The 72089-nt window shown below is 37.7% G+C and overlaps 2 protein-coding genes and 1 long non-coding RNA gene across 3 annotated transcripts; all 3 read left to right on the top strand.

Moving 5' to 3' along the window:
• Positions 1-21940: 21940 nt before the first annotated feature.
• On the top strand, positions 21941-28577 carry LOC139734157 (uncharacterized). Its single transcript, XM_071644962.1, has 5 exons — positions 21941-22088; positions 23294-23497; positions 24895-25116; positions 26105-26204; positions 27242-28577. Exons 1-5 carry the CDS (start codon positions 21941-21943, stop codon positions 28575-28577), a joined length of 2010 nt encoding a protein of 669 aa, XP_071501063.1.
• A 4692-nt stretch (positions 28578-33269) lies between these two features.
• LOC139734126 (uncharacterized) lies at positions 33270-43469 on the top strand. The gene is made up of 6 exons (XR_011711138.1): positions 33270-33516; positions 34799-35123; positions 35929-36162; positions 36664-36741; positions 37248-37532; positions 43417-43469. It is a non-coding gene; the product is annotated as an uncharacterized lncRNA (long non-coding RNA).
• Positions 43470-43547: 78 nt separating this feature from the next.
• Positions 43548-53469, top strand: LOC139734125 (uncharacterized). Its single transcript, XM_071644940.1, has 7 exons — positions 43548-43626; positions 44111-44326; positions 45393-45608; positions 47153-47368; positions 49655-49717; positions 50417-50559; positions 51534-53469. The coding sequence occupies exons 2-7, from the start codon at positions 44119-44121 to the stop codon at positions 53337-53339; spliced, it is 2652 nt and encodes an 883-aa protein (XP_071501041.1). The 5' UTR covers positions 43548-43626; positions 44111-44118; the 3' UTR covers positions 53340-53469.
• Positions 53470-72089: the final 18620 nt, after the last annotated feature.

Genomic DNA, 72089 nt, shown 5'->3' with positions numbered 1-72089 from the left:
ACCATTTGTACGTTTTCTTTGAAATTGTTATAAATTTGTTCTGTAAATGTATTGTATATATTTTTTCTGTTTATTCAATGGAAATGGAAATAAAATTGAATTGAATTGAATTGAATTGAATTGAATAAACTATATCACTTCAAACAAAATTTGAAGACCTATCTATTTTGATATCCCTATATGCAATGGACTTGTACTGCCACTGCCTGGTAATTTGTATACATTTCATCTCCAATGGCGACCAGGGATGACATTTCATAGACTTTATATGCAGTGCAAAAGGCACTGTGAAAATATCAACTATAAAGGATGCCATACACGTTTCACTTCAATAATAAACCCCCAATAAGACAGATACAAACAGTAATTACATTTACTTCCATCATGGCCCCTTTCTCTGAAAAGATGACAGCACAGCAACTCTTGCTGGAATGACAATTGTCATGGTGATGACAAGAATCCAGCTTCCTAATTAGGTCTTGTTTTTGGAAGTTGCCATTTCAGCAAGAGTTGCTATCCTAACATCTTTTATGAAATGGGGCTCATCAGGTCTTTATAACTCCTACTTATCTGCTTTTCTTTTCAGGCAGAAAGACTGTGTGTAGAGACTGAGTTATGAGAAGTGGAGAACACTTGCAATTGTCAGATAATAAACACTTTTAACATTAAAATTTCTCTCTATTGTCAAGACGCCTTTGATTAAAACCTCTATTCTCACAGTTTTGTCTTGTTAAAAAGACCGGACAAGACCATGTGCCACAAACGCACTAACCAGTTACACTAAGGTGGTGATGCTTTCTCCCGCCAAGTTCTCTGTACATAGAAATGCAAAAACCGATAAGTCCATATTTGCTAAATGGAGATATTTGAGATTAAAGGTCAAGATAAATCATGAGAATAATAAGAAAATGTTTGCTTCTTTTGACGACTACTTCAAAAATGTACCTTTATATCTAAAGACCAATATATCATTTAAAAGGTATTATTTTTGCACTTTATTACAGAGACCGTACTTCAAAATCTTCAAAAATGGACTTAACGGCTTTTGCGAACAAACTCTTCAATGATACCGATCAACATATGAGCGCATACTGGCGAAAAAATAATACAAAGTCATGCTTCAGTTGAAAAAAAAAATATTTAGAGGTCCACTAAAAAGCAAAGCTGGTATAATGTGAACCACTCATAACTCTTATGAATTACTTATTTACAAACACTTGTTACAAAAATGATATACTACAGAACGGGACAAAACAGGAGAAAGAAACAACATGACACAATTTGCCAGAATAGATGAAAAGTATGGAAGGAATGAAAGAAAAAGAGAGAATGAGAGAATGCCTACACACTGAACAAGTGAAATGGAACAGGGGATAGCAGAGAATGTGTTTCATAGAGTTGGCGCTGCATGCAGCTGTGTAAGGATTGTGATGACTACTTATCATTACGTAATAATGAAATCAGTGATTGAAATATTGATGGACGGATGATGAAACCTGAGATAGACGAAAAGAAAAAGCATATCAGAGAGGATTTAATAGAAAAAGATTCAACTTGCGCTTAAAAGAATACAAAGATGGGGAATTGTTTATTTGACAGCTTAGTGAGTTCCAAAATCTAGGACCGGTGTATATAAATGTATTCTGAGCCAATAAAGTTCTCCGGAGGGGTAAATGAAACTCATTAGATTGTCTAGTATATGATAATTATGAAAAGACTGGTTCCGTGGGAACATTGAATTAAAAATACTGGGAAGTGCATTTACATTGTATTTAAACATAAACTGACCAAGTTGAAAAAAAAATACAAATCTTACTACGATTTTCAAAATCTTATACTTAGTTAACAATGGCTCTGTTTTGCTTAAAATGAATTATCATATAAGATATAAAAGATGTTTCAAATTGAATATGAAAATGGCAGGTAAATAATAAGAGAAATATTAAAAACGAGAGAACACATTTGTTCCTCCCTTCAAAGCTTCTAAAGTAATAATTGCAAAAAATGAGCAATTTGTCATTCTTGCCTAAGTGCCCTTCCACGTAATATTGAGAACAATAGACATATTTGACACAAGAAGAGACCTCAATTGATATGCATAAGAGAGAAAAAAAGTATGATCTTTAAAATGTCTTTGTAGCCCCAAAATAAGGAAAGGCTAATCATAATGAGAAAATAAAAAAATTGTGAAGTAAAAAAAACACAATATTAACAGAAACTGTAGAAGTTTGAATTGTTATTTCAAATCAGGAAACTTGAAAATAATATTGTGTTCTTGACTTTGTCTCATGAATTCGTATATTCCTTCATACAAAATAAAATAAAGAAATTCTATCCATCTTATCACCTTTGTGGCTTTACTTCATGTGTCATCTGCAGTCATAGTTAACAGAAACTTCTTACTCCCCCTCCCATAGTTTCCTACTTTGTTTTTGTTTGAGAATGATAATTAGAACTTATCTTTTATCATTTCATTCGTGTCTCTTGTTGTGTTGCATCGGTCTTTTGTTACTTTTATCGTGAAGGGCACTTGCGATTAAATGACATGTCAGTTTTTACTTTTGTGCCTTGGAGGATGAAATCTAAGTGTTCACTCATCTGTAGAGTTTCCGTTTGTGTTGACGTACCACATTAATAGCGAGTCAAATCAATTTTAACATGGTATATAATACATTGGTTTTTTATCCAAATCTTCTATGAAAAAAATGAAGTAGAATTTTTTTATTTATTTTCTTCTTTTTGTTCTTTGGTGTGTGGGTTTGTGTTTACTTAATATCATATATCATATATTATAATGTGCATAATTCAATGGCGTGGCAACACTGTCTAATCCTTTGAGATGTCATTGTTGTCAAATAATTGCAATCCTATGTATGTACTACTTTGTTGCGTGTTTTAACTTCCTTGTTCATTCAATCTAAATAGTACAATGAACAGTCATCAAAGATGCATAGAAGCAAGCCAATGTGGCTCGTTTTAGGCGACACTAATCTTTGTTCTTCATAACCTTCCAATCTTTTGTCTCAAGTGTACATTCACTGCTTTATTCGTCCTCGTTGAGTAGCTGTATACAACTCAATTAGAACATGGAGGGAAGTTTCACTTTTATTTCTCGCAGCTATAGAAGGACAGCGCTGGTCGGTTGTCATATCAATTTGCGTGACACGCGACGAAATAAATGATATTTCTTGCGCATCGTGACGCGCAGACCCTCACCAGGGAGTGGCCGAAAGATTGTCACAGCATTGTTTGTTCACGACATGCACGCTTTACGTGATTAAGTTGCATTCTACGGACAAACTACGCAACTCTGGCAAATGCCTACAATTGTGCTGGTTGATTCTGTATAATACATTCTGCTTATTCCACGCAAATTGATGAACAGAACAGAGTAAATTCTGAATTGGAATGACGCCATGGCTTTCAGTCTGAATAGTTGGATATTTGTGATAATCCTGTTCTCTTGCCCTAAACAATATTCATTCGAACTGATAAGTAAGTATTCTTGAGGTTAATCCCTTTTTCAGATTGATTAAATGCATTGGTTTGCTTTTGCACAGGCCTTTCACGCCCATAGGTCTCTCATTTGCAATTCTTTTCAACATGAAAACGTGAATTCTTGATGACAAACAGACCTGTAAAATTTCAAAGGTCATCAAAAGTTCAAATAATTCATTGGAGTTTCCAAAGGGAGAACTGGTTTTCGGACCAGTATCTCCCGATCATTGTGTTCTGAGCAAACGGGTGAAACCCACAGATGGAGTAGGGGTTGAGAAGCACAGCATTTTTCTAAAATAAGTGTCTTTCTTCTAATATGAGTGTGTTCGTTTAATATTGTATTATTCATTGAGATGAAGTAAGTGATCAATCAGTTTTTCAATTTCTGATTTGGTTTTCATAACTAATCCCAGGTCACACTTTGGACTGTTCGGCTGATGCCCGTACTTTTAACATGACGGCAGGGGGAGGGATTCGTGTTCTTGTTGACAGATGGGAAATACTAGCTGCTGGAAGAATCGTCTTGTGGTTGCAATCTACCAACAATCAGCACGTTGAAGTAACCATAGAGGATGAGCAAGTGACCGTGAAAAATGAAGTTGTAATTTCGAAGGAAACCAAACCTACACCTGTCTTTTCACTTGGCCACAAACTGAGACTTCGGCTATATATATCTGACCCGCAGATATATATACCCCGTCAGAGTCCGCATTACCGCATCCTGTTTAAGAGGTAATTGTTCTTTGTTGTATATAGTCAAATTGATATCAATGTCGTTGTATTAACTACCTTACAATTCCGTAAACTCGGGAGCTACACTATATTCTAATGTGCAATATGACTATCAAGCCCCAGTCACACAGCACTCCACGTCGAAATCACGTACAAAAAGTAAATCTGGTGGACGTGGTCGTAAGGGGTAATTTTTTGATCAATTTTGGTTTGGCCGTGCTTTGTACGGGGTATGGCCGTTGGCGGCTGTTCTACTGCTGAAGCACTGCCTAAGCACGGCTAACCACGTCCAGCCACGTGTGTGTACGCGGAAATATCCATTTGTCAGCGATAAGCCGCTAAACACACGCTATTTCCCGTGATACCGACGCGTAACACGCGTCAGATGACCGTGCTCTGCCCGTGACAGACCGCTAAACTTTTACGTCTTTACCGCGTCTCCCCAAGTTTTAATCACTGCCGGAACACGGATTATCACATGTGTTTCACGTGTGTTGCACTTCTTTCCCACGTGTGCCGCCCGTGGTTGTCTGCGGAATAAAGGCCGTGTCACACCATTCCGGGCAAGCTACGCCGGCTTGTGGCGATGAGGTAGTTTCCAGCACGTAGAAGATTTTCAGCGGGCGAACAAGAATGTTTGCAATTTTCATTCATGCCTTGTCATACCGTACGGGGGAAGTTTTGCGGCTTGACTTGCGGGGAAACAAATTTACTCCCCGGAGCTCTTCGCAGTTGGTCCGCACCTGACAGTGTCTAGCGCGTAGTTGCCCGGAGGTGCTCACGCAAGTCCGATTTAACCGTAGCCAAGTTTTGAGCATGACCAAAACTTTTTCCGGGTGAGTCGCGGGAATGCCCGTACAGGTCCACGCAGAACGCCAGTAGGAGGCCCTTAGCGGCAGCACTTCCCAGGCAACTCCCATGCAGGTACTTCGCAGTCCCGTATGCAGCCAAGATAATGAAATTCTGTGGGATTTCAGCCATTCAATTATAATAGAGGAATTCCATCACTGAGTTGTCAGCCCCCACGCGACTGGTACAAAGATCACACAGTATACTCGCAAGTTTAATTTAAGTAGAACGCGTCCAGCAAGTAAGACACATGCGCTGACTCGCTCAAATCCTTTTCCGCCCTCAGGAATGTCCGGTATGCTAGAAAATCCCTACACGTAACAAGCCCGAGTAGCTGCCCGGAAAGGTGTGACAGGGCCTAAACACGGTTGCGGGTAAAAAAAAATATGCGTGCGCACCTCCGGGCGACTACGGTTGAGATACATGCTAGGTACTGTCTTGTGCGGATCATCTACGGGGACCGCCGGGTAGTCAAAAATGTTCTTTGCAAGTCGCACGCAAGGCTTGCCCGGAAAGGTGTGACACGGCCTTAACATTTTGAGCAGTTCAAAACTTTTTACCGCGTCCGTATGGCAAGCCTTTTTTACATTTAAAGTTAATTTCTGATATCACAAATTCCATTTTGTGATATCATAAAATCAAATTTTTGATATCAAGAATTCAATTTATGATATCAAGAATCAAATTTGTGATATCACAAATTCCCGTAAATGTAGCACATGAACTTAATTTGTGATATCAAGAAATCGAATTTGTGATATCACAAAATCCATTCTTGATATCACAAATTCAATTTGTGATATCAGAAATTTGAATTAGTGATATCTAAAATTCAATTTGAGATATCACTAAATGAATTTGTGATATCAGAAATTCGAATTCTTGATATCAAAAATAGGTTTCACGTGAAAAACCAATGGTGATTCGTGATATCACAAAATTATTTTTTGATATCACAAATTCGAATTTGTGATATCACGAAATAAATTTGTGATATCACTAATTTGAATTTGTGATATCAACAATTCTTATTTGTGATATCACAAATGCGAATTTCTGATATCACAAATTCTATTTTGTGATATCACGAATTGAATTATTGATATCACAAAATCGAATTTGTGATATCAGTAATTCACAGGGAATTCGTGCGTTAGTTTTGCGCTGAAATTCAACTGTGAATTCGAGCGTTAGTTGAGCGCAGAAATACACGGGGAATTCGAGCGTTAGTTCAGTGCAGTAAATCCCTGTGAATTCGAGCGTTAGTTGAGCGCAGAAATACAAAGTGAATTCGAGCGTTAGTTTTGCGCTGAAAATCAACTGTGAATTCGAGCGTTAGTTGAGCGCAGAAACACAAAGTGAATTCGAGCGTCAGTTTTGCGTTGAAATTCAACTGTGAATTCGAGCGTTAGTTGAGCGCAGAAATACACAGGGATTTCGAGCGTTAGTTCAGTGCAGTAAATCCCTGTGAATTCGAGCGTTAGTTGAGCGCAGAAATACAAAGGGAATTCGAGCGTCAGTTTTGCGCTGAAATTCAACTGTGAATTCGAGCGTTCGTTGAGCGCAGAAATACACAGGGATTTCGAGCGTTAGTTCAGTGCAGAAAATCGCTGTGAATTCGAGCATTAGTCTAGCGCAGAAATACAAAGTGAATTCGAGCGTTAGTTTTGCGCTGAAATTCACCTGTTAATTCGAGCGTTAGTTGAGCGCTGAAATACACAGGGAGTTCGAGCGTCAGTTCAGTGCAGAAAATCGCTGTGAATTCGAGCATTCGTTTAGCGCAGAAATACAAAGGGAATTCGATAGTTAGTTTTGCCCTAGAATTCAACTGTGAATTCGAGCGTTTTTTTTCTTTTTTAGCGCAGAATACACAGGGAATTGGAACATTACTTTTGAGCTGATATTCAGATGGAAGGTATATTATACTGCTAACTTTTTTTTTTTTAGAACAATGTTCAAAATACAAACTATATATGAGAGATTTACACATCCATCATCCCCTAAATGATCATCAAGGTATATTCGCTGAATTATTGATACAAATCAATTATTGTTTTGCAACATGTTATCATGAATTCAATGATACTATGTTCACTTAGGGCCTACATTTAATTCATCGTTTTGGTCCTCAAATTGTCATCTATTACTACATTATTGTTAATCATTATACACCCCCCCCCCCCATTTTTCATGTGGTAATCCCCTTTATATACAGTAAGACTCTTCCACCAAATCGATGATAATTATGTGTGGTTGTATGTGTATGTGTGTTATAAAAGCATACCATGTGTTTGTATTGCGGAGGACCGACCGAGGGCAATCACCCCTCTGGTCTGTGTATGTCAGCAGCGAAGAATAAGATAGAGAGACTGGTGAGTCATGCAGGGTGCGAGAGGGAGTCGTAAACTTGTCAAATGTCCACCACTGGTGTCGGCTGTTGGTCACATAAAGCAACGTGTTTCTCCTAAAGACATTTTCTCACTCCTCAAAATCAGTCCTCCAGAACAAAGGGGTGTATCCATTAAGACCAATAGTGTTGGGTGTACAGTTTGCCTGCCTCAATATGTTTATGATTTTGTAAAATAATTTAAAGTGTAATTATATAAGCAAGTTTATTCAAGAACCAAAACCGGGGAGAACAAAACTGGAATGCACAAACCCAAAAGTCTTCAGACCAGATCAAGAAGAGTGAAGATATCCAAATCTTATGAGGATTTTATGCAGCAGTATGCATGGCAAACAAACAGTTAGAATTTGTAGTAAGAAAAAAGCAGTGGTACGAAGGACTTCAATTTTGTTAATCTGCGCAATGAGAAATCTCTCTTATTAACTCGGAGGAGTAACAGGGGGAGGTCGGGAGAGAGTATCTTTCACATGACAGAGTAAAGAGAAACGCAAACAAAAGTTGTAAATCAACCAGTCTCTGCCAAATCAGTTGCGAGAAATGGAGAAAAATAAGAATATAATAATGACTTTGAAGTAATTGACAACATATCAATAATGGCATTTTAGATATGTTGCTAAACGATTTATTTTCATCGATTCTTTTAAAACCAATTCCTAATCACTTTAAATGAAGACGAGGTGCCAAAACTCTTCATTTAGGGTTTTTTGTAACTATCGTTATATACTATGTAAAGATAACACCTGAAATTCCATAGGAATATCTGCGCTAAACTAATGCTCGAATTCACAGTGTATTTCTGCGCTCAACTAACGCTCGAATTCACAGTTGAATTTCAGCGCAAAACTAATGCTCGAATTCCTTGTGTATTTCTGCGCTCAACTAACGCTCGAATTCACAGCTGAATTTCAGCGCAAAACTAATGCTCGAATTCCCTGTGTATTTCTGCGCTCAACTAACGCTCGAATTCACAGTTGAATTTCAGCGCAAAACTAATGCTCGAATTCACTTTGTATTTCTGCGCTCAACTAACGCTCAAATTCAAGTTGGTTTTCTGCACTGAACTAAAGCTCGAATTCCCTGTGTATTTCTGCCCTCAACTAACGCTAGAATTTACGGTTGAATTTCAGCGCAAAACTAATGCTCGAAATCAGATTATTTCTTTGCAAAAGATATGTGCTGAAATTCCATGTAAATTAATGATATCACAAATTGGAATTAGTGATATCACAAAATGTATTTCTTGATATCAAGAATGTGAATTCGTGATATCTCGAATTGAATTCGTGATATCACGAATTGAATTTGTGATATCACTAATTCGATTTCGTGATATCAAAAATTGGTTTTACGTGATAAACCAATGGGTATTTGTGATATCAAAAATTGAATTTGTGATATCAGAAATTCGAATTTTTGATATCACGAAAGGGAATTCGTGATATCAGAAAATCTTTTTTAAAAGTAATATGGCTTGCCATACGTCCGACGCCGTTCAGATTTTTCCCCGCGTCCTGCCACGTCTGTAAATTGACCGTAGCTCGTCTTAAACTCGACATCAACGCGAACAACATCGTCTGTTTCAGCTCTGTTTTCATCTATACAAAACTGACAAAATAAAATATTGAATAATTATAGCCACTTGGAACTTCCAGCTCTTGAATCTCTGCGATGTGACGAACATGTTTTTTTTTTTGAATGTTATTAGAAATATTTAATACTAAATATAACATAAATTTATTATCTGTAATTCATTTCTTGTTGACAAGATGGATCACGTTAAAGACTGATTTTCAAAGACAATAAGGTACAATGTTAAACGATGAATGCAAATTGATTAGATAGAGAATAACCTCATTAATGAGTTGGGAGGATTTTATACCTTACGTATATAGGGGAGGATGGTTTCCAAAGACAGTAAGGTACAATGTTAAACGATGAATGCAAATTGATTAGATAGAGAATGATTAGACTAATAAATTAGGAGGATTTTATACCATTTCATACGGGAGGATCCTGATAGATATATTTAGAGTATTCTATATAATGATCATTGTTATGCACGAGATTATTAGTCAAGAATGTTTTAGCAATTATCTATGAAATAAAAAACAAAACCTGACTTTGTATGTATATAGCATGAGTAACCATTGTGGATTAATCTTGCATGGTCAAGTTCTTCTGATAAATCCGTACATGTATATCAAGATGTATCATACTAAAAATATAAACTCCTCAAAAAAAGTTCTGCAAGTCCAATTTGACGTATCATATTTCTCTCAAAACTAAATCTATATTATTTCATTCAAATGTGACATCATAAAAAAGCCTGATTACTTATCTTTAAAATGACACCTCACTTGTTATGATTGGGTATTTCTGGAATGCGCAGTATGACTGAGTATGAGGAAAGGCCAAATGTGAAATGTTGCAAAATAGAGCAAACATGTTGTGTCAAACAGTGTAATTCCCATTTGCTTTGTCGTTTCAGGGGAGGAATGTGCTTGAGAAGAATGCATTGTGAGATTATCGTTAGATTCCAGGCTTCATCCATGAATTAAAAAAAAACCGCAGTAGTATCTGCAGATTAAAATTAAACATAAAGTTTGACCAAACAATCATCTAATGTCTAGGAAATGGGAGTTTTTGAAAGTGCTGTCATTTCAGCATTGCTTATTCCAGTGACCTTTTTTTCATCAAAACTACATTATCAATAGCAGAATTGTTGCGACTTTTCACTTTTGATCTGTCCCCGCACTCAGCTGTTTTGCACATTCCAAGAACACCCAATCATAGCAAGTGAGGTGTCATTTTAAAGATAACTAATCAGGCTTTCTTATGATGTCACATTTGAATGAAATGATGCAGTTTTGAGAGAAATATGATACGTCAAATTGGACTTGCAGAACTGTTTTTGAGGAGTTTAGTTCCTATCATTGTGTCACACATATTCGAAATTGCCTAATTAGTTTCATGTCCATTTCTGAATCTGGATATGGTATTTCAGAAAAACAGATAATTCACAAACTTACAAAAAAAAGTTTTAGAAACCGGTGCATTTTTAAATATGAGCTAAATTGGATATAATATACAGTAGTAGATTATACGGTGTGTTAAGGTGGACGCTGGAAGGAATTAGAACTTCCGTTTATATCAAAGATAGCATGCTATTATTGCTACGAGACTAATTAAAGACCGTCTAAAACGAGTGTCTAGTCGGCTGTACCTTTTCATCATCTATTCGGTATCAATGAAATACCTTTCGAATAGATATATATGTTTGAATATTCATATCATTATTATTATATTTTTTCTTGCAAATAACATCATCTACATCATGAGCGATCGTCTTCAACCTTGCTATCCTTGAGATACAGAAAATTGAAACACACAAAAAATACCAAAAAATAGTGCAAATCAGAGGCATACGTGACCCTGCATTACAAAACCAGCAAAGGTCCCCAATAATAGATTTTTAGTTCAGGGCATATTATGAAAGAGCAGACTCGAAGCTTTGAGATGATGTAAAATTCAGTTCAAATGGATTCTCCTAGCCTATTTAAATATCGGAAAGAAAGCACACACTCTGGAAAAAGTGTGAACTGAGAAGAGGGACTCTAAAGTATACAAATAGGGTCTATCCAAGTGCTTAATCTTTACTAAACCGTGCTAGCAGTGCGATGATTGGGACAAAAATACAATGTAAACCACCGGTGCAATAACAATAAAGGGATTATCAAATTAAACTGAAATTAAGCATGCTCTATTAACACATTTTGTACAAGATTAATGCCAACTTTCAAAGCAGCAGCATTATCTTTTCAAAGGTTATTAGAGTTGAAAGTGAAGAGTGTTCAACGGATTTTCAGGAATAATGTAGAAGAAAGATGTCAAAAGATAACGCCATATCTAAAAAAAACACACACAAATAAAACTGTTTTATCTATCAACACATTTCGTGACAGCCCTAGGATGTATTATCATGCATGAGTGATCTAGGCCCCTATATGAGTAACGTAATGAAAAGCATACTCTTAAACATAAAACATGAAAGAATAGTACATGAACGCATACTGAACGAATATAATATAAGTGTAACTAAAAACAAAAATGATTGATTCATCTCAGAATAGTGAAGCTTCAAAAATTACGTACAGGTCCTATGAAGTGGTGATGGTTAAATATTGCTAACAGTTATAATTGTTGGGAGTTACAAAATACAAAATGCAAAGTGCAAATATACTGGCTGTAGTCTCTTCAAACCATTTCTCCGTGTGTCTCCTGCATTCCAATCCCACCTATATTCTGCCATGAACCAATTAGATCTCCGGTTATTCCTCTGCTTCAAATTGCTGAAATCGACATCTCTGGAACTGTCCATATCAGATTATTGCATGATTAGTTTCGCTTGTTTGAACGTGCTGAATATACGTCTTATTGTTTTTGGTAAAAAACAAACGTGGCTGTATTTCGATTGAAAGATGTTCAATATACCAAACGGAATAAAATCTGAATCTATATTAATTCATAGAGTGATCCTATATGCCATAGCTTCGAATCATGCATTGCACGCTACGTGATTAGCTACTTCATAAGCTCTTCTTTGGGATTATTTACTATGGTCACTGTATGACTAGCTGATGACTGGTTGAGTCGTAAATGATTTTGGGCAGATGATCTGTGTCTTTTAAAACACTTCACGCCAATGCCGCTAATAAATAAAGAATTAATTTGGTCGAATATACATTAGATGAACCTGGTGTGAAGCTCATCGGAGGACATTCTCCTCTCGAGGGCTTTGCAGTTTTGGGATCAGCCTCGGGCAGCATTGTCTGCGGTGATGGATTTACGAAACAGATTGCTGATTCGATCTGCAGAGAACTCGGCTTACCTGCTTCTCAGAACTTTTCTATTTCAACGCAGCAACGCAGCAACGAAGCGAAATGGATCAGTGCAAAAAGTAGTTGTCTTCAAGGTAATTCCAAATCCTTGTTTTTTGTTGTTGCTGTTTTTACTTACCAGTTGGTTTTTAATTCCCCCTTGGTTTTTAATTCGATTTGACTGTGATTGGTTCCTGCATTTTTTTCTACACATGTACTCACAGTGTTAGTATCATATTTTGCATATAATTTTTGTCGATTTTGTTTGAAATGTTTAGCAAAAGTGTGTAAGCGATGCAATTATATACAGTATGACCGTGCATTACAAAACCAACAAAAAGTCGCACACCTCAATTATACGGGAGGACTCAAAATGAAAAAAAAAATGTATAAGAAATGTGAAAACATACTTTCGTGATCATTTCAAATTATGCAAAATAGCAAAACAGCATTTTAATCGCGGTTCTATGGTTTGGAATCATGTCGAAGGCCACAACTCAGGTCAGCATCCGATGTATATGTTTAGGGCCTGTTCGTTGGCTACATCCTACACTTTATTAAAAAAACTATAATTACAATATCGACAAATTTCACCGTTTTATTTGGCGGGGTTTGTTTTAGTAGAATTGCAAAAATTAATATTACCTTTTGATATTTGATATTTTGGGGTTGTCCTATTAAACTACAAAATAGGTCAAGTATCATTAATCCACCTTTAATATTGTGAGCAGTAGCCAAAATGGAATTAGCAAATACCCTACCCCACCCCCACCCCCCAAAAAGGGATAATAAAGCGATCACCTCATTATAGTAATAGAAAAAAATCGTAACAAGCGTTCCACTGTACAATATTATAGCCCTCAGAAAAAATAGCATCGATTAAAATACAGGGAAAATAGTCATTTCCCATTTTCGTCCATCAAAAAGAGCCACACCTGAGCAACTTCCGATTGCTGATCTTAAATGCAAAATCTCATAATGTCCATACTTCTCATTTTGAGATATTCGAGATTAAAGATACTGAGAAGCAAAGAAAATGTTTGAACTACTTGTCATTATCTTATAAACATTCGCAGGAATATTTCGTGTCATATGTCGAATGCAGTGTCATCACAACAAATTCATTTTCTCTATTTAATGACATTACATTTCAAAAGATTGAAAGGCATTAATCTGTGCTTGCATTCTATGTATAAATTGATTAATTTGGACATGTGTAAAGTATCCGATCGTATAGCATTTTCGTATAGCTATTCGAATTTTCGCGGAATGTATGAGATATCATAATTATATTGTAATTCTGCGTCGAATCTACTTTCAATCATATATAGCTAAAAAAAAAATGAAGTATAAATCGCGATATCATTTTACAGTCTCAAATTGTATTAATTTTTATATGTTTAAAAATATAAAAATGCAATGAAATCATTAGATTTAAACAGGTTCAAAGTATGGAACTGTTTTCTACATGGACCGCAGTTTAAGTATAATATGTGACCGTGCACCTCAAAACGAACATGAAGTCGCACACACTGATTTTGCGTGACGACTGAAAATAGGTGAAATGGGTCAACCTAGCCGAACTTGACTTTTTCATATTTTCTGAAAGAGCGGGTCCTCTTTTACACTATATGCTGAAATTTGTTATCATAAAACGTGCAGGAAAGTGGTTTTTTAGCAGTTTATCTCGAACATTTTTGGTAGAATAGTGTGATTAGGTGTGTCTTTCGAATCCTTTTTTTCATTTCTGAAAAACCTTGTCCACACTCTTCACTTTCAACTCTAATAACTTTTGAAAGGATAGTGCTACTGCTTTGAAAGCTGGCATTAATTATAGGCAGAATGTGTTAATGAGGCATGCTTAATTTAAGTTTAATTTGATAATCCCTTCATTGTTGTTACTCTGGTGGTTTACCTCCTGTTTTTTTGTCCCATTCATCGCACAGCCAGCACGGTTTGGTAAAGATTAAGCGCTTGAGTAGACACTGTATTTCAGAGCCTCTTTTCTCAGTTCCCACTTTTCCTGAGTTTGTGCTTTCTTTCCAATATTTAGATAGGTTAGGAGAGTCCATTTGATTTGAGTTATACATCATTTTAAAGCTTAAAGTCTGCTCTTTTAGAATATGATCTTAACTAAAAATTCATGTCTGGTGACTTTTTGTTTGTTTTGAGGTGCAGGGTCACATATTGTATGTTGTAATATATTCTACACTTCTTTTCTACTTCCATGCATTTTTTGCTGAATAAACATGTGATTCGATATCATAATTCTTTAATAGTGCTGTTCATCATCTCGTGGCATCACACAACCATTTCCCAATGTCTAGCGCATGCAAGAGCCACGTCATTCGCCACTGCCAGGTCCTTCTCGGTACAAGGTTGTAACATTGCATTGCAGCTCAGAAGATGAGGCATAGTCTGGCTGCCCTGCCCACACTCACACTCTGCAGAGCTATCAGTGTACCCCCACTTCAGCATGTTTGCCTTGCACTTCCCCATGCGCGATCTTAATCTGTTCAAACTACGCCAGGTGGTCCATGACTGTTTGGAACCTGCAGGGAGTGACTCGGTTGGATTGATTTGCATGTGATTGTCGTATCCAGATTCCCTTAGTCTGTCATCCCACAGTTTCATACGTTCTGTTGATACGTTGCTTTCTAAGGGGGAGACAGTGGCCAGGAAGCTTCTGCGTGATTTCAAGCGTTGTGGTATCACAGCATGGCCAAAAAGGGGATGTCTTTCGTCTTCCATCTGCCTGAGGCGTTCCTTTTTGCTTGCAACCGCCCTTCTTACATCAGGGGGGCGATTCCGGAGAGAATGTAGATGTCGTCAGTCTTGGTAGGCTTCATGCAGCCAGTGATACAGCGACAGCTTGTGTTCAGCACTGGGTCGATCTTCTTCGCATGAGCTGAACGCTCCCACACTGCGCAAGCATACTCAGCAGAAGAGAAGCAGAGAGCCAAAGCTGTTGACCTGATGGTTGTTGGATTTGCTCCCCACAATGATGTGCTCAGCTTGCGAAGTAGGGTATTCCTGGCGCTCACCTTCCCTTTCAACTTCATGACATGCGATTTGAAGGTTAGGGAACGATCAAGGGTGACGCCAAGATACACAGGGTTGTCACAGTGTTCTAGGACTGTACCATTCCATGAGATCTTTAGTTTCCGGTTTGAGTGCATGTTCTTCAGATGGAAGGCGCACACCTGTGTCTTAGATGGATTTGCTCTCAGGTGATTTGCGTTATAATAGGAGGACAGGTTGTCAAGTGCCTCAGTCAAAGTAGTTTCCGCTTCAGGAAAGTCCACAGTCTGGGTGGTGATGCACAAATCGTCTGCGTAGATAAAGCTCCTGGTGTTGTGGTGAATAGGCTGGTCATTCACGTAGATGTTGAACAAGATGGGTGCCAAGACACTCCCTTGAGGTAGCCCATTCTTCTGCTTACGCCAGCGACTTCTCTTTCCTGACAGCTCAACATGAAAGCGTCGGTTTTGGATCAAACACTCCACCATTCTGGTTAGGTGTGAGTTCCGAGTCACGGCAAGTACTTTATGTAGGAGTCGACGGTGGTTTACAGTGTCGTAAGCTGCTGACAGATCAACAAATACAGCTCCTGTAATGATGCCTTTTTGGAAGCCATCCTCGATGTGTTGGGTAAGATTCAGGAGTTGTCCCACACACGACTTTCCAGGTCTAAACCCTGCCTGCTCCTTGATGAGAGATGGTTCTACTACATCTACGAGGCGGGTCAAGATGAGGCGCTCAAATAGCTTGTATGTATGGCAAAGAAGTGATATCGGCCTGTAGCTCTTTGCTGCAGCGGCATCTTTCCCAGGCTTCAGAAGGGCGATGACACGGGCACGGCGCCAAATCTTTGGTATATAGCACCTCTCCATGCAGTTGTTATACATAGACAGCAACCAATGTTTCGAGGCTGGACCCAGGTTCTTGATCTGCTCGGTCATGATGTCATCCAGGCCAGCAGCTTTCCCAGCTTTGGCTGTGCAGATAGCGGCATCAAGTTCTCCCATCGTAAATGGTCTACAGAGCTCCTCATTGGCTTCAGGATATTCAGCAGATTTGTGTCGCTTCTCTCTTGTTCCTGTCTTGCCATTGAGAAGGAGTTGGTGGGCTACTTGATCAGCCGTCGGTTGCGTTGTATGAAGTGTTGCAGCTCTCTTTGGATCCTTGTTGATACGTTTGAGAGTGGACCAGGCCTTCTTGCTGTTGTGCGTCATGTCAACAGATTCAATCAGGTCTTGCCATGACTTTCGCCGGTCCGCTGAGATGGCAGCAGAAAGCCCTTCCCCCGCAGCGATGGTTTCAGCTGAGAAAGGGTCCGTTTCGAACTTCTCCCTGTATGACGCATAGAGGGCAGCAGAATCTTGGGAAAGACCAGGGACGTATTCTGTGCGGCATCCACGAGGAATGTGTCTTCTCGACGACGCCTTTACCTTGTCAACAAACTGTTCGTACATCTCAGGTATGGGCTCCAAATCCCCGATGGACTTGTCGAGGTCCTCAGCAAAGCCTTTCCAATCAGCTTTCTTGAAGTTGAAGCGCCTTCTCATGGGTGCTGTTAAAAAGAAATGATTAATGTCTATTTGGCGATTTGTTAAAATTTCATTCCACAGATTCCTCAAATTTGATAGACTGTTCGAGGACAAGTACCAAATGCCCTTCTAACAGCACCGTGAAGCTGAAATGCCGAGGTGAGGAAATATTGCTATTCAAATACATAATGGATTTTACCCTGCCTGTTTTGAACAAAGATTTTATTTTTGTAACTTTCTCATAGATTTAGAAAACTAATAGTTTGTTTGCGCATCAAGCAACAGAAAACCCATATTTTTAACCAACATCTGATCAACCTCCGAAACCTCAAGTCCTCCCACAATACAGCATTTAGAAACGCTTTATGATTTTGTTATTTTGAAAATCATGCGTTATCTGATGAGAAACACAAGAAGGCAAAATGAAGCTTTCTGTTTGATTGTTTCATTGATTAGCTTATGCTGAAGTGAATGCCGTAACAACTAGAAATATATTACTTGGTTGATGAAAACGGAATGTAATGATAATTCAACGATACTGCAAGAAAATGTTTTGTTCTTCATCAAGCAGAAAATTAATCCTACGATATGCATTGTCTTCTCTCAGAACCAGGTTTTCTTGGATGCTTTGTGAAACCACCCCTCTTGCAAGACTACAGTCCTTTTCAGAACCTGTCGAAGATAAACGTGGAGAGTGATATGGACTGCGTCTCAATATGTCGAGGGCGACGAAAAGTTGCAGGTTTAGCCGTTATGCACCAAGGAGAATGCTTGTGCTGGTCATCAGAGAAACTTGATCACATTTCCTCTCGTCGAGGTCCCCGCTTTATTCAAGCGTGGTCATGTCCAAGCATGGCCGAGCTGCAATCCAGACAAGATCTGTTTTATGCATTTAATGGTGAGTTTTACGCCATATCTAATTTCCTGACCTATATTCTTTGTAAGTCTGAAATAAGTGGTCTAAACTGATTTACATTCGAGGCATTGATTAATCATCAAGATACTTTGACGTAGAACCCAGTATATGTGAATTATGCGGCAATGAACACAACGAGATCATAACCAAGATTTTCAATTTGATTGACCTGTTTCCTGCATCATGTTCTTAAGCATGCGGCACATGTATTAAAAGTCCGGTTGAGTTTCTGTTATGCTGTGTTATGGTGATTCCAAAGAAGTTTTTTTTTGTGTGTGTGCGTCATTTAAGCTTAAAGATATGTGGTTCTATGGTTGACTTTGTAATATCTAGTTTTATGACTTTGGCAACCAGTCGACATTCTCCAATACAAGCAGCTTACGTAAAGTGGATTCAAAATACGTTTTTTTGCATCTTGTACCTACATACAAATTGAAGTAATTTATGGTTGCCTTTGATGTAGTTTCCTACGGGTTTTGCGAGCAACTTGACATTATCCAACACGGACAATGGGATACCAATATGACGTGCTTTGGCTCCATAGTAACCCTCACTTGCGATAAAGATTACGTCATAAATGGCAGCGCGGCACTGCAGTGTGTAGGACTACCTGGAAGGTCAACTTACTTTCCGGTTTGGAACTCGTCGGTCCCATCTTGCGAGGCGGTTGACAGTGAGTCCTTTCCGTTCACTCATATTTAGTTAGATTTTAAGGAAAATATAATCCCTTTCTTACGCTTGAATTGTCTAGTAATAAGTTCAAATTACACTGATAAAATTAGATAGGTGTCCACGACCACTCGGCTCAGTTGAAGTCACATTCGATTCCAGCGTAATAAGTGTTTATGGCAAGAAAATTAAACCTACACACAGCTGTGTATTGCAGTGGAAGTTCATAATTTATATTTGTCTTTATGTAACAGCACAATGCCATTTTAACAATGTCACTCTCGAGATTACAGTTCGGGCGTACCTTTAACTCTCTGGGACAAAGAGTGCAAAATCTTGTGATTACAAATGAAAAGAATCTGACATTTGAATGTGTTGAGAGCACAGGAGTTTTGCAATATACTAAATGGTGACACGACATGTGCTCCTGCGACAATTGCTCCGGTCTTATTTTCTCTAAGGACTTAGGGTTAGGGTTAGGGTTGTGATAGGGTTTTAGGTTTAGTTTGATGTGAGAATTAGGATTAGGGTTAGGGTTATGTTTATGGGTTGAATTTACGTTTGGCTTAGCATGCAGATATATCATGGGAGTAACTGCCGCAGGAGCAAATGTCATGGAACCATACTAAATAGCTTGATCTTTTCGAAACAACTTGTTGCAGGAACTCAAAGTACGTTAACAGAATGGACTGTAAAAGATTCAACGCAGTGATCTACTCTATGAACATTATGTTAAGTTGCACAATAGATCACGCTATTTATATCAGTAAGATCATGAGAGAAACAATGAGAACTTCAGAAAAAAAGTAAGAATAACGGACAGGTATAGAATTTGGGACATTATGCCTGATTTTTTAATTTCCAACTGAAAAAAAACAACATTTCAGTCAGTCATTAAAAATGTATATTAGGCCTATGACGCCATTCACTGACATGTGTTTCTGTGAATTAAAGAGGAACTATTCTGTATGTCACTAGGAAGAAATTTCTACACATATTAACAACATCGTGCCTTTCATGGTAGTCTGCATATCTGTGTTATGATGCAAGAACCTTGAGATAAATGCAATGAGTATTCCGATTTTTAAACTAAGTCTCTTTCACTTTCGGATTAACGTATATTCTCTGCAGATATACACGTTTTGCGTTTTAAAAAGAGCGAACCTTCGTAACCACAAGCATCAACCACAGTCACGTAATGGAAATGTTTTTATTTCATTTCTTAGGTGTAACAAACAAGCTTAATGAATATGTATTTTGAAAGAATTAGTCGAAAGAATTAGTTTTTTTTTTCTTTCTCGTATGGTCGTTGTCCTGCTCTACTAGATATGTAATCTAAAGTGAATTCTGATACATGTTATGTTAGAATTGGCAATAGTATTATCAAGCCATCGAACAAAATTCGTAATCTTGGTGTTGTTTATGATGCAAATCTGACATTCAAAGACCACATTTCATATGTATCCCAATCTGTAAGATTTCATTTGCGTAACCTGGGCTCAATTCGGAGATATTTAACTAGATCAGCAGCAGAAAAACTGATGCATGCTCTTATTTCGTCTCGTCTAGATTTCTGCAATTCTCTGTTTTGCAGCCTTCCACAAAAAGAACTCAGTAAACTGCAACGTCTTCAGAATTGTGCCGCTAGATTACTTACTTTCAAGAAGAAAACTGTGCATACTACCCCAATACTTCGGTCCCTACACTGGCTTCCTGTAGAAAAACGTATTAACTTCAAGATTCTTCTCCTTGTTTACGGTACATTGCACAAATTTGCCCCTGTCTACTTTCAAAATACTCTTCATCTTCACCAACCACCACATAATCTCCGTTCATCAAACTCGCTAAAATTACAGGTACCTCGAATCAAGCATAATTGGGGGATCAGGCTTTTTCATATATGGGCCCAAAACTATGGAATGGCCTACCAAAATCTCTTAGGCTGCGTTTATCAACTTTCCCCAGTTTAAACGACTTTCGAAAGCCCTTTCGATAGCCCTTTCGATAGCCCTTTCCATAGCTCTTTCGAAAGCCCTTTCCATAACCCTTTCGAAAGCCCTGTCCACTCCCTGTACTATTAATGCGCTGCTTGTTCTCGTCGGCTGCGTTTATCAACTTTCCCCTGTTTAAACGGCTTTCGATAGCCCTTTCGAGAGCCCTTTCCAAAGCCCTGACTGCCTGTACTATTACTGTGTCGCTTGTTTTCTGAGAAGGGACGGCGAAAAGCAATTACCATCATAAAGACATATCTTCCTTTGAGAGTGACGAGTCATGATACAATGTCACATGAATCAATTGTCTTCCTATCTGTGAGGCAGCTCCAGTTTAGCACATACTTCAAATATTTCTGAGTGGCGGCATGAGACATGGGATCAAAGGGAATGAGACTGTTGTTACTCTATTTCTTGAACCTTGTTGGTGAGAGAAACACCTCCTTGTTCCAAGCATATGCGTGCATTACACACAGCTGTATGTATACACCTGTGTACACGTACTCGTGTGCACTTTACGTGGCGCGCGTCTTTTCAGAAACCGGTAACGCATGGTTGCGTAACCGCAGTAGGGCGACCTAAAGGGCTTTCAAAACAGCTTTGCGTTTATCAACTTCGAAAGGCTTTTACAAACAGGTTTCTGATAACCTGTTTAGGAAACCTGTTTGGATCGTCACAAATTTTGGGCTTTCGAAAAGGCTTTCCTAAAGGGCTTTCAAAACAGCTTTGCGTTTATCAACTCGTGAAAATTCTTTGAAAGCTGTTTGGATAACCTGTTTCTGCCGAGAAAGGAGAGTTGATAAACGCACCCTTTTGTAAAAGGCTTTCCTAAAGGGCTTTCAAAACAGCTTTGCGTTTAACAACTCGTGAAAATTCATTGAAAGCTGTTTGGATAACCTGTTTCTGCCGAGAAAAGGAGTTGATAAACACAGCCTTAGAGAAGCATCTTTCATTGATGATTTCAAAAAGAATCTCAAGACATATATTTGCAATATTGTATACCTGTATGTATAGTATGTGTACGTATATAGGCCTATTGTTTGTTGGTTTATTGTCTTATCATTTTCTGTGATACTGTTGTAACGTGACACAATATGTACTCTGTTCTATAGCGCCGTATCTTTTTTAGGTAGAAATGTGCGCTTTATAAGAGTCTCACTATTATCATTAATAATCTAACGTTTCTCTCACCATTCACACCTTCTTCCCTTCCCCCGTCGTGAACTGCCCATTGATTATAAAATTACAAGTGGACACACAAATTGCAGCTCAAAACAGAGACGAGAACACATAGAAATAAGATGATGTTGTCAATCTACCCTCGATTTTCCTAATTAGTGATATTGTGCTTTGTAGGCATTCTCTCCCATTCAGGTAAGGAGCCAAGATGTAGTCACCCTGGTAACGTAACCCACGGAAAATGGGATTCAAACAACACGCTGCTTGGATCCATGGTAACCCTGGACTGTGACGATGGTTATGTGCTTAATGGTAGTGCAACCTTGCTGTGTGTGCAGTCACCGGACATGTCTGATGATGATCGAACAACATCTTCCCTTGTCTGGAACGCATCAACCCCTTATTGCCAAGCGGTTGAAAGTAAATATGCAGTCTATCAGACAACGTTTCTTTTGACGTTCACATACCTCTGATACACGGAATAGTTTTACAAGCAAGGGGCTTAAAAATAGACTATAATTTGAAAACAGCCGGTAATTTAGATACCAGAATTAAAAGAATGGTACAGTATTGGTGGAGATGAGAATTGGGCTTTTAACTTTTTTGCGAGATACCAAGAAAACACTTATGAAATAGTACAAACTACAGAACATACCACTTAAATCGGCTTTGGAATGACTGAAACATTCAAAAACAAAGTAAAACAAAGTGATCGTAATAAAATGTGGGTCTCACACTTATTAGAATCGCTCTGCTTTGGATATCTCAGCCATTTCAAAACCAATTTTCTTCAAATAAACGTTGAATTGCTCTTGGAATCACATGCTCTTTCATATTTTATAAGACGTTTCTCATTATCTCACCAAAAATGTTGGAAACCTGAAATTAGGTCCCAATCAAAACTATACGATCCCTTTAAGTTATGACTTTCGGGAGTTTTCTGTCAAAACATAAACACTCAGCAAAAAAAAAAACAAAAACAAACCAAATAGTTGTATAATATCTTGATGTCTTATACTCTAGAATGATTATACTGTATACACACCTCTATTTCTTTCTAAAATATAGAAATTCGGCGCATTTACTGCCTCGTTGGTAATAATTGTATGTTATTATTATATAGAATAGTGCAACCAAATGACACTCCAAACAGAAACTTTTTGCGTGTGGAATATTCTTCAGAGTGATATAGCCGCTTAATGGTTATGTCATATCTATCCTGTGCCCATTCTGGGTTACGTTGGCATTGACACTGACAAAGAGTGGGGGAACACCTGTGTCGCTCTATTTCTGTGCATAATAGAACTGTATAGCATTGCAGTGGGACATTTATACCTTTATTTTTATTTCAAAGCAGCAACCACAATAACATTACATTTCAATAGATATATCACACTTACATCAGCCTTACTGCCCACAAGTATCGTTAAATGAAATTGTTTGTTTTTCAGATTTGCCATTATAGTATAAGGTCGTTAACAACCGCGAAGAATATTTATTTGTTTGCAGAATGACATTTATATCGTTACGTGCCTGATATACTTGAATTGAACCTAATCCACTAATTTTGTAATAATCACCATTCAAATTTTGAATGTCTGAAATAGACATTCTGTCCTTTCCAGAAAACGAGTCAAAATGTGATCACCCTGGTAACGTTTCTCACGGAAAATGGGATTCAAACACGACACTGAATGGAAACACAGTATTCACCCTGCACTGCGATGATGGTTACATCCTCAATGGTAGTGCAACGTTGCTGTGCATTGACCCTTCCAACAATGGTCCACCCGCTAACTCATCAATCCCGTCTTGTCAACCAGTTGAAGGTAAATGCCTACTGACCCTCATTCGGAGGTTTCACAATTTGCGATCAAGTGCTCATTAAATGGTACGACATCAGGACGAAGGACCTTATGCTTTATACGTCAAGCAGAAAGGGGACTTTATTCAAGAGATTTACAAAAATATGTGCTCTTTTGCGGACAATAAGGGATGAAACTATATAAGTTAGACATTTGTGATTAGTAACAATCAGAAATCGAGTAAAGATATACTTATGAAAAAGGCGAGGGAGAGAGAAAAAACAAAACAAAAGAGGTATAATACTAAAAAAGGAAACCCAGTCCAAATATAACTTAGTCCGATAAAAAAGAATAAAATTTCACGAGTTCCACGGTAAAAAGATTGACTGAAATCGGATGAAAAATGAGAAAGTTATAACGTTTTAAAATTTACTTATTTCTGCAAAACAGTTCTTGTACAGTAGATATGAATATGCAAATGAGTGTGCTAACCATACCCTCACAATTATCCATTGATTGTGACAAAAAAAAAATACAAAAATTCCATGTTTCTATCATTGTAGTCTGAAACATGGTATTATTCCTGGTTGAATAGCTACAGAATAGTGATCAGTTAGATATACAAGGATTTGAGCCTCGGGCTAAGTCGCGTTTGAATGAAAAACTGGAAATTTCAAAATTTTATGTACAAAATATACGGTAAGTTGTGAAGTAATTACATGCTCACTTTTCCATTTGCATATTCATAGTGACTGTTCAAGAAATGTTTCCCCCCAAAATAGCTTAACTTCAAAATATCATAACTTCCTTATTTTTCATCCGATTTCGATCACAATTATACCCTTTAACTCGTAATATTGTACTCTTTCTTATCAGACTAACTTTAGATTTCACTTTAATACAATGTTTTTTATTGCTTTACGTGCAAGCATAATATGCTGAAGTTAAAATAAAAAAAAAACTTTATAAGGGCGTTAAATGGTCGTTAACATTCTACTGTAACTAGTATCATATAATAATACCATTCAAGTATACCGTTCAGTTATCCTTATTATATGGACTAGTTGAGGTGAGAACTTGTAATTGCAAATAGATGCAAAGCATTACAGAGCATAATGTACACGTATAGGATTACGAGTTTCAATAATTTTTCGAAAAAAAAAAAAGATTGTTGAGATGGAGCACTGAATCTTTCTTCACTTGTCATTGGGTACTGCGTTACGTACTGGGAACGCCCTTCCAATTCCTTCTCTTCTCTCCATCGCCAACCATCTAGAAAATACCATAGATTTTTTTTTGGATATTCATGATTGGCAGCAGACAAAAATGAGAGTTCTTAAGATATAATCTTGGCTTCCACATACGATTAACCACATCATTCAAAGGGGCATTCACAATGTCTCGCATAATCATTCTCTCAGTACAAGGTAATACACAGAAATGTGGTCATCCTGGTGACGTCTCGCACGGAAAATGGGATTTGAACACCACGCTGCTTGGATCCATGGTAACCTTGGACTGTGACGAAGGTTACGTCATCAGTGGCAGTGCTACATTGCAGTGTGTGGCGTCATCCAATGACAACACTTCGACACACCAACCAGTCTGGAACGCATCTATCCCAGTCTGTCAAGCAGTCGAACGTAAATTATACTTCCAAAGTACAGATATGTAGAATCCTACGTGTGAAGCTGCTATCAAAACCTAATTGGCTCTCCATTGATGTTTATCATTTCCTAAATGTGTGTATGTGTGTGTGTGTGTGTGTGTGTGTGGAGTATTTCCATTACTTCACCTGTTCTCTATAAGAACCTGCTGGACTCCCGCAAAATGCATGAGAATTGAATTATTGATGGCTTGTCGGCAGCCTAATCCACTGACTTACAAATAGCTTCTCTTGAGTTTCGAGAATGTATAAAATAACACTTCGTTCTTACACTTAAACTAAATGCAAACTGGAAACTACAAGTTCCAGAATTTCCAGGCATTGACATTATTTTGTCGTGTATACTAGCGCGTTAAAAAAAAGTGAAGTACTGGCACTTCTTCATGTCATTAACTATGTCGTTATTATTCGATGTGACGTAAGACACGTGAAGTCGTTATCCTTAAGATTTGTATCATGTATTGCAGGTTTAGTGTGGCACTCAACTTCATACACTCGCAGTGTCATACAAGTACATGAATCATTATGTGTGTGTGTGTGTGTGTGGGTGTGTGTGCTTGAGTGAGTGAGTGTCTGCGTGTGAGTGTGTTTGTGTATCTAAAGATATAATGGTATGATGCTGATAATGTGTACCAAACGCTTTCATCTCGAGAAGATAAAAGACAATACGTCGCAGGATACCAGCTGGGTCGTTATTGGTCGTAGCAGCTTTTCATCTCTCTTCCTCAGCTTCATTGTCTGTTTGTACAAACATGGATGGAATAGAAGTTTGAACATAAGACGTCATATGGAATAATGAACACCGTAAATTGCTTGAGTGTGATTTAAACGACTTCACGACAGGGAGAATGTGCTAATAATATAATTGACATTTATAAAACGCAAAACGAATATAAATAAACATGAATATAACAGGTATATATGAGGACATACGTATAATGTATCGGTTTTTCTGTACCCTTTAGACACTGTTCCCCATCTGCTGATACTGCTGACGGCCTCAATACTGATATTGATCAGCCTGCTTTTCCTCATCACGGCTTGGTGCTTATATCGCAGAAAGAGGTATAGTCTTTTCTTTAAACCTGTTTGTCTGGTTTAAGTCAGTTCCTGTCAATGATTCACTCATCCTAAAGACCACTGGTTACACTGTTGACCAGTCACACTGGTCACACCTCATTTCAATCTCTTCAGAAATTCAGCAAAACGTGAGCAGTAGAGTGCCTTGACTTTAGCAGAAGGAAAGTAGATTATGATTCACCTACGAGTTAGCCCTACTGAGCAATTTTTGTGATACAAAATCATTGCGTCCTCTGTACTGAAGGCAAATCATTCTGCCCCTCGGACTGTCGAATGGGACATAACGTGGATATCTCATGTGTGAGAGAGTTACAAGCCACATACGTTAAAGATCCCGCTTTATTCATTCATCAGACACCTTTCCAGATGGAAAATGAAACAAAAAGAAAAAATGAATGCATAAACAAGTCAGGGCAAAGAGATTACTTTTTCGTTGTGAGTGCTGATAAAAATATTAGATAAGAGCAAAATAAAGTGTGTACAGAACTGTGGAGGAAAACGGAGTGGCAAAGGTAATGTATATATAGATATATATACATTGTATATATATATATTCTGTGTATAGAGAGACAGAGACAGAGACGGACGGACAGACAGACAGACAGAAAGAGAAAGAGAGATAGAGAGGGAAGGAGGAAGAGGGTTAAGTTACTGAAATTATCTCTTTACGTAAGAACCATATCATCCCATGATCACACAGCATCTTACTCAGCTCCTGATGACATAACATTGATTACAGTGATTACATTGTAAAAGTCCTTGTCCGATGTGATTCTATTCGATTTGATTAATTATGTAGCTCGTCAAAAGGGTTTGGTCCTTTCTTATTTTATAATTGCAATGGCGAATGAACTGTTGGGATATCTGTTTCACATAATGCACACATAAAACTGCAATGTTTCTAAACTAAGATCTTATCTCCTGGAGATCTAAATAGATCTGAACATGGGATACGTTTCGTTGACAGTATTTCTTTAACATGTCATTTTAAATGTAGTATATTACGATATTTTTCATTGTAGATATAAACCGCCATCCCATCCAGACCAGGCCGATAATGACGTAGCTCCTGGACCTGGTAGTCGCGCTAACAATGTTGCTTTCCAACTGTACACCTTGATACCTTCCGTCAGCCATACCGCTAGCTCTGAGGGATATCCCGTCCCTGTAAGAGCTGAAAACTCTGCAATTAATCAAGATCACGTTTACCAGGATGCTGACGAGGTACGCAGAAAAGTTACCGAAACGCAACGAATCTCAGTTAGCAATGTTTTGGTGGAGGGCAGCTGGAATCATGGCTCGTCCACTGAACAGCTACCTTTTACATGTGAGCAACCACTTGGAGCAGAATGCCAACTGGGAACATCTCATCTGATGCCATCTAGTGGAGATGAGGAATATGAACAATTGCAATTCCCCTTCACTGTCACATCTGGCCAAGGGACTGCGATCAAGCAAGTCCGCCTGTTTGACACAACAGAATACAACTCGCTCGAATCTACGAATGGTCCTACAATCGGCCATGCAACGGACTTTTCTTCAGCATTCGACTCCGATGACTACAGCCAGCTGAATCTTCCCCAACACTCTTTTAGGAGAGGATACGTTTACAAGAGCGATGAGAGCGCAGACGAAATGGCTCCAAATTGTGCTGCTTCACCAAGGACTTGCACGCAGTTGTACGCCAGAGTGCAGAAGAAGCGAGGTGTACTTTCTGACAAAGACGGCTCCACTGAAGCACACCAAAGCACCACAGAAGAACTCTATGCAAAGGTAGATAAGACAGGAGATAAGTTCTCAAAGAAGGATAGCTCTGTTTCAGCACGTAGGCTCGAGGAACTGTACGCCAAAGTGGACAAGCAGGTAAATGGACCGTCAAAAGAAAATAGTTCCGTTGGAGGGCAAGGACAGACCCCATTAACCATACATGGCGCCGAGACAACACCTGTAGATCTCTATGTAAATGTGGAAATGAAAGGAGGAAATTTCCTCCAAGAGGCTAACTCTGTTTCATCATGTATGCTCGATGAACTGTACGCCAAAGTGGACAAGCACAGAGATGGACATTCAAAGGAAAACGGTTCCATTGGTAGGGAAGCAGAGACAACGAAAGACGGAAATACCGCCGATACAGCATCTGTAGAACTCTATGTAAATGTGGATAAGCGAGATGGAGGTTTCCAAAAGGAGGATAGTTCCCTGTTTGCACGTGGGTGCGAGGAATTTTATACGACAGTGAATAAGCAGAGAGAAAGACCTGCAAACGGAAATGGCTCCTCTGACGGGCATCAGGGCACCGCAGAAGAAGAAACCGTTTCAGAGAGCGCAGCTCTAGAGCTCTATGCAACAGTGGACTAGGGAGGAGGAGAGTAGTTCAATTGGCCAATGGTATAAGAAAGAAGAAGAGAAGGTTTAGTTATTCGGACGATGTTGTATATGAATTCATAATTACAGTGAGCATGCGTATATAAAAACTATGCAGGTTATTCAGTTTATTCCCTACTCATATTCCTAAATGATTGCTATTCAAATGCATTTTAATCTGTGAATACTTTTTTTTTAATACTCAAAATGATACATATACGGACACATGTATAGGAAGATGTGCTTTTTTTATCTCTTCCTCTTTATTGAGTGGACAGTCTGTATTGATTTCATATAAACAATGAAACCTATGAGGTCCAGACTTTCTTGTAAGAGATTGTAAGGGGCAGCTGAATGTTTTTATGTGTACGTCGTAGGGGGCGACGGGGTGAGATATTAGTTCTGAACAAAAAGTCGAAATAGCTTCTCTCACTTTTTTCCGAGCGGCCTAGAATCATGACATAATTGAAAATAATCAAACACTGGCTAATCAATTAATATTGTTTAAGAGCTATAAAGGTAAATCATCACGACGGGTAAAAACGATTACAATAAAACAGGTTGAGCAGAGCTGTATTCCATACCTTCTACTTCAATCATGTAAATGGCATTTAAAATTTCGGAAATATTCATGTGGAATTTGATGTTATCAGATATGGAGGAAAACCTGATTTTTTTTTGCTTTCATGCTCAATGACATGACAAATAAGGTACCCCACTACGCCTGTAATGATTAAAAATATTAATTGATCAAAATGGGCGCTAGGTGAAAGGCGATACAATTAAGTTGTCAATCGACAAGATGTTAAACCTAGTGCGATGTACAGTAACTGAATAATTACTGTATATATATATGAATTTCCAAACATGTAAGAATGAAGCTACCAGCAAAGTGTTGCGCTGACAATGCTTTGATTCTTACCTCTGTGTGTAAGTTTATTGGGGGGGGGGGGGGGGCTTGATCCACCATAACGCCATGGTCTCTTTTCAATAGGTCGATAGTTATGGAATGCAAAATAAATTTTCTTTGTTTACGTTGATGTTTAATGAGAAGATAAGGAAACAAAATGGACATGTATGTGACTGTATTCGGTGATCCCTCGCATTTATCCCCAAGTTGAATTATCCTTCGGGTTTATGCCAGGTTTAAGTGTGTGCGTGTGTGTCACACACAAACACACTGCTATAGCTTCTGACCATCCGAGCATTGAGAATTTAGGGTTTCTGGGACAAACAGTGAACTAGGGCTTTCTATAGCTCAGTCGGTAGAGCACAGGGCTAGCATCCGGAGATATCGGGTTCGAATCCCGATGGAATTCCATTTTCTTTGCTCATTTTCCACTGTCTGTATAATACGTATAGAGCTGTAAATATGAATGAAGTGCGTTAGATCGCTCGTACGAGATTGGTTGTTTTGTTGTTGTTGTTTTTCTAAAGGAAAAAACCACTGAATTGCCATATATCTTTATGTACAGAATTTGGCTTTGTGCATTCCACCTGACATTTCCATCTGTAATAATTGCCAACAGAAGCGTAGAAACTTATAGTCAGTAGTGCTACAGCTTTTGCGCATCCAGTGGTTCAAGTACAGTGACTCTTTCTACTAAAAATCAGAGCAAACTGTCATCCTCAGCATATACTGAGTATGTTTTCTTGTTTAGAAGATGCGATGTTCACGAGAATTCTGGTTTATTCCGTAAATTAGTAAGTTAGTAAGTATCTTGTAACCAAGAAACCACAACCATCAAATATAAAAGCAGAGCACGTGTAAAAACGCCAAGAAACATTATTATATATTTCTACCCCAACCGTGTATATAGATTATAACAATTTCTCTTTCGTATTACATAAAGTTTCACAACTGTTTATGCCAGAATACAAACTTCAGGACTTAGTGCACGGCTTCTCTTTTTTTTTTGTCGGTGATGTTGGAATAATAAAGAAAAACGCAAAGCGGAATAAAGTACGCTCTTGTGAATACTGCAAACTGGCCGCGGTCTGCTCAATTCCTAAAGTATATCCATATGAATTATCTCTCTCTCTCTCTTTCTCTCTTTTCATATATATATATATATATATATATATATATATATATATATATATATCAGTGCTCCACACTAACTTTTTTGTTCGGTGGCCCGAGAGAAAAAATTTGGTGGCCCTAAAAAAAACAATAAAAAATGTTAAAAGTCCTGGTTTTTTTTTTAATGTGTCAAATATTTAAGTTTTATCATAGTAAGAATTGGAAGTTGGACATATCTACTCATAAATAAACCTCAACAAACTCGCAACACTCACTCTCAGGCACTCATTCAGTCCTTTTCATCCATCCCTTAAACAAATTTAACTGCTAATTTCCGGCGCAAAAATTTACGAATTTATTGACATTCTTAAAAAAAAAAAATTGGTGGCCCGAGGCGGGCCACCAAATTTGCCCTTTTTTGAAATTTGGTGACCCGACTTTCATTTTTTGGTGGCCCCGGGCCACCGGGCCACCGTTAGTGTCGAGCCCTGTATATATACATAGGCCTATATGTAATCAGTTTCATGTCAGTTTCATTTCAAGTCAAGCGTGCTGTGACGTCGATAAAATTGAAGGTGCAACCTGGCTAAATGTTTTGATGCATATATTAATTTGAAAAAAAAAAAACTTGTCTATCCATGTTGATATCATAGTAGTATACTGCTAAAAGGACACTTTAAATGCCGATATGCTGGGTTTGGGAAAGAAAATACCCATACGAATATGGTTTTGACGCCCCAACAGCAATTATATGTGTAGGCCTACACGCAAGACATGCACACAGTCATTATATATATATATATATATATATATATATATATATATATATATATATATACATACATACAGTAAGACCATGAAGAAAACACGTTATGTAAACTATGAGAAAACGTGTCTGAAATCACGGGCTATACTATTTATACAGCCAAATTACGGGTTAGATTACCGTTTCAGTTTCGATAGATTGTGATCATAGTTACTCATCCCTTCAAGAAGTATTTTTCCCGGACGCTGTGAAACAATGCATATACCGGAATGTTTTCATAGAAAAGAGGGGAGGGTCTTATTTACCCAGGGTAGCCTCTTCAGTGTTGCCACTGCTCTACCAGAGAGCCCTGTCATGATTATTACCCCAGCGTTGCCAGGTACCCATTTATACTCCTGGGTCGAGAGGGACGTGGTGGGTAAAACATCTTGTCCAAGGACGCAAGCACTGGGCGGGAGTCGAACTCGGGTCCTCCGATTGGGAGTCGAGAGTCTTATCCACTATGCCACAGCGCCCCCACCCACTATGCCACAGCGCCCCCACGGGGAGAATCATTGGTCAGACTTCAAAACTCATAATGTCGTTACATGGTTTGACTTTTCTTACGAACATTGTAGAAATTACTCATATCAGAGCTCACGTACTGCCCGGTCAAGTAAAAACAAAATAAATATGATAACAAAAAGTAATGTGTTTGACATAACAACAACTCAGCACTAGATTCCTTTATTATAATCAATAGCTTGAGAAGAAACCCTGTCCAGGTACAAGAGAAAACTTCTCAGTGTGACTTTCAAAGCATAATAGATACCAAAACTAGCCAAATCATTACTTTTATTCTGAATGCTGCCACTGTTTCTTACCGATCATGCCAATGTTTCATGATTAGTATTTAATTCACAAATTGCTCACATACCATCCCCCCCCCCATAACTATGGGTTTCATCTTATTGATGTCATGATTGCACTATCTTGATAATCAAATCATTATTTGCTGTTGGAAAAGGTGTAGTTTGCAAAAGACGAAGTACAGATCTTCTCCTTGTTAATACTGCCATTTTTGTTGGTCTTTTCGTCTAGAAATGTTGATGTGACCCTATCAAAAAATCGCACGTTTTATCTTCCTCGGGTCAAACACTACTTACTTCCTCTATAGGGAAATTAATTTAAGTGGTGAAAAACGAATACAATGGTGGGTATATGATTACACTCGAAAAGAATCTAAGAGGGATGATGCCACTGACAATGAGTATCTATGCAGGGACTTGTATCCGTGACTTGAAGATTATCATCATTGCGGTTTCATAATGAAACATAAGATATTTGTTTTTAAATAGATTCTAGAAATGACTGCAATTGAAGCGTCCTGTATCAAGACAGTAACAATTGTACATGCTTTTAGGCTCTAATATGGAAAATCGTTTACATTTCTTAAAAGGACGAAAATGTCGGTAGGACACTTCAATTTTGATTTTACGAAGTGATGAACGTTTGTTATTTTGCTATAATGGATGCCTCGTATTTTGTTATAATCATATAGCTTCTTGAAAAGAACTTGATTTTCTGCGTCGTTCTGAAAATTCATCCCATCAAACCTGGTCATCAAAAACAAAAAAGTAAGTCCCTTTTTCGCACGTTTTCATAATCAACACGTCTACAAATCCCCTTCTCAAAACCCCTCCCAATAATGTGTACAACAAAGTGACAAAATCACTTTTAATTGTTGTAATGCTTGGTTGGCTATAGTTTCTTTTGTTTCAGTACACTTCAATGATTTGTTATTGTACCATGTCACCTGATCCAAATTTCGAGTGTGGACACTTTAATGCGCACTGTCGTGCGCAGGGGCGCGAGCGGGAGACACAGTCTAATTATTACGTTGTATAGTCATTGATGCGACAAGTTGTAGTCTGAACAAAGACGCCATCTTGTTTAGTACAGATATTGGGTTAGAAAATTCTGCTTGAGGAGAAAGGTTGTTTATTCCACGGTAATAGATCTGCTTGTGCTTAATAATAGTAGAGTCTGACTCTGAATAGCAAACATGAAGAATGAAGTCATGGCTCTCAGTTTAAGCAAGTGGACATTAATGGCAATGGTGATAGGATTCTCGTTGCCTCCCAAAATTTCATCGGACGTGATAGGTAAGTACTTTTATATTTTCTTTGATGGTTATTTTTGAACCCCCAACAATTATCCTTAAAAAAATATACACATATACGTATTTTACCCATTTCCTTTCAGACGGAAAGCGATGACTTATTTTCCCCTTTTTAATGGTATTGGTATTAATTGCAGTGCTGACATAGGGGAAGTTTGATAATTTTTAGCTTCACGCATTATTATAGACATACAATTTCATGCGCAAATTCGGAAAATTCATCAGAGAGATAACAATGCCACCAAATGACCCGATGCTGAACAAGCGGTTGTTAAGTTCGCAGATTAATCATGTGTAAGGAGGGTTACACATTTGTCTAGATATTCTGTTCTAGTTGTTGAAAATCCGCGCAAGTTCAACGAAAGGAATCCTAATAACGGGTGCCTTTTAGGTAAACCACTTTTAAAATACCCGCTCTGAAGCATGAGTCAGACAAGAAAGATGCATGGTTTGAAAGGGAAAACAATGTTAGGTATCCATTCAACTATTTTTTGTTATTTGTTTATTTGTTATTTGCTTCTTTTTCTTTCAATATTTTCTGCCCAACATTTTCTGTATACATGTCTTTTGCTTTCAGTTTGGACGCCCACCCAGACACTCGTTGTCTGACTCTTTGTGGGCTTCCATCTCCATTTCTATTTTGTCAATTTCTTTAAAAAAAAAAAAATTATTTTTTTTGTTTTTGTTATGATTACATTCGCTGTTGTTGCTTCATACATTTTTGTTGCTGTTCTGATGCCGATTGTTACCAATATTTTCACTGATTCTTTCTCTCCCGAGGGGCCCACACTCTACAAGCTTTGTTTTTTCAGTGGGTCCCTCCGTTTTTCGCCTTATGTACGTTGATATTTCACTTTATATCAATTTACTTCAGGCATTGTACTGTGTCTTTACTGTATAAGTATACAAGTACTGTTTTACTCTGTTAAACTCACTTTGTTTTCTTGATACGATTTCTATAACTGAAGAAAGAGTGATGTATGTTATGCTATATTTTTTATTGTCGAAAAACGGAATAAACTTGAATTTCAATTTTTGAACTACGTTACATAATATCATGAGGAATGCACGTGCTTGTGAAACACTGGAAACTGCTGTCTCTCTCGAAACACCATGCTGCGTTCTATACAGAATAAATCTTCCAAAACGTATAGGCCTACCCTCTTTTGGCACGCTACTGGAAAAAAAATATGATAAATTATGTTAAATATTGAAGGTACTTATGTGTTTATATCTATTTCACTGATGTTCGCCACTGATTTCAGGTCAAACTCTCGACTGTTCGATGGGTTACACTACCCTTGCGATCCAGGCAGACAGCGTGATACGGGTAGTTGCCGACAGGTGGGAAATACAAGCACCTAAGGGTCAAAGGATGGTTCTATGGCTGCAATCTATCAACAATCAGTACATAAAGGTTACCACAGAGGATGAGATTTCTACCATTAAGAGTGAGATTGAACTTGAAAATTTCAGCATATCTCCACCTATCTTTTCACTTGGCCACAAGCTGAGACTTAGACTATATATATCCGACCCGGAGATATATATATCCCGTGAGAGTCGACATCACCGCAACGTGTTTAAAAGGTAACTTGTTCCATTCTTTATGGGTGATAAACAATCAAATTGTCATTTCTGTCATGAATAAACGTGTCATTTTGTTATTACAGGCACCATCATGATCTATACCAAATGATTTGATTTCAAATAGAACAGTGCAGTATGATGGCCGTTAACTGATGGCTACCCTGCCATGTTCATGTTCGATAGAATATTGAAGAAAAAAAAAATAAACCCAAAACATCCATTAAAAACACCTTAAACACTGATACTCGGCAGAGTGCAGAAATAAATTACTACAAAGGTTAACATGTAACTGTTGCATTCTTTATTTCTTGCATTAAAGGGACTGTACAGTACTGGTTGAAGTGAGGATTCAGCTTGTAACGTTTTGCGAGATATTTAGAAACCACTCTATGAAATCTTACAATACAATGGGTAATTCTAAGGGGATTCAAAAGATTGTTTAATGAAAATCAGTTTTTGAAATGACTAAGATATCTAAAAACAAGGTGAAATAAGGAGATCATAATAAAAGTCTTGACATGTCAATTTTATTAGGATCACTTTTTTTATCTTTGATATCTCAGCCATTTCAAGGCCAATTTTCGCCAAACAAAAGTTGAATCATTCTTAAAATTACATGCTCTTTCACAATTCATAAGAGATTTCTCATTATCTCACCAAAAAAATGTTATGAACCTGAATCCTCACCTCAACCAGTACTACAGTCCCTTTAACATTAAGTAGGATTCATGTTGTGTAACAACGTTTTCTCTTAGAGATACTACTCTCTTTTTTTAAGTATTGTTATTTTTGTGACACACTATAGATACACAACTTTTTCCTCATCTGAAACTCATCGGGGAACAGTCTCCTCTCGAGGGTGTTGTGGTTTGGCAATCTGCTACGGACAGCTTTGTTTGCAGTGATGATTTTACAGAAAACGTTGCTGATTCGATCTGTGGAGCGCTTGGTTTTCCTTCCTATCAGAAGATTTCTAGCGTCGAGTTGCATTCCTATTTAAACGCAGGAAATTGGATCAAGGCTGAAAGTTGTCCCGAACGTACGTGAAACTTTTCTCCAACTGTGTTCGATTATCTCAGGTTGCGAATCTTACAGAGGATAGTGCTGGGTGTAAATTACCTATGTTGTCATTGTGCAACTCGCAACCGTCAGTTTGAACCTTTCAAGATATATACCTTTTCTGCTGTTCGTTATTACAGACATCTTTTAAAGGGGAAAGTGTCCTGAAAATGCATTTCTTCATGATTTTGTGATCACGGGTAACAAATTCAATGTGATGAAGTATCCGGTTTGATTAGGTGAAATGAGATTAATTAGATCAAATGAGGTCATAACAATGCAAAAATAAAGACATGACGGAGATATAGTTAACGATGTTTTCCTTTATAAGCAAACGTTATACTTTATCACATTTTTTATTCTTAAATAGAGAAAATCTACAATTACAAGAAGATGTAATGGTAACTAGTGATTTTACAATGTAAATGTAGTTTTATGCTCTCCGTTTATCATTGAAATGCATTTTTAATTCGTCTCACAGATTCACGAAGTATGGTGAATTGCTCGTGGACAAGGACCGAATGTCTCTCTCGGAGAGCCGTGCACTTAAAATGCCGAGGTGAGGAAACGTGTTGAAAAGTTTAAAGATTCTTTGCGCCTTTGGTAGATAAGTCGACACAGCATCACAAAAAATAACAAAATTGCGCAGGACCCTACTTTACATGAGGACTCACATTGCTAAATTGATGAAAGTAATCAATCTTTGTTGTTTTCTTTTATCATTTCCTGAAAGAGCAATTTACCCTCCACATGATTTTAAGGTTTGGGATCATAAAACATATGGCTAATTGAGTTTTTGCAAGTTTTTCTGACTAATTGAGATTAAGAGGTTTCTTTTTTTTTTCTTGGTTTATGAATTCGGACATAATTTTTATGCCCAAAATACAAATGAGGCCTTTTTTTCTTCCATCCAAGCTTTACTAACACTGTTGCCTTTAAAATGTATGAATAAACAACTCGATTATGAAATACAATATATTCATCAAATTAGTGCACAAATTGGAAGAATATTTCATATTTCTTTATCGGGAAAATTATTCTTCATTATGGTCTTTCTCCCCTCAGTTCCTGGTTACCTTGGCTGTTACAAGAAGCTATCAAGTACGCAGATTAACACTCTAAGTCGGAGTTTCCCCAGACATGCCGTCGAGCACGACCTGGAGTGTATCTTCATGTGCCGAGGACAAAGACAGTTTGCGGACGTAGCTGTTCTACATCGAGGCGCATGCTTGTGCGTCCCATCAGAGTCATTTTCTAGCATATCCTCTTCAGAAACCAACCTTCATGAGTGGATATGTGCTGATAGAGCGGACCTGGAATTCAAATCTGCTGTGTGCTATGCGTTTAATGGTAATTTTGACTGCTTTTGCTGTAAACAATGTGTATTTTGTAGGTATATGTTTACATTTTACGTAATGGTTATAATTTTCCATCAATTTGATGAATTTAGTATTGTTCGTCAGATTAAACAAACACAATAAAAAGTATTTAGTTATGCCATTATTTTTTTGATTACATCATAAAATCGCATACGTATCGATATACATTTAAGTTCCTATTTGAACACCCTGGTTTCCATTTAATATTTGTGACCCTGCACCTCAAAACAAACAAAAAGTCGCCAGACATGAATTTTTAGTTAAAACCATATTCTGAAAGAGCAGACTTTAAGCTTTAAAATGATGTATCACTCAAATCAAATGGACTCTCCTAACCTATCTAAATATTGGAAAGAAAGCACAAACTCAGGAAAAGTGTGAACTGAGAAAAGAGGCTCTGAAGTACAGTGTCTATTCAAGCGCTTAATCTTTACCAAACCGTGCTGGCTGTGCGATGAATGGGACAAAAAACAGGCAGTAAACCACCAGAGTAACAACAATGAAGGGATTATCAGATTAAACTGAAATTAAGCATGCCTCATTACCACATTTTGTCCATAATCAATCCCAACTTTCAAAGCAGTAGCACTATCCTTTCAAAAGTTATTAGAGTTGAAAGTGAAGAGTGTGGACAAGGTTTTTCAGAAATGAAAAAGGGATTCTAAAGACACACCTAATCACACTATTCTACCAAAAATGTTCGAGATAAACTGCAAAAAAAAACACACACACACACTTTCCTGCCCGTTTTATGATACCAAATTTTAGCATAATGTAAAAGAAGACCCGCTCTTTCAGAAAATATGAAAAAGTCAAGTTCGGCTAGGTTGACCCATTTCACTTATTTTCAGTCCTCACGCAAAATCAGTGTGTGCGACTTTATGTTCGTTTTGAGGTGCACGGTCACATTTGTACTGTAGTTTTTTCACTGATACGTGTGTTAGTTGGTGCATGGTTAAAAGTCTCACATTCAATAGCCAATACAGATGTTGCAAGAAATGTACCTTCACTCCCCTTTACCCCCCCCCCCCCCCCCCATACTGGAAAGTCTCACTGAACTTCAACTGGGCAAGTGTCACGGTCTTTTAGTTCTCTTTGTGTACGTGTTTTAAAACACAACACCCTTATACTGAGTGGTCCGGCTATCCCCTGGTGATCTGTTGTAATTGAGTAATTATTGCAACTGTGACCAAGATGGGTCTAATTGTATCGAACTTTGTATTGTATATTGAAACCCCACACACATTTGCACTTTGTACACACACCTGCACAATAGTATGCACTTGCAAAATGCACATTAACACCTATGCAGTTGTTGTCTTTCAAATCTCCGGTAATTTACATTTCTGTATTACAAAATGGCGTCAGAGGTGAATACTCCCGATATTCTTGCTGACGTTATGCCTATGCGCGACAGTAAATATTACACACCCCTTGAATTCAATGATACTATACCGTATAGTCCAGATAATATTTCACTTCTTCATATAAACTCTAGGAATTTGAATAAAAATTTTGAATATTTGAATATTTTCTGTTATTGGAATAAGTGAAACTTGGTTACATCAAAACTCCCCAGATATCTTTAATTTAGAAAATTATAAAATAGTTAGGGCTGATCGTCAAGGAAAAAGGGGTGGCGGTGTTGCGTTTTACATTGCACAAAGTTTACAGTTTAAAATCCGTTCTGAAATCACATTAAGATATGCAGAAACGTTATTCACTGAAATTGATAACTCAATTTCTAAAAATGTTATTATAGGTTTAATTTATCGACCCCCTGATCTGAACTGTGAATTATTTTGTGATGAATTGGATTTATATTTCCATAAGATAGGTAATGAAAGTGAACATGTTCTTATTTTTGGTGATTTCAACATTAATTTTTCCCCCACGTCTGATAACAATAATTCCCCTAGTATGCATTTAATGTGCTCATATGGTTTTGTGTCGATTATCAATTAACCCACCAGGATAAATCCGCACTCATCAACTCAGATTGATAATATTTTTTCGAATGTATATGTGACACTGCACCTCAAAACAAACAAAAAGTCGCCAGACATGAATTTTCAGTTAAGACCATATTCTGAAAGAGCAGACTTTAAGCTTTAAAATGATATATAACTCAAACCAAATGGACTCTCCTAACCTATCTAAATATTGGAAAGAAAGCACCTACTCGGGAAAAGTGTGAACTGAGAAATGAGGCTCTGAAGTACAGTGTCTATTCAAGCGCTTAATCTTTACCAAACCGTGCTGGCTGTGCGATGAATGGGACAAAAAAACAGGAAGTAAACCACCAGAGTAACAACAATGAAGGGATTATCAGATTAAAGCAAAATTGAGCATGCCTCATTAACACATTCTCTCCATAACTAATGCCAACTTTCAAAGCAGTAGCACTATCCTTTCAAAAGTTATTAGAGTTGAAAGCGAAGAGTGTGGACAAGGTTTTTCAGAAATGAAAAAGGGATTCTAAAGATGCACCTAATCACACTATTCTACCAAAAATGTTCGAGATAAACTGCTAAAAAAACACACTTTCCTGCCCGTTTTATGATACCAAATTTTAGCATAATGTAAAAGAAGACCCGCTCTTTCAGAAAATATGAAAAAGTCAAGTTCGGCTAGGTTGACCCATTTCACTTATTTTCTGTCCTCACGCAAAACAAGTGTGTGCGACTTTATGTTCGTTTTGAGGTGCACCGTCACATATAATAGTATAATTAGGGGGGGTATATTATGTTCTGAAGTTTCTGATCATTTACCAATATTCTCAATTTGTGAATGTAAATTGAGTCGTAACAAATTACGTGATGAAATATGGTATTATAAAGAATCAAAACGTAATGTACAATTGCTGAAACAGAATTGATTTTTAGAGGAATGGACAGATATTTATAGTATTAATAATGTTAATTTGGTATATAAGCGTTTTAATCATAAATTGTTGTATTATTATGAAAATAATATTCCTTTATGTAGAATAAAAAATAACCGAAGTAAACCAAGAAATCCTTGGATTACAAAAGGTATTTTGAAATCCATAAGCACTCGTGATTCTTTCTATAAGTTACATATTCGTAACCCAACTGAATTTAATTTGAATATGCATAAAGTTTATCGAAATAGATTGACAAAATTGATTCGTTTATCCCGTAGATTAGTTTTTCTGATAGAATGAAAAAGGTCTCTTCGAATATCAATGCAACATGGAAAATCATCAAAGAGGTCCTAGGTGAAAAGCCTGATTCTCCGCCAACGGATGATATCACATTAAACGGCATGAACATAAATGATCTCAAAACGTATGCAAACTCATTTAACTCATTTTTCGTTAACATCGGTCCGGAACTTACTACTAAAATTAGCAATACTTCTGCTCATTTTACAGTATATCTTTTTGACCAAAATCAAGAGTCTATTTATTTCAACCCAACAAGTCCCAGTGAAATTATTGATATCACCAAATCTTTAAATAGTTCCAAATCTTGTGATTTTGATAAAATAAGTATGACGCTTTTGAAATAAATAGTTTATCCACTCGCAGAACCGTTAAGCCATATATTTAATCTTTCTTTATCACAAGGTATTTTTCCAAATCTGCTGAAAATAGCTAAAGTCAATCCTACTCATAAAAAAGATGATCCTCATGGAATTAGCAATTATCGTCCCATTTCTTTGTTGCCTAGTATATTCAAAATTTTAGAAAAATGGTTCATAATAGACTTCTTAAATCTATCAATAAGTATGATTTACTTATTTCCAATCAATATGGTTTCAGAAAGAATTATTCCACTGATTTAGAATTGACACAAATTTATGATAACATTACGAGTGCTTTTGCAAATAAAGAACATGTTGCAGGTATATTTTGTGATCTGAGTAAGGCATTCGACACTCTTGACCATTCTATTTTACTCTCCAAACTTAGTCATTATGGTATTCGGGGACAAGCACTTTTATGGTTTAAAGATTAACTAATAGAAGACATTATGTTACTTTGAATGGTTGTGAATCTGATCCCCTTTTAATTAAATATGGTGTTTCTCAAGGCTCAATTCTGGGCCCACTATTATTATTCCTTCTTTATGTCAATGATATCATTAATACATCCTCTCTTCTCTCTTTTGTTTTATTTGCTGATGATCCCAACATATTTTATTCTCATAAAGATCTTAAGATTTTAAATGATCCTTTAAATATTGAAATTAGTAAAGTATCAAATTGGTTTTAGTCTAATAAACTTTCTTTGAATATAAAAAAATACTAATTTCTTTTATTTTAAACTTCATTCTCATAATGTATATACGCTGATACATATTAACATTGATGACATCCCATTAGAAAAGAAAACAAATTCAAAATTTCTGGGAGTATATATAGATGAAAGTTTGACTTGGAATGAGCATTTGCATTATGTTACAACGTGTATTTCTAAAAATATAGGGATTATTTCCAAGCTGAAGTTCTTTCTTCCTCGTTAAACTTTATTTCTATGATATTATTCCTTAATTCTCCCACATATAAGTTATTGCAATGTTGTATGGGGAACTTGCGGCTCTACCAAAATAAATTCTATTTTGAAATTACAAAAGAAAGTTATACGTATTTGTACAGGATCGCATTTTCTGGCTCATACTGATTCTTTGTTTCATGAACTTAAAACATTGAAGGTTTTTGATTTGAATAAGCATTGTATTCAAGTAGCAGTAATTATGTTTAAATGCATACATGATCAACTTCCATCATCGTTTAATAACATGTTTAGGTTTAGTACTTCTGTCCATTCGTACCGTACTCGTATATGTAGAAATTTCCATTTTTTGAATCCCAAATTACTAGTGACACATAATTCTTAAAGACATTCGGGTCCGGACATTTGGAATAATCTCCCGGACAATATAAAGTCCTGCTCAAGTATTCATTCTTTGAAAGCTTCACTAAAACGATCTTTTATACAATCATATTCTTCAAACCAATCAAGATAACAAATATTTATGGTAAATGATTGTCATTTTTTTAGTCAATCTCTATTTTCTTCCTTCAACTGCATCTTGCACTCACACCTGCAACTGAACTGCACCCACCTGATCACTTTCCTCCAAGAGAGTTGTGTCGTTGGATAGTCATTTTATGAAGCCTCCATCCATTTCAAGCTTAATCGCATACGATGGTGGTCTTTTGCATTCAATGATCTCTGTTGTTTACTGAAAAATACTGTATATCTTATTTTATGTTTCTGTGTATCTACATTGCTCAATGCAATCACCTATGTGTATCTATTTGTGTACTGTTATCGATTTATTTCACTGCACTTGCTATTCTTTGTCTTTGTACTTTTTGAAATTTGTATTCAAATTGTATTTGATTGAACGCAGAAATAAAAACAAACAAACAAACAACAAACAAGTGAAAGGATTAAGTAACAGATATCAATCATTAAAATCATATCGATCTATCTTTCTCTCTTTATTTCGGGGGGGGGGGGGCGTAAGAGTGTTTTCTAATATTTCAGGACTGTTGTATTTTGAACTAAATGTCTTGCTTCCAAATTAGATTCCTTCATGTTTTTGTCGCTTTTTACATTAATGTACACTTACCGCGTTTACCTTCACTTTTCTATACTGCCTTCCATGGCTTTGTTTTGAATTAGTACACATCAACATTCCGTCTGAAGAGCTGCCCATCCTTAGCACTAAACGTTAATTCATGCAGGAACTTTATCTGGCTACGTGTGATATGAACATCGGTAATCAAATTGATAGCTTGCGTAATGGTGATTCAAAATATGTTTTTGTGCCTCATAACTTCATACAAATTTTGCTCATTTCTGGTTGCCTATAATGTAGTTTCCTATGGCTTTTGTGACCAACTTGACGTTGTCCAGCACGGACAATGGGACTCCAACGTCACGTGGTTTGGTTCCATTGTAAACCTGACCTGTGAGGATGGTTACGTCTTAAATGGTAACGCCACACTACAGTGTGTGAGACTACCTGGACGGTCGACGTACTTCCCTGTTTGGAACTCGTCGGTACCATGTTGCCAAGAAGTGGAGGGTACGTCTCCTCCCCCACCCAGTCTCATATTCAATTTCGTTTGAATTGCACTCACTGAACACATGATGCTCTAGTTTTGAATTCAAACCTTGCACAGCTCAGGGACAATAGGTAAGTGTGAGTATATGTCAATATCCAACTCTACACAAACTCTCCTCGAATGGAATTATTAACACAAAAAACACTCAGGGATAGGAAAGTATTGTACAAATATACTAGTAGATATGAGGGATGAAATCTTTAGTTATACGTCTAATTCGTGGGGGCATGTAAATTTGCTTTGCGCTCTTTGAACAATTTGGAAGTGCTATCTATTATAACGAGTATAATGAAAGAAAAACAGAACCTTTAAAGTGGTTTCATATTCCTTGTAAGTGTTACTTTGTTAGGGCAAGCATTGGCAGCGACTGACACCATCCTTTTATCTCCCTCTCTTTCTCTCTCTCTCCCTCTCTCCCTCTCTCCTTTACCTCTTGCATATCAGCCTCTGGGATGTTTTGCGATTTCCCTGGTAATATTTCTAACGGAAGATGGAACTCTACTGAGACGTCACTTGGCTCCTCAATATCTCTTACTTGCGATGATAGTTACGTCATCAATGGCAGTGTCACTTTGCAATGCATACGTTCTTCCGACAGCAATCTACCTGTGTGGAATGCATCCCTCCCAACCTGTCAGAGTGTAGAATCAATGTCCTGGGGTACTTTATTTTTCTTTTTATCTGAGCTTTATCTGAGCTTTTTATCAGGACTATGAAACCTAAACGGCAAACACAGCATTCACCATGATTGCCAAAAAGGCAGTGTTTCGCTCATTTGCACCCCACAGTTTTTGCGACTTGGATCATGACAACAACAAAAATAATTTTATTTAATGTTTTTGTTGTTAAGATTACAATGATTTGATCAAACAAACGAGGCAACAGAATTAAAGGCTGTAGCTGAATATTAACGGCCCATGCAGTTCAGGTAAGGTAACAGTCATTCAGAGAAAACAAAGTGTTTATCAAAGTGACGTACTACGACTATTTAAAATCCTAAAGTTAAATTTTCATGCATGAACTACAACGGTAATTCTTTAAAACTTTGACACAACCGATGTGTTGGCTCAGTGAGTAGAGCGGCTGCCCTCACAATCGGGAGGTCGTGGGTTCAAACCCCGGCCGCGTCATACCAAAAGACGTTAAAAGATGGGAGTTGCTGCTACCTTGTTTGCCGTTCAACAGTTGAAAAGGTTAGAGCAACGTCAATCTGGCGCTGCTCAGTGGCTGCCGGGCCCACGATCAATTGGGCAAAATGAATTTCCATTCTTGGACAATAAAATTTGGAGTTTATATCCAAAACAATTATTATTATTATCATAAAAAACTTAATCTTTTTACTGGTTTAAACACTGATGATCTGCTTTAGTTCTAATTCCTAAGTCATATTTGCCTCATATTGTAATATCTCTATATACAGTATGATATTGAATGAGCCTGCCCCGAGTTGTATCTCCAACGTAATAACAGGTCCCCATGCACATAACTAATGACCTTCCCAAACTGATAAAAGTTTTCTGCATTAGTCTCGTCTAGTTTTTAATCCTGATATTCCACGAACCCCTCCTCCCTCCCCCATCTAAGAATAAGGATTATAAATTCACACTTTATGGAGAAGAAAAGCATGACATAATAAAGAATTGTTTACTCATGTTTCCATATGACTGACGATCCCCATTATTGTATACAGTTGTACTGTCTTTTTACAACCATTCTATATTGGCAGGTAACAGGCTAAAATGTGGTTACCCCGGTAACGTTTCACACGGAAAATGGGGTTCGAACATCACACAACTTGGATCCACGGTAACACTGGATTGTGATGATGGTTACGTCGTCAATGGAAGCGCAACGTTGCTGTGTGTGGCGTCATCCAACGATAATCCATTGACATACACACCAGTTTGGAACGCATCAACCCCGTCTTGCCAAGAAGTCGATCGTAAATGTTCAATCTGATAGGCCTTCATCTTTGAAGCTAATCTAAACATGTCACACAATGCGGAGTAGGATGAAAAATTAACATCCATCATATTCTGTTTTGTTGAGTTCCTTAAATGAGCACGAATAATACCTTCCCGAATAAAGACGGTTTGAAAAGCTTACTAGACGAGCAATCTCAAAGCAGTTGTGTATAATTCACAGTGTGTCTTCTTAAAGCCACTGTCGCTGATACCGAGGGATTTCAACCAAGTTCATCAAAGCTGAGTCCAAGATTTAAAAGCAGCAAATTCTACTGACTTCAATATATAAGGCATGGACAAGTAATAGAGTCCCTCTGATGTTGTCCATTGTTTTGTATACAAAACGAGGAACGACCAATAATAGTATGGCATTTTTCCTCACATATTCAAATATATTAATGGTCATGCATTTTTTTCCAGCAAAGTGAGAGAGAAAGAAAGAAATATCGACGCCCACTCACGAAAGGGGGTATTTTATATCGGTGAACATTTTACCATTGAACAGTTTACTTTATTTGAGGATTTTATACGTCTCCCATATTGAATCACCACTATCCACTGAATGTAGGAGTTTGTTAATGTGAGCACTTAGATGCAAGGAAATAAAGTAACACTTGTTTATTACTCAGCATGCTCAATCATATTCGGATTTGGATTATCAATGACAATAAGGTTTGTAGTAGGAAGGCTTTTTGTCTTACTTTTAAAATACGAAAAAGAAACAAATTTAATGTTTATATGAATTTTGATTTGATTTGAATTGATTTGATTTGATTTGATTTCTGAATTTCTTTTTCATACATAAATGTAATACAAAATCAATTGAACGAACTAATTGAGCAAAGTATAATTTGGATCTGACAGTTAAAACAGATATATGATTAATCAAAATATGCAACATTTTTCTAACGCGATGCAAAACGAAAACAAGGAGGCATCATTTCACGCATATATGCAAACTTAGGATCCCGTGTATCTGCGTTCAAAAAACATATTAAGCAACTCTGGATATAACAGAAAGACAGGAGACCATCATCGTAAACAAACGCTTGACGTGAATAATGGCCCCAAAAGTGAATGTCTAAACGAAACGACATACTATGAATATAATATTCAAATCATCATTCACTGAGTAGCGACAAAGATTATGATTAATACATGGAGAGAAGGTTGGCCTGAATGAATAATGTTGCTCTCTATTCACTGCCCATCGGGGCACATTTAAAAAACCAAGACAAACGCAGGCCTGCAATAATACATGTATAGAATTGCCTGGCAACAATATGTGCATGCTTACATTGACATCAGTGAAAGAGATGTAGGCCCCTACACAATTCGTTATGGGGATCCGAGTCGGGTCAACCTACAGTGTTGCATGATATCCCCACGCCACCGGCTATTCCCTACCGGCTATTACGGATACACACATTTTGCAGTAAGATAAATGAAGCAGTATGTAGCAAATGCGAATCCTTGTCACCCTACAGCTTACTAACACATTGTTCATATTCCGTCCGTCCAGGCAACGTATCGAACTGTGGTAATCCTGGTAATGTATCGCACGGAACATGGGGTATTAACACCACGCTGCTTGGATCCACTGTAACACTAAATTGTGACGAAGGTTATGTCCCCAACGGTAGTGCTACGTTGCTCTGTGTGACGTCACCAGGCGGTAGTCGATCGACACACGCACTAGTCTGGAACGCGTCAACCCCATCTTGTATAGCAGTTGAAGGTAAATGCTCAATCCTTGCCTCTATCTAATACTAATCAACAAACGAATGGCATTTTCTGTATGTAATTCTACACACTTTTTTGTCTTTTTGCATCCTTATTTTTTTTTTTTTTTTAAGCGAGCAGGAATACATTACCTACCTAAAAAAGAATGCCGGGACCTGTCGTAAAGTCGGCTATCACAGGAAGACCAATCACACTGAAACATTTATCATTTCATAGGTTTGATTTTATCTAATGCCATTCATTATTTTGATTCATCCCTTTTTTCACTGTAGAATTGCACTATAAGCGGCTAAGATTTCAAGGATTTCCAGCTTTAGTTGGATTTCTTCTGTTTCTGTAAACGACATTCGAATGATATCGTGGGTTTTTTTTTTTTTTTTGGTATTTTCACTTAAATCGCGTTAACATAACTTGCTGGTGACTAAAGCTTTGACACCGAATATAATTTTTAACACCGAATTTTAGATGAAACATTTGGTTCTTATTGGACTTCAGGAACAGAGAGTGCATTATTGTTCGGGAACACATAAGAACCATATCGAAGATTGCTATTCTTACCTCGTTTGCCATTTATAATGCCCGCAACGAACCCTCTTGGACAAAACCGGCATATCTCCAGCCTGCAACGGAAGATTCTTGGTGTTTCTAACTAGTTCTATGTACACACACATACATAAACACCCATAAAGTAATACACACACCCACACTCACACACAAACACACACACATCCACACACACATGCACATACACCACGCACACTCATCTTTCACACTCACACATGATTATGAACACACAGAACGCATACACATACACACACGAACGGGCTCATGTACGGACCTATATATGCAGGCCTTTATATTCATGTTTCTTTTTGGCGAGTATTGTAGATTGATCATTACAGGTCAATGATATTGATTATCATCGATAATATGTACCCCTCATCTGTCTTGCACATTCTGCGCTCCATATCAGTATATTATTCTGTCATGACTGTGTTTTATATCTGTAATGAATAACGAATGGATTTTGTTTTGTATAGGTAGTGTGAAAAGATCTTAAATTCTGATGAATTGTTTTTGGTATAAATTGTCAGAGATAATCAATTAGTTAAGTGTTGTTTTGTTTTATGTATTGTATTTGGGGAAGTTTTCAGAACTGGATCTTTTTTTCTGATTTTTGGTACTTCGTATTAAGAATTTACAGGGGTTTCTTCAGGCACTTTTACAGTGCATGACCCAGCTCCTCCATAAGGCTCAAAGAATTGTTTCTACATATATTTTAGTAACAAGTAGAAGGAAGGCGCACTTTTTCCTGTAAAACTGAACATATTTATTTATAATGATATTCCCCTGTTAAATATGCCAAATAGAAATAACAAAACAGAGGCAAAAGTTTAAGAGGGTTGAAATGAGATTGCCAAGGTTAAGAATTGATGAACTGCTATGGCATCTTAGACTTATCATTCTCTTCCTTATCGCCACTATCATAATTATCATCAACATCATCGTCACCATCATAATCATCATCACTATCATCTCTATCAATATTGTCATCATCATCATAATCATCATCATCATTATCATCACCATCATCATCGCCATCATTATGAATTATACCAGTGAGGTGGGAGGAATATGATTATGTATATCATATGTTTATATATCCATACAGTCATTATTTACGGGCTGGTTTTGTCCATTTTGATTTCCCCCTTTGTATTGTTGAATATGTGTATCTATAGGATTTATATCTTTGCATATGTATTTATCATTATGTATAATTTGTCGTTTTTTCTGTAACAATGGATGTGAAATAATTATATCATTTTATTGGGCGTATTTAATGTAATTTATTGGTAATGAATTTCGCGAATGAGTTATTTTTGTGTGTTTCTTAGGTTAAATATATGCTGATATAAGTTCATTTTTTTTGTGAGTTTTTTTTTTCGTCTTGAAACAGCTGTTCATGTATCATGTTCGTGTGTAAATGTACTTGTATACATGTATATATTTGTGTAACTGTCAATAACCATTATTGCGGTGTGATGGACTGGGTCCACTGTATTTTTTTTCCTTGTACGTACCTGCCTGTGGGCAGGTAGTATCCTAGGATTATTTAACACATGCTTTAATCTGCAATGGAAATAAAGTATGCTATACAAAAAAAAAAAAGAATGAGTGTCACATTGCGTTGCCAACAAACACGCAATAAAGGGAGGGGGTAACATATAAAGTTATTTCTTCCTTACCTAAGACCCTGCTGTTTACTTGCAATCAACAGGTGCAAGCCAGCCTTCACAGGGAATTACGCGAATGCGAATGATAACTGTAACATCATCTGCAGGTGAGTAGACAGCCACATTGCTTTTTTTGTATTAATCGTTGCTTTTCCTTTAGGGAGGAAATCCACTGCACCCCAAAAATAAATAGATTCTGAAAGAAGGAGAAAAAAACATACAGAACGTTTCAAAAATGGAAAAAATCGGATAAGAAATAAGGGAGATATAACATTTTGAAATTTCACATTTCTTCAGATAATATTTCTCAACCAGTCCTTATGAACACTGAAATGAGCGAGTTGATGTCATGCCCTCACAATTTTTCATATAGGCCTACGTTATATATGAAATTCGGAAATATTGTTATTTCAAGGTGATACAAGTAAAAGCGTATAGCCGTATCAAAATATTGTAGACTTAACATTGATTTTTTCCTTTATTTTCGGTGGTTTTAAGGTAAAAAAAGCCTTAGACTGTGTAAGACTTTCCTATTACATCAAGTTTTTAAAAGGAAATCATATGCATCATTCTCTTACATCTACAGTTTTCTTTCGGCCATCCACTGTGCTCATAGGTGGACAAGTTAGTGAGCATAATAATTCGAACGTTCGGTATCATGTATACATCATGACTGTTCTACAAAATGTTTATTCGTTTTTGTGCATGATTCTGTATTCTAAGAGTCTTCATCCTGTGTTGGAAAATGACATATACTGACACATAAGTCAAGTCGTTTATAACTAAATATGTCATCTATATTGCAGGATGGGATGGATCTATGAGGAGAGAATGGTACATACGAAAGGCAACTATTACGGGCTCAGTTGTCGTAGGACTTCTTCTTTTCGCACTGATTGGTACTAGTATTCTTCGAAAGTTCATCAAGAAACGTAGCACCAATATTCGAGTAAGAAATGACCCTATTTGAATTGAAATTGAAATCAAAATTTAAGCAGCCACCAACGCGAAGTACATGGCAAAATACATATAATGAGGAAATCAGGACAAAGTGTATAAGTGTGATACAAAGTGTATGTATGTACAACATATGAACGCGGAAACTTCAAAGTGCAACGCAAGAAAACTGCAAAGAGTACAGCTATAAAGAACTTCTAATATGCAAGAATGATACATACCGTGATTATGACGTCGATTCACAGTATTTGTATGGCGCTATACATCTGTTTGATAAAAAAAAAATCAAGGACACAGACTCATCCAAGTAACTACATGCAATTGAACATCTGGTGAAACTGTGAGTCTTGAGTAATGCTCGAGAAATGATGGAGAGAGTTCTAAAAGGGAGGAGTAATAGAGGACAAAACCAAGTTTCCACAATATATATACAGAAACCAAGTTCATGCTGTAATTACTTACAGTTTATTTTGACACAAAAATTGTCAAGCGATTCGTCCTTTCTCAAGTGTTCTTGACCTTGGTTTCTCTATAATTATACATAGCATAAATCTTGAGTATACATCTCTTATATATGTATATATATATATATATATATGTATACATGTATATATATATATATATATATATATGTACATTATGTGTGTGTGTGTGTGTCTGTGTCTGTGTGTATGGATTTTATACTCACATATTGTTGATGTTGTTTTTTTTTATAAACCTAGTGATCTGTTTTGCTCATACCTCATTCCCAGTTCCATTAAGGGAATAGAGAACGTTTCAAGTATGTCAAGGATTCCTAAATGTTGCGAGATTTACCTTGTTAAAATAGTTTTGTCATTTAAGCCGATCTGGTTTTAAGAGTAGGGCAAGTGTGAAACTCGTGTCTAAGGAAAATAGTTCCCGCAGAAGTTTTGTGGATAATCTCCTACGTTGAAATTTTATTATTTTCTTGTTCATTTTTTTCAGTATCACTATGCTGTGGCAAAAGTGAGCAGGCAGAAAGATACTTCAATTTCTTCGAGCAGTAGTTCGCTGTCTCACCAGGATGTCAGGATAAAGGATAGTCAGGAAAAAGAGCTGTACGTAGGCATGTCAGGTACCATGAAAAAGAAATATGAGGTGGACGTCAAGCTTCCTCGGTCTACAAAGAACGGTGAAGATAACAATGCATTAGATGGAGATGATTACCTGCTTCCCAGTGTCAACTTGACTAAAGTCAAGACGTGTCAACCTCAGGCAAGTCGTAAGGAGACAGACGCTGATGGCAATGGAAATAGAAGGTCCTTAACGTCCGACCAGTCCGCGAGCATCCTAGAAACGCATCACCCCGACTACATGAATATCGTTAATACTGAAAAACGCGGACAAAGGAGACAAAGAGAAATGTCCGAGGTAGATAAAGCTGGCTATCCAGATGTCGAGACAAAGTCCGGCGAAACTGCTCCCTACCAGCCCACAACAATCCAGGAACCGCAAGATCACCATGATTTCGCGGATATCCGTAGAAATGAAAAACGCGACCCTCTTGCGAAAGACCTGAATGATCCTTTATGTTCTCTATCAATATACTCAGGCAAACCAATAGAAATATCCGAGTTGGATGAAAATGGCTATCTTGTTCCTGAAGCAAATCCCAACAGCACTACTCTCGACCAATCAACAGCCAACCAAGAAGCGCAGGATAATCCCGAGTATGCAAATATTCGAAGAAATGAAAAACAAGACCCTCTTGCGACACCTCTCAATGATCCATTATTATATTCTCCATCCATTCACCCTGACAAACCAATAGAGATGCCCGATTTGGATGAAAATGGTTGTCTTGTTCTTGAAGCAATTCCTAACGAAACTACTCTCGACCTATTAACAGCCAATCAAGAAACGCAGGATCATTCCAAGTATGCGAATATCCGTACTAATAAAAAACGAAACTCTCTTTCGACTCCTCTGAATGATCCATTATATTCTGCATCCATTTACCCTGACAAACCGAGAGAAATGCCCGAGTTGGATGAAAAAGGCTATCTTGGTCTTGAAGTAAATCCTAACGAAACTACTCCCGACCAATTAACAGCTAATCAAGAAACGCAGGATCATTCCGAGTATGCGAATATCCGTACTAATAAAAAACGCAACTCTCTTGCGACTCCTCTGAATGATCCATTATATTCTGCATCCATTTACCCTGACAAACCGAGAGAAATGCCCGAGCTGCATGAAAAAGGCTATCTTGTTCTTGAAGCAAATCCCGACGAAATTACTCCCGACCAATCAACAACCAAACAAGAAACGCAGGATAATCCCGAGTACGCGAATATTCGAAGAAATGAAAAATTTGACTGTCTTGCGACTCCTCAGAATGATCCCTTATATTCTACATCCATTTACTATGACAAACTAAGAGTAACACCCGAGCTGGATGAAAAAGGCTATCTTGTTCTTGAAACAAATCATGACGGAGCTACTCTCGACCTATCACCAGCCAAACAAGAAATGCAGGAATATCCCGAGTATGCGAATATTCGAGGAAATGAAAAACGTGACTATCTTGCAACTCCTTTAAATGATCTATTATATTCTGCATCCATTTACCCTGAAAAACCAAGAGAAATGCCCGAATTAGATGAAAATGGCTATCTTGTTCTTGAAGCAAATCCCGACGAAACTCCTCCCGACCAATCAACAGCCAACCGAGAAAAGCAGGATCATCCCGAGTATGCAAATATCAGGAGAAATAAAAAACGCGGGGCTCTTGCAAACTCCTCTGAATGATCCATTATATTTTGCATCCATTTACCTTGACAAACCAAATGACATGCCCGAGTTGGAAGAAAAAGGCTATCTCGTTCCTAAAGCAAATCCCTACGGAACTACTCCCGAAAAATCAACAGCCAACCAAGAAACGCAGGAATATCCGAGTATGCAAATATTCGAAAAAAAAAATGGAAAATGCAACCGTCTTGCAACCTCTCTGAACGATCCATTATATTCTGCATCCATTTACCCTGACAAACAAAGAAAAATGCCCGAGTTGGATGAATAAATGTATCTTGTTCTTGAAGCAAATCCAGACGGAGCTACTCCGACCAATCAACAGCCAACCAAGAAATGAAGAAATATCCCGAGTATGCGAATATTCGAGGAAATGAAAAACGTGACTATCTTGCAACTCCTTTAAATGATCTATTATATTCTGCAAATCCCGACGAAACTCCTCCCGACCAATCAACAGCCAACCGAGAAAAGCAGGATCATCCCGAGTATGCAAATATCAGGAGAAATAAAAAACGCGGGGCTCTTGCAAACTCCTCTGAATGATCCATTATATTTTGCATCCATTTACCTTGACAAACCAAGAAAAATGCCCGAGTTAGATGAATGAATTTATCTTGTTCTTCAAGCAAATCCAGACGGAGCTACTCCGACCAATCAACAGCCAACCAAGAAATGAAGAAATATCCCGAGTATGCGAATATTCGAGGAAATGAAAAACGTGACTATCTTGCAACCCCTTTAAATGATCTATTATATTCTGCATCCATTTACCCTGACAAACCAAGAGAAATGCCCGAATTAGATGAAAATGGCTATCTTGTTCTTGAAGCAAATCCCGACGAAACTCCTCCCGACCAATCAACAGCCAACTGAGAAAAACAGGATCATCCCGAGTATGCAAATATCAGGAGAAATAAAAAACGCGGGGCTCTTGCAAACTCCTCTGAATGATCCATTATATTTTGCATCCATTTACCTTGACAAACCAAGAGACATGCCCGAGTTGGAGGAAAAAGGCTATCTCGTTCCTAAAGCAAATCCCTACGGAACTACTCCCGAAAAATCAACAGCCAACCAAGAAACGCAGGAATATCCGAGTATGCAAATATTCGGGAAAAAAATGGAAAATGCAACCGTCTTGCAACCTCTCTGAATGATCCATTATATTCTGCATCCATTTACCCTGACAAACCAAGAAAAATGCCCGAGTTGGATGAATAAATTTATCTTGTTCTTGAAGCAAATCCAGACGGAGCTACTCCGACCAATCAACAGCCAACCAAGAAATGAAGAAATATCCCGAGTATGCCAATATTCGGGGAAATGGAAAGTGCGACCGTCTTGCAACTTCTCTGAATGATCCATTATCTTCTGCATCCATTTACCCTGACAAACCAAGGGAAATGCCCGAGTTGGATGAATAAAGTTATCTTGTTCTTGAAGCAAATCCAGACGGAGCTACTCCGACCCCAACCAAGAAATTCAGGAATATCCCGAGTATGCCAATATTCGAGGAAATGGAAAGTGCGACCGTCTTGCAACTTCTCTGAATGATCCATTATCTTCTGCATCCATTTACCCTGACAAACCAAGGGAAATGCCGGAGTTGGAGTAAAAAGGCTCTCTTGTTCTTGAAGCATATACAGAGGAAGCAACTCCCAACCAATCAGCAGGGAAGCAAGCAAAGTAGGATTATCCTGAGTACGCGAATATCCGTAGAAAATGAAGAACGCTATCCCTTTGCGACTTGTCTAAATGATCGATTACAATCTGCATTCAGCTATCAAACTAACCATGGGAAACACTAACGGTAGAAGCACATGGCCATGTTATTTTCGAAACAAGCAGACATGTACGGATGAACTCCCGACAAATCCGCGACAAATCAAGAAATACAGGATCACCCTGAGTTCACGAATGTTGGCAGACATGAACATCATGGCCATCTTGTGGTGGACCTGAAAATCAGTGATATCATCAGAGATAACTTTTGTGGCAAAGAACTCTTCGAAAGTTCTAATATGTGACCGTGCACCGCAAAACGAACATAAAGTCGCACACACTGATTTTGTGTGAGGACTGAAAATAAGTGAAATGGGTCAACCTAGCCGAACTTGACTTTTTTATATTTTCTGAAAGAGCGGGTCTTTTTTTACATTATGCTAAAATTTGGTATCATAAAACGGGCAGGAAAGTGTGTTTTTTTAGCAGTTTATCTCGAACATTTTTGGTAGAATAGTGTGATTAGGTGTGTCTTTAGAATCCCTTTTTCATTTCTGAAAAACCTTGTCCACACTCTTCACTTTCAACTCTAATAACTTTTGAAAGGATAGTGCTACTGCTTTGAAAGTTGACATTAATTGTGGACAGAATGTGGTAATGAGGCATGCTTAATTTCAGTTTAATCTAATAATCCCTTCATTGTTGTTACTCTGGTGGTTTACTTCCTGTTTTTTGTCCCATTCATCGCACAGCCAGCACGGTTTGGTAAAGATTAAGCGCTTGAATAGACACTGTACTTCAGAGCCTCTTTTCTCAGTTCACACTTTTCGTGAGTTTGTGCTTTCTTTCCAATATTTAGATAGGTTAGGAGAGTCCATTTGATTTGAGTTATACATCATTTGTGACACTGCACCTCAAAACAAACAAAAAGTCGCCAGACATGAATTTTTAGTTAAGACCATATTCTGAAAGAGCAGACTTTAAGCTTTAAAATGATGTATAACTCAAATCAAATGGACTCTCCTAACATACCTTAATATTGGAAAGAAAGCACAAAGTCAGGAAAAGTGTGAAGTGAGAAAAGAGGCTCTGAAGTACAGTGTCTATTCAAGCGCTTAATCTTTACCAAGCCGTACTGGCTGTGCAATGAATGGGACAAATGACAGGAAGTAAGCCACCAGAGTAACAACAATGAAGGGATTATCAGATTAAACTGAAATTAAGCATGCCTCATTAACACATTCTCTCCATAATTATTGCCAACTTTCAAAGCAGTAGCCCTATCCTTTCAAAAGTTATTAGAGTTGAAAGTGAAGAGTGTGGACAAGGTTTTTCAGAAATGAAAAAGGGATTCTAAAGACACACCTAATCACACTATTCTACCAAAAATGTTCGAGATAAACTGCTAAAAAAACACACTTTCCTGCCCGTTTTATGATACCAAATTTTAGCATAATGTAAAAGAAGACCCGCTCTTTCAGAAAATATGAAAAAGTCAAGTTCGGCTAGGTTGACCCATTTCACTTATTTTCAGTCCTCACGCAAAATCAGTGTGTGCGACTTTATGTTCGTTTTGAGGTGCACTGTCACATTTTAAAGCTTAAAGTCTGCTCTTCCAGAATATGGTCTTAACTAAAAATTCATGTCTGGCGACTTTTTGTTTGTTTGGAGGTGCATGGTCACATATATTATCAGTATAGAGGAAAGTTTCATTTTTGTCTGTAGGCCTATGTACTTCTTTGCCAATGATTTTTGTGAAGAGGTGTCATGAACCGACATTAATGCACCCATGAACAGGTAAACGTTTGTCACTGAATATTTTTTAATCAGGATAATACTATGTAAATGCATGTACAAGTATAAGAAGATTGAATTTGAAAGGAAAGATGCGCCACTCATACAATGCATTGGCCAATGTTGCATTACACAGAATTTTGAAAGCAGTAAGAAGCTTTATTTTGAATTGCAATATTTAATGGCATGTAATGGCATGAACTCTGTGCTAATTAATTAGTTGCTAATATAATTTTCAGAAATATATTCAGAGTTTTTGGCCATTTTCTCCCACGCTTTGACCCCCTTACCTTTATCATTCTACACAAGGTAGTATATTGGGGCCGTTGTTGTTTATTGTTTATATTAATGAGTTTTGTGCTTCCTCCCAAGTGTTATCAATCATACTTTTCGCCGATGACTCAAATGTCTTTTTTTTTCACATGAAGATCCAAATATTCTTGTGCACAGTCTAATGAGTTTCATTTGCCCCTGCTAAGAACTGTGTTAGCTCAGCAGACATTTATTTATACACAGTAAATTCGGAGTTACAAAATTTACGTGATTGGATACGAGCTAATAAGCTGTCCCTGAATATTAATGAAACCAAGTATATGTTTTTTAGCAACACTTTAGATAACTTGAATATGGATATTTATTTTGATGATACTGTGTTAGAAAGTGGTTCAAATACAAAATTTCTTGGAATTTTAGTAGATAATAAACTTTCTTGAAAATTTCATATAGATTATGTTTGTAAAATTATTTCACGCAATATAGGCGTCATTAATAGGTTTAAATTGTTTCTTCCCCAACACTCATTATTCATACTGTATTCGTCTTTGATATTACCTTATTTAAATTACGGAATTTTAGCATGGGGAAACACGCATCAAACATTATAAGATAGGGTTTTATTGTTACAAAAGAAGGCACTTCGAATCATTTGTAATGCCGCTCCTTGCTCTCATACGGCTTCGTTGTTTCTTTGAAAATAAGATTTTGAAAATTAAAGATTTGTTACCCTACAGGACAGTCTAATGAATTTCATTTGCCCCTGCTTAGAACTGTGTTAGCTCAGCAAACATTTATTTATACACAGTAAATTCGGAGTTACAAAATTTACGAGATTGGATACGAGCTAATAAGCTGTCCCTGAATATTAATAAAACTAAGTGTATGTTTTTTAGCAACACTTTAGATAATTTGAATATGGATATTTATTTTGATGATTCTGTTTTAGAAAGTGTTTCAACTACAAAATTTCTTGGAATTTTAGTAGATATTAAACTTTCTTGAAAATTTCATATAGATTATGTTTGTAGAATTATTTCACGCAATATAGGCGTCATTAATAGGCTTAACTTGTTTCTTCCCCAACACTCATTATTCATACTGTATTCGTCTTTGATATTACCTTATCAAAATTAAAAAAGAAGGCACTTCGAATCATTTGTAATGCCGCTCCTTGCTCTCATACGGCTTCTTTGTTTTTGTTTTTAATAAGATTTTGAAAATTAAAGATGTGTTCTTATCTTATTTAGGACAATTTATGTATAGTTATAATAACTGTCTTCCGCTTATATTTGATTCTATGTTTCCTCGCAACCTGACATATCATAGTTACCCAACAAGACAGTCTAATGAATTTCATTTGCCCCTGCTTAGAACTGTGTTAGCTCAGCAGATATTTATTTATACAGGTCCAAGATTCTGGAACTCCCATAGTCCAGACATTCAAAATGCTCCTTCTTTGTATTCGTTTAAAAAACGATTGAAATTATTCCTCCTTAAGTCTTATAATGTAAAAGAAGGAAATTAAGTTTGTTTGTTAATCTTTTTAGTAGGTTTTGTAAGCACCAGGATGCTATTGATTTTTCGTAGGCATGTTAGGACGCGTCTTTCGCGGCATTCCACATCACATCCCTTGATTATTTTATCGCATACTTGTATACTATTACACGTGCCTTCACAGACCAGATTAATATGTTCCGCTATCAGCAATTCCATACATTGTATATATCACTTTCTCGTCGCTTTCAACGTTCTACACTTCTAATATTTATTATGGCTAATAGTCTCTGTTGGTTTGATCTTGAATGTATCGATTGATCTAGGCTTTTTGTTTTTAGTTGTCTCGTCTCTTTTCTTCTATTTCTGTTTCCTCCCTTTCCCCTCTTCCACTTCTTTTTTTTTTCATCTCGCACACTTGTAGTTAAGTTTTCACTTATTTTTTTCGCCTGTGAGGTACCCACATTGTACAAGCATAGTCTCTTGAGTAGGTACCTCCACTTTTTTTCGCAGAATGTATAAATATGTTTGTATGAAAAGTGCCTCATTTTGTAATGACTACTGATAAATGTTATTTTTTGCTATCTATGTATCATTCATTCAAACGCATATCGAATTTATACTTTTTGTACATTCTGTTAAAAGAAGTGAAAATAAAACCTTTGAATTGAATTGAATTCTATGATTTGTTACTCCTCTTTCATCTACTACCAACTCTTTTATTTTTGTCGTTTCTCTATCTTATTTTTCTCCATTTTACTTTCAGGTATTTTCTTAACTGCTGTACTTCTTACTCTCTCTCTCTCTCTCTATATATATATATATATTTATTCTTATTTTACATGATACCATTCTAACAAATAAGCCAGTTCCCAGGTAGCACAACTATGCAATGACCTCTCCAGACACAGACTTTGCAAAATATGGAATAGTCTTCAGGAAAAGCAGTTGAAAACAGCCATGTAGGAAGTGGTAATTTACATGTCAATGCTGCATGAATGGCTTTTGTTAATGTTGCTGAAAAGAATGCACATTCACCTGAAAATACCAATCTGCAAATGGTTCATTTATAACACAGTTGTCATAAAGCCTTATCAAGGTTTTGAATACCTGATTTGCAAATCCTTTTCAAGAGAAGTTCTGCAATGACCTTTATCTGCGCATGTTGTTTGTTCATTTCCATCTGAGAAGATGGCTGGATAGCCCATATTCAGCTACGTTTGGCTGGTCTTCCATGGGGTCCAGTTGGATGTGAGTTGCGGGACCACTTCACCGGGTTAAACACCCTGCTCTTTTCGATGAATGAATGAAGCGGGATCTTTTACGTGCATGAATTGTTACTCTCTCACACACGGGACCCCCATATTATGACCTATCCGAGGGACAGAGTGTCTTGCCGCTTGCTAGTGGGGACGGTATGCTTACACACAACATTGCTCAGTCCAGACTCTGGTTCGAACCCGGGCCGCGTGATCATGAGGCAGACGCGCTACCGACTGAGCCAACTCACCGCCCTTAAAGGTCACAGATTGGAACTGTGAACTGGCATATTTCTGATGGTTTTAATTATCAACCAATGTTTCAATGGTAAACATGATTTGATCTTTGATATTATTATCTTATGCAATGAAAAATTATTAATGATTGTTTAGAATTCCGGAAGTCAGAATAAGTGGACGCTGTTCACATTGTCAGGTTGGATAGAGTTTACGTCTTGTGGAGTTTAATAGTATCACCCCATATGTACTTTTATGGTGATATATTTACGCTACATGATGCTTTTTTTGTGATTCTTTTTATTTTCTCATTCAAAACCAATATCACCATCTACTAGTCCCCTATCATGTTTCCCTATGCAAAGGGTTATAAGATTACTCAGAAATTTTGCGCGTCTTAAGTGTACATAATTCGTGACTGAACTTAAATTCACCTGAATGAAATTATGCTTTCAGAGGTTATCAGAGTTGAAAGTGAATAATGTGTAAAGGGTTTTTGAACAATGGTAAAAGGCCTCTAATAACAACCTAATCACACAAACAAACAAAGATGAAGTGCTGTTGCAAACTTTAGAAAGATACAAAAGAGCATTTCTTTTATGACCCAAAACAAGATTATATACAATTGTTAACTTCACAATGTACAATAAAAGAAAAGTCAGACTCGTACCACTGTATATCACCAGGCATGTCTGTGCTAAAATAATTTTTCGAGTGAGACTGTTTGGGTTGTGAATAGTGTACAAGACTGACTGTGTGCGTGTGTCAGTGTGCGTGTGTGTGTGTGAATGTGTTTGTGTTTGTTGTGAATTACAATTAGTTATAGGGGGAGGTATATAAGTGTGCTGTGTATGTGTACATTGGAAATGTGACCTGGCACACGGCATCTGATGCGGGCTGAGCATTTATAACATGTTTTACACCTGGCATAACAATCGGAACAATTTGTTGTTTCATCACTCTCACCCTCTTTTCAGATGTCTTACTTTCTCTCCTGTTTCTCTCACTCTCTCTCTCTCTCTCTCTCTCTCTCTCTCTCTCTCTCATTCTGCGTGTTTGTGTGTGTGTGTGTGTGTGTGTGTGTGTGTGCAATATTACAGGACTATTAAATATTACTGAAGAATAATTCAAAACCGAGAGGTGGGGCACTTGTCCATGAACATTGTCCTTCATGCAACTAGCCAGTTTTCGTTGCCTTATATCAAAACATAGCTCCAGTTATTGGATGAAGCTTTAAATTAGAGTATCAATCCCGGCATTGTCATTCTGACATTCATGAATTCGGCTTAGTGTAGATACATTAGAATATGTAAGCGCAGTTTTTATTGGTATATTGACTGCCCTACTTGCGCGGATGAATCAAACCTGAATTGATATAAAGACAAATACAAATAGTGTCATTCGATAAGAGCAAGCTGGGTGATGAAGCTTTTGGTATTGTTTACCATTGGAAGCAGTGGTTTAAAAAAAATGCTCGAGTAATCACATTTAATGCATATCCTAAGGTCAGTTGTGTCAAAAAACATTCCATCATAATTTCGCAATAAAGCCTAAATATCACTTTTTTTCTCAATAAACCATAACTATCGACGGTTTATGCTAGAAACAATTTAATCATAATCATCGTTTATATTTTGTATGTTTAACAATACATGACATTGATTATATTAACCAACATACTTGCTCTGGTTGTTTTTGTCCCTTAAATAATATCATTTTTAAAGAACTTTTTAGACGTACTACAGCTGGGTTTTTGTTTTATCTGCAAATAGTAAATAATGCCTTGAAATGGTGTCATGCACGTGTCACTTCAATAGTAGCACGAACAATAATTACTTTTAATCCCATCAGAACCCATTTGCATAAAAAGTTGATTTGATAGCAACTCTTGCTGGAATTGTCATGCTAACTACAAAAATCCAGTTTTGTGATTGGCTGTCCATGATATTGGAAGTTGCCATTCCGGCAAGAGTTACTATCCTAATTTGTTTTTATGAAATGAGGCTCAGGTCCTTATATCCCCAAACTAACTGAATTTCTGTTCAGGCGGAGCAATCGTATGTGCAGACTTTGATTATGACAAGTGGACAACGCTTGCAATTGTAGAATAATGAACACTTACAGTCACGACAGAATTTTGCTGTACAGTGTGGATTTTCAAGTCGGCTTCGATAAAAACCTTTATTCTTACTGTTTCTTTTTTTTAAGACCGGAGAAGACCATAGGAGGTGGTGATGCTTTAATTTTTCCCGACAAATTTCTTTATGCATAAAAGTGCAACTATTCGCACACACATATTGTTACGGGAGGTTAACTTTGGCCTAACGAACCATCATAACCACCAAAATACCCAGACTCTCAAACAAGGTGTTTGGTCGATCTCGGTCATCTTGTCGAACTCCTTTATTTACATATTCCTCCGCGGAACGATAAAGTGCTCAGAAATGATAATACGATGCACATGTATCCATAACACTTCCCCCCTAAAAGAGTGCATTTAACGTTTTAACACAAATGGACTCTATGTACGTTGGCACAATATTTTGGAACAGCATTGTACATTCCTCTTCCAATTCACTCTTATAACTCCATGAGTTTACCATGGTTGCATCATTATAAGAACACATAAACAAAGTATGCTATGGCTATATCATCATCACAACCTGTGATAAAACATGTACGACTTTAGTACCATTCAACATGTAACAATCTCACACTCTCGTGAGTTACACTGCTGCTTGTGAGTTACAGCATACTGGAATTGCATGCAGTTGTGCAACACTGAATACTGCAATGTTAACTTTCTCAACACCTTAACCTTTATGAAATCATGTCATGCATACAGTACAAACAATACACTTGTACCAAAATCATGTGGTTTCCTCGTTAGAACACACATGCAACATAAGTCAATTTTTACACTGTCATTATCAAATGATTAACCTGTGTACAACGATTATAAAACACGTCATCTCTTCCACAAGCAACTGCATATAATCCAACTGTTGTAATCATATTACAACCTAAAACCAAAACATCATATTCCATGATATGTGACTTGCATATACCTGTAGACGTTGTGTCAGCATCTATTGAAATGTCAAGATATCAACAAATGTCATATACCCTAATTATGTTTCTGAAAACTTGCCTGTCAACATACAAAACATCAAGAGTATGACCTACCTAACAAAGCATCAAATGAACCTGAATGAGATATCCCCGATGATAACCTGTGTGTATACCTGTATGCATCCCTGTATAACACAGTTCGCTTTAATAGATACATGCCTGTTGGTATGTTGAATCAACTGTGAAATACTGGACACCTTCGCCAAGGCAATGATTGAACTATAACAATGAGCAAAAGCTATGCACATGTATAACTATATAATTTCTGTACCTAATACAGTATACATGCTAATTAAATCCAAAAGGCAACATCCAATAAACTTAGGATATAATATGCCACAACAAATTTAACCAATACCTGTACATGTACAAGTATGAAACTTCAAATACCTGAACGGTATCTACATTACTCGATACACCACATTCTCTATACAAACAGCAACACTACCTGTTTGAAGTAATTTTACCAACAACTCACATTCTTGGCAACTGTTGATGGCTAGCGTAACTTAAAACAGCCTTCATAATGTCTTCTTTTGGAGAGTGACTCAAGCACAATTATAGCTTGCTGTGTTTCCTTATTAACACAAACATGTCTGAAGATACTTCCTTGTTGTTATTTACACATTCAAAGTGCCATTCATGCTGTTGGCATCACAATTATAGTGTATGCAAGATACATACATATACATGATGTACACACACTGTCCTGTGTACTTGCAAAACAAATTACACCTGATTAAAGTGTTACAAATATAAAATACATTTGCACAATTGTTGCATTTGGCAACAAGACAAAATATCGAGATGTCTCAATTAAGCACGGGAGAGTGTGTCCGCGACAATGTTTTCCTTTCCGCGAATGTGCCTAATGTCAAGGTTATACTCCTGTAGGATTAAACTCCATCGCATCAGTCTCTGGTTTTTGTTTCTCATTCTGTTGACGAATGTCAGTGGGTTGTGATCAGTCCACACAACAACGGGTTGAGTTGTGCTGCCCACGTAGACATCAAAATGGCTGAGCGAAAGAATTAACGCTAGGGTCTCCTTCTCAACGGTAGAATACCTCCGCTGGTGCGCGTTGAATTTCTTTGAGAAGTAGCAGACTGGTCTGTCCACTCCATCGTCATCAGCTTGCATCAGCACGGCGCCTGCTCCGACATCGCTGGCATCGACAGCTAGGCTGAAGCCTTTTGTGAAGTCCGGCGCTGCCAACACAGGACCACTCGACAGGATTGCCTTCACTTGGTCAAACGCAGACTGGCATGCGGCTGACCACTGGAACTTCACGTTCTTCCGCAGGAGATCAGTCAAGGGTGCCAAAACATCCGAGAAGTTATGGCAGAAGCGACGGTAGTATCCGGCCATGCCGATGAATCTCATCAGCTCCTTCCTCGTCTTTGGAACGGGGACATCTTGGACTGCTCCTACCACATACATGACTGGCTTCGCACTTTCACCTGCACTTCTCTCAACATACTTCTTCAACATGTTGATGTGACACAACCGTTTCTTTTTCTTCCTGTCTGGCGTCTGAATGATGTAATTCACATCACTCAATCTCTCCTCCACGACATAGGGACCAGAGAAGCGAGCACACAGAGGATTACCAGGAATGGGCAGCAGTATCAATACCTTTTCACCGGGACTGAACATCCTTTCCCTGGACCTCTTATCAAACAACCGTTTCATGTTCTTTTGACTGTTTCTCAAATGTCCAGCTGCAAATTCACGTGCACGACTGAGCCTACCACGGAACGTGGTCACGTAATTCAACAAACCGGGTGACTCATCCTCACCCAACAGCTTCTCTCTCAAGACCTTCAATGGACCACGAACCTCGTGTACAAACACTAACTCAAAGGGACTAAATCCTAAGGACTCTTGCACAGACTCTTGCACCGAGAAAAGCAACAACGGCAAGCCTTCATCCCAGTCCTTCTCGACCTCAAGGCAGTATGTTCTCATCATGTTCTTCAGCGTCTGATGAAAACGCTCCAGAGCGCCTTGACTCTGTGGATGATAGGCACTCGAGGTTACACATTTGATACCCAACTCACGCATCACTTGCTGAAATATCTTTGAAGTGAAGTTGGAACCCTGGTCTGATTGCACCACCTTTGGCAAGCCAACCGTTGCAAAGAACTTCACTAACGCCTTGCTAACGTTCTGTGCAGTGATACGCCGAAGTGGCACAGCTTCTGGAAATCTCGTAGAAGCGCACATCATAGTGAGCAAGTACTCATGTCCAGCCTTTGTCTTTGGCAAAGGACCAACGCAGTCTATGATAACTGTGCTAAACGGCTCATCAAATGCTGGTATGGGCTTCAGGGGAGCAGGAGGAATCTTCTGATTAGGTTTTCCCACCACTTGACAAACATGGCAAGTCCTACAGAAATCTGAAACATCCCGTCTCAAGCCAGGCCAAAAGAAATGTTTCAAAATCTTGTCAACCGTCTTATTGACTCCAAGATGACCACCAAGAGCTGACTCATGCGACACACTCAAAATGTGTTTACGAAATACTGTTGGGATGACAATTTGGTGAACTTCTCGCCATTCTTCATCACTGGAAGAGTCAACTGGCATCCACTTCCTCATCAACACATCTCCTTTCTTATAGTAGCAAGTCCTTTCACTCAATGCTTGTTCTTCAGCAAGAGCACTATCACACAACGCTACCAACTGTGGATCATTCTTCTGTGCGTCAATCAAAGAGCTCTTGTTCAACCAAATCTCAGTTTCATCTACAGGCCGAGACTCATCCACTATCTGATGTGATTTTGATGCTGCGGTTCTACTTGCTTCTACATCATCTAACCGACAGAAGAAACTCCCTTCTAGACTGATATCCTCTGGACTAGCCTTCAATTCAGACTTTTCTGATTTTCTAGACATGGAACGTGTGACTACACAAGCTGGGAAAACTTCAGGGAATTCCTGAACCAATGCAGCTGTCTCATTTCCTTCTTTATCCAAAGGGACTGCACTGACCACTGGAATAGTCACTTTGTCTCCTGCAAGATCATTGCCTAATATCAATGCTACACCATCCATAGGAAGTGACTTCCTAACACCAAGGCTCACCCTTCCTGAAACTAGGCCTGACTGCAAATCGACTGTGTGAAGAGGAGCCTCAACGTAACCTCCTTCTACTCCTTGTAACAGTACACTTGTGCCTGTGGACGACGTTTGCCCAAAAGGAAGGACACTGTCAAGAATCAATGACTGGGATGCACCAGTATCTCGCAGAATGGTAACTCTTCTGGCTTCATCACACCCTACCAATGACACATAGCCTACAGAAGTGAATGGTTCATACTGAGACTTAATCTTGTCTTGATCAGCTGACTTAATCACACTCTGAACTTGTTCACACCAATCACCTGCCGATTCCACTGAACGACTCACCAATCCATTGGGATGAGACTTCTTTTCTTTGTCTTTTTCCTGTTTTTTCTTGTTCAGAATGGGACAATTAGACTTCACATGCCCTGGTTGTCTACAATGGAAACACACAATAGGCTTCTCAGTGTTCCTGCCTTTCTTGTCAGTCTCATTTCCCACCACTAGACCAGCTTTCACCTCTGTCTTACTGCTAGAATTTGTCTTGCCAACATTTAGACGATTAGGAGCTGCATATTTGCTTCCTACATACCTGTTTCCATGACTATGGGACAAAGCATACTCATCAGCCACTGTACTAGCTACCAACAAAGTTTTCACTTTCCGTTCCTCAATATGCGAACGCACCTCTTGAGGTAGCGAACTCTTAAACTCCTCTAGTAGCAGAAGTTCCCGCAAATCATCAACAGTAGCAACGCCTACTGATTGCAGCCAACGAGTGAAGGCAATTTCCTTCACTTTTGCAAATTCTCTGAATGACTGTGACTCCAGTTTTCTACTATTCCTGAATTTTTGTCTGTACGCTTCAGGAACCAAGGCGTACGCGTTCAGAATTGCCTTTTTTACTGTTGCATAATCCTGAGCTTCTTCGCGCGACAGTGAAGCATAAGGGCAATTCCGCGGTTAGTAACGTTACATTTGAACAAATTCAAATATTTGTTTTTACTACTAAATTACCATTTATTCATTTCAAGTCAAAATTATGTCAAAAACATGTTCATCCTTCCCAGGTTTATGATACAGAAAAGAATGAATACAATCCATGAAATATTAGAATTGCTATGGCAGCTTAAAGGGCAGGTTAGTAACGTTACGAAAAAAGGACATGACAAAAAAATCAATGTCTTGTAACAAAAAGTGTGCAAAAATTCAAGTTACTTCAAACAAAGTGTTGCATTAATTTTAATTATTGCATCATGACAAATGTTCACACAAAGTTTTTGAGCAGTTCGACCAATTATTTTTTAGCTAGACCCCAAAAGCATGGTTAGTAACGTTACGGTTAGTAACGTTACATTTGTCCGGAGTAATTCCGCAGGTCATTTCACCCTTTTGTAATTGACAAAATGTCACATGACTTCTGGAGTATTTAAATGTATTCATCTTTTACCCATTAGCAAAACTTTGAGGAAAAAACTTCAAAGGAACCCACTGTTATTTGCATTTAAGTGAATTTCAGCATCCCCAGTCCCACATGTACATTTTAAATGATGGTTTTAGATCTCGCGAAATCAATAAATATGAAAAATAAAATCTACTGAATTTGAAAGACCTTAATGATTGGTGAACATCCATGGCATTAGTTGGTACCTAAATTAAAGAGTAAGATAAAGAGGCACATTTCTTTTATCCATGTCATGTCCACCTAACTGCGGAATTGCCCATAAGCATCACATGCCTTTCCCTTTAACTTAGTCTGCAAAAGATGAGGCCATTTTTCTTTCGGCCACTCCATGCTATCCGCCACCTGTTCGAAATGCAGGAAATATCTGTCCACATCTCCTTCATCGAACTCAGGGACCATTCTGACATTTTTGGCGATATCAAAATGCCCACCACTGACGCTTACACCATACTCTCTCTCACCGACTTGACGAGCCCTTTCAAGAGAAACCCTCTCTCTCTCTAACTCAATTCTCGCTTTCTCAAGTTCAAGCTCTTTCAGACGTACTTCTACACTCCCTTGCACATCACCAGGGGGACTACCTGATATGCTACGCAATGCCTGGAGGGGAAATACTTCTTCATCTACAAGAAATTTGATTGTGTGCTGTGTAATCTCTGACTTTTTCATTGTGCTCTTCACAGCAGGAACCTTGTAGTTTTCTGCAACACGCAACAAATCAACCTTTTTCAAGGTTAGCAATTCCTCAACTGTGGGTGAATCCACAAACTTCTCAATGGAAAAATCTTGATCTTTCTCCATTATGCACCAGTAATGTACAATTAATAGTGCAACAAGAAAACCTGACTTCTCACCAGCCAGCCAGCTGAAAAAAAAACCCTTTTCAATTGAAGAAAACCAGTCGCACTATAAACAATAACCCGTATGCTATACCACACACGACCCGACTGGGAATAACGCGTATGCTACACCACATACGAACCGACTTGGATATAACCCGTGTGCTAAACCACACACAAACCACCGTGGAATAACCCGTGTGCTATACCACACACGAACCACCGTGAAATACCTGTATGCTAAACCACATACAAACCACCGTGGAATAACCCGTGTGCTAAACCACACACGAACCACCGTGAAATCACCTGTATGCTACTCACATACAGCTGTACAAACCGTCGTGGAATAACCCGTATGCTTAACCACATACGAACCGCCGTAGAATAACCCGTATGCAGAACCACACACGAACCACCACGTACGGGACCAACGACCAACGTTTGACCAACGTTTCCACGCAGACACTAAACACACGCAGCGTATACCCAGGTTAAACCATCCTCAACACTACGCACGTGCCAAATTAACCCTTTCGATCCCGAAAGAAATACAAACGTGAGTTTCCCTCACGCAGACACAGAAAGACGACCGATTTACATCAAAATGTATACCATATCACTCCGCGTCCATCTCCGTGCATACACACACGTACACACACTACGCCGTAAACGCACCATGCTTTCTCAAATCGTAACACCTTCACATACAGTACACTGTAACAATCACGATGCAAACGACATACGTAGTTGCGCGACGTAAACTGTATCGCGATCGCCCATGTCCATGACATAGCATAGAGTGCTACACACGCTACTCACCGTAATTCATCGGCCCAGCGAGAAAGAAAAAACACTACTGGGATCATATCAAACCCGACCAAATCACCTAAGTCCGCAGAAACCCTGCCGAACTCTCGTGACGTGCCCCCAATTGTTACGGGAGGTTAACTTTGGCCTAACGAACCATCATAACCACCAAAATACCCAGACTCTCAAACGAGGTGTTTGGTCGATCTCGGTCATCTTGTCGAACTCCTTTATTTACATATTCCTCCGCGGAACGATAAAGTGCCCAGAAATGATAATACAATGCACATGTATCCATAACAATATATATACAGTGTATATATATATATATATGATTAGACATTCAGCAAAAAAAAAAAAAAAACTCACAAAAACAAACAAACAAACAAACAAAACCCATACTTTTTCAAGATAATTTTTCTCAGGAAATATTTGACTAAAAATCAATGATAAAAGAAACTGTAACGAATGTGGATAAGTAAAAAAACACTGATTATGCAGAACAATTGTGCCTTGTAGCATATGAAATCCACTTGCCCTCCACAGCGAATGTTATTACATTCCACACGTGCTAAACACACCCCTCCATGTTGACACTTTCCAGGGTTTCTCCTCTTTCCGGCCTTTGTCCCAAAACATTAGGATTTCTGGCATAACTCTACCTCATAAAGTACCGAGCAGGGCACATTCCAAAACAAATGGATTTCCGCTCTAGCCTGAATCTCTGATAAAGTACACATTCCTTGCACATTCCGTAAATTCTGACCATTCCTCAAATTAAATCGTTTTGAATTCTATGTTTTGTATAGTCCACTGAAGAATTCTATGTTTTACCCTATTAATATCAAGGTATGCGCCCAAATATTTTATGTTTCTCATAGCTTCCACATAATTTGAATCACCCGAATACTTTTGCAAGTTTAAAGAAATACATTAGGCATTGAGGTATAAATATCGGTTGCTCTGACAAAGCAAGGGACATTTGAGAATAAGTTCTTGCATCTGGGACTGCTTTCATCTAGGGACAGAGTGTTTATGTCGTGCATTTAGACAAGTCCTGTAACAACTCATGTCGATCATGTGTGTCAACGAGAAGTATCTGCCAATAATCTAGCACTTTGCCCGGAAATAGGCTCTTCCAATTGAACTTCATGTTGTACCTCTGTCATCGTGATGGTGAATTGCGTGAATGTATCTGCACCTTATGATTAACTTACTCTCTTCCATTGCGGAAAATCTGCCTGTCTATTGGGAGTATAATTCCTGCTCGACCTATACATCCTGAAAAACCCCAGTAGTCAATGCTAACAACACATTTTCCCGCAACAGTACTAAAGGTATTGACTATCAACTTGGCAGGTGAATATTAAAGAAGGAAGTTGTATGCATGAGTGAACACAGTTGTTAACTCCCTTCAAAGGCACAAAAGTAATAATTGCAAAAAATGAGCAAGTTGTCATTCTTGCGTAAATACTCTTCCATGATAACAATAGACAAATTTAACGCAGTAAGAAACCTGAATTAACATGCAAAAAAATTGATCTCCATAATGTCTATAATAGCCCAAAAGATAAGGAAAGACTAATTACAATGGAAGAGAACGAATTATCTTTTGTCAAGAAGGAGCAATATAAACAGAAATGGTAGAACTTTGAACCGTTATTTCAAATCTGAAAACCTGGAAAATATTATTCGGTTCTTGAATTTGTCTCATGAATTCTTATATTCCTAGATAAAAAGAATGAAATAAAGAAATTCTGTCATCACCTTTGTGGCTTTACTTCCTGTGTCATCTGAAGTTATAATTAACATAAACTTCTAACCCCCCCCCCCCCATAGTTTCCTACTTTTTTTCTGCGTTTTTGTTTGAGGTTATAACGAAATACTAGGGAATAAGAACTTATTTTTACCATGTCATTCATGTCTCCCATCGTGTTGAATGTCTTTTTTTATCATTATTTATTTCTTCTTTTTGTTCTTTGGTGTGTGGGTATATATTGTATATATATATATATATATATATATATATATATATATAATATAAAATGTGCATAATTCAATGGCGTGGTAACACTGTCTAACCCTTTGAGATTTCATTGTAGCTATTAAAATAATTGCAATCCTATGCCTATAGACTAGTTTGTTGCGTGATTTAACTTTCTTGTTCATTCAATTTGAATACTACAATGGAAAGTCATCAAAGATGAAGATGCAAACCAATGCGACACGTTTTAGGCGACATTAATCTTGGTTCTGCATAACCTTAAAATCTTTTGTCTCAAGTCTACGGGACATTCACTGCTTTATTCGTCCTCGTTGAGTAGGTGTATACAACTCAATATAGAGCACGGAGTGAAGTTTCACTTTTATTTCTCGCAGCAAGAAGGGCAGCGATGATCGGTCATCATATCAATTCGCGTGACACAGGACAAAATAAGGAATATTTCATGCGCATCGTGACGCGCAGACCATCACTAGGGAGTGGCCGACAGATTGTCACAGCTTTGTTTGTTCATGGCATGCACGCTTGACGTGATTAAGTTACACTCTTCGGACAAACTACGCAACTCTGGCAAATGCCAAAGATTGTGCTGGTTGATTCTGTATATATACATTCTGCTCATTCCACGCCAATTGATGAACAGACTAAATT

The sequence above is a fragment of the Diadema antillarum genome, unplaced genomic scaffold (assembly GCF_040938485.1).
Source record: "Diadema antillarum isolate AM-2024a unplaced genomic scaffold, OU_Dant_1.0 seq00000512_RagTag, whole genome shotgun sequence".
NCBI lineage: Eukaryota > Metazoa > Echinodermata > Echinoidea > Diadematoida > Diadematidae > Diadema > Diadema antillarum.
This window is presented reverse-complemented; position numbering and strand designations above follow the sequence as displayed.

Excerpts from the sequence above, each read along its gene's own strand:
- LOC139734157 (XM_071644962.1), top strand. The coding sequence starts at position 21,941 with ATGGTAACCCTGGACTGTGACGATGGTTATGTGCTTAATGGTAGTGCA. Across the intron at positions 22,089-23,293 it reads TTATTGCCAAGCGGTTGAAA|AAAACGAGTCAAAATGTGAT; the intron begins GTAAATATGCAG and ends TGTCCTTTCCAG. Across the intron at positions 23,498-24,894 it reads GTCTTGTCAACCAGTTGAAG|TACAAGGTAATACACAGAAA; the intron begins GTAAATGCCTAC and ends TCATTCTCTCAG.
- LOC139734125 (XM_071644940.1), top strand. The coding sequence starts at position 44,119 with ATGTTTTGCGATTTCCCTGGTAATATTTCTAACGGAAGATGGAACTCT. Across the intron at positions 44,327-45,392 it reads TGTAGAATCAATGTCCTGGG|GTAACAGGCTAAAATGTGGT; the intron begins GTACTTTATTTT and ends CTATATTGGCAG. Across the intron at positions 47,369-49,654 it reads ATCTTGTATAGCAGTTGAAG|GTGCAAGCCAGCCTTCACAG; the intron begins GTAAATGCTCAA and ends TGCAATCAACAG.